Genomic DNA, 60,948 nt, shown 5'->3' with positions numbered 1-60,948 from the left:
TGCCTCAAATGGAATTACTGAAAGGGATTTTCGACACTTGTTGCCAAAGTATTTAACATAAGGAAGACAAATTGTAATAACTGGTCGTTAAAAAGTCGTATCATGAATACGATGTAACTGGCAGACATGCAAACAAAGAAGTTGAGGTTTTAATAAGAAGACCCGCTCCCCTTTTTGAAGTCTTTTTAAGCTTGCGTGTAGTGGACATAGAATAGTGTGCATATTCTTTCCTCCACAGTAATCAAAATATTGTAAGGATATAACCAACACCTAATTAAGGCAATTTGCCGTGCTTTTAATTTTAATAGTATAACACATTCGTTGCTTTGAGGTAAACTCATTTGTTGAATGTAGGTTTGAGGGTCTTGACCATCTTTAGTTTCCACATTTTCAAAAAGGATTATTAGTCGAGCTGGCGGTTAAATATATCATTTTGTATCCTTTACCTTTAGGAGGCTTGAACTGTTTTCTCGATCAAGATAAAAACGATAACGACATCGCCACAATAAAATGGGGAGAAGATTGAACTTGTGGTCGACAATTTGCACTCTTTCGTTTATAATTCCATTCTTTACAGTTATATATAAGAATACCTTGAGTAACTAATCACCCTGAAAACAATTAGCAAGAATGCCATCTATCTCCATACCTACATTTTGCACAAGTGTGTTATTAGCTTGCAAATAAGTATGAAATGCCCACCGTGATCATTCTCATGAAAATTAATAAAAAGTCTGACATTAAACTCTGATTTAAGGTTGACACATTCAATATTCAGTAATCCTCTTTTGATAGGGTTGCTATTATGTTCTTAATTTTTAATTGATGTCATGTTGGAATTAGATATTGTATTATCTATTTTGTGATATCATTATCACGAGATTCTGGAGTTAAACAATGTTTTGTGGATGTCCGTTACTTCTTCTTTCCTGTCTTGTGACCATTACAACTTTATTTTGTATGGTCTGGTTAATTCCATATCATTTAGATCAAACATAATCTCAAATATGTTATGCTCGATATGGCTTTCATTTTCATGTTGTCATCATGACGGATACGTCTTCGACAAAATCCTTTTCAATAGTTTTGTGTAGGTTTATTTAAGTCATAACCATAATGAGTTTGAAGAACACTCCATGACACTTAGCAGTAAAATTATTATAAGACAAAACTTATTTCAAACTGGTTGATTACTATTGTACCCCACGCATTACAAGCAGTTACATTTATATTGCATGCCGCTAAATGCAAGCTGTTAGATTAATTCTGTATGGCACTCACAATGCCAGTTACCAATAATTTATATGCGCTCATAACAGTTTCATTAATATCATGCGCTACTAATTACTAGCAGCTAGATAAATACGGTATGACACTAACTGCAAGCCACTCTAACAATACTGTACGACACTAACTTTATGGAGCTAGGTTACTAATGTATGACATTCACTACAAGCAATCTGATTAATAGTACATGTATATGACACTAAGTACAATGTATTGATTTAATAAAATCTGCCACTAGGTATAAACTGCAAGAGAGATATTAATAATAATAAGGAGGACTTTGTGTAACGCCTAATCTTTAGACGCTTTAAGCGCTTTACAACATTAGACAACACCTATAAGATTAAAAGCATACTATTATGATATGATAAAACATACCATGATATTAGAATCCAAAATAAACAAGCTAAAATTAATTAAGGTAGGAAATTTTGTTAGGTCTTTACGTTTGTTCTTGCAGTTGTAATAGGTGAGTTTTAAGAGACCCTTGAATGGGCTCAGAGTGTATTTGTGTCTAAGTTCAGTGTGTAATTCGTTCCACGTTGATGGTTCCCGGTATTCAAAAGAACGTTGTCCATATGACTTCGTTTTCATAGTGGGAATAATGAGTATACGGTTGTCAGAAGAGGAGCGTAAGTAGCATGCTGATGTGTACACATGGGTGAGGTCGGATAGGTATATTGGACAGAGAACAAATTTTGTGTTTGATTCTGGATGGAAAGGATAGCCAGTGTAGGGTCAGAGCAGAGTGGAGGTGTGCTCTGATCTTGGTATTCTGAGGATGATTCGAGCAGCTGTGTTTTGAACTTTTTGATGTTTCTGGGGCAAATATTGAGATGAACCAGACAGAATTGAGTTACAATAGTCCAGTCGTGTTGAAAGTACTAATGAACATACAAGTATGTTAGTGACATCAACTGAAATGTATTTGCGAATGGAGCTGATACGTCTCAGCTCAATACATGCAGCCTTGCATATGTTCATGACATGTTGGTGTAATGCGAGAGTACTCTCCAGAGTAACACCTAGGTGTTACGTTAGGATGCATAGAAGAGCCTATAGAAGATCGTCTGTATTTAACTTTCTTGAATTAGTTTCCTGTCTCGGATCAGAATCGAGAGATTGCAAATAACTAAACCTTATAGAAATTGACAAGTTATTCATAGCTGCGAGATATAAAATGAGGAAAAAAGTCCTTTGGAATTTTTCTCTGAAATGATGGCCACACTGCTTTTCGAGAAAGTAAATAACATGCCTTCTCCATGCTGCTTATTAAATTGTGGCAAAATACACTGCATATCACCTTCATATAACATACGTCTGTTGGTAAAGCACGCGTTAAGAAGGGTCCACAGTCATTGTAAATGCTTTTGTTTCATCAAAAGCACGTCGTCTCATTATAGAGTTGTCCTTCTTGTTATCCATCTTTGAATTATTATTACTCTACTTTTTTCCCTTCTTTTAATTGAACCTTGTCATTCTGTTATATGTATTTGTATTTCTGGATAACTAGCTAAGTTCCTTTGGGTATCAGTGTTTTGTCGTTTTGGTTACCCATCTTCTTCCTTCTGATTACCCGTGCTGGTCTTTTTGGTTATTCATCTTTGTCCTTCTGGCTGCACTTTGGTGTTGTTCTGCAAATATTCAAACTGTGTAGAAGAACCAGGTAGATCCACATATACGGTTGTTAAATGTACCAAGACGAAATACTTTATCTGATTGAATTATTCAAAACGATGTGAGTGGCTTAAAATTTTAGGATGTAATCTAGAGTCTATAAAACTATTGAAAACGATATGAGGGGCTTGAAAATTTATTTTTTCTAAGTTACAAACCGAAAATGTGAAAAACATTTACAATTAGTGAACTAAAAATTATAATAATAATTATTCTTCCATCACAAGTAAAAAGTATTGAAGGTTCTGAACGAATTGCATTATTAACGAATGTCCTGATGTACCAACGACGTACTAATTGGGCTATTCAGGATGTCATTGAATGAAATCACACCATTTCCAAAATAATGTGATAGTTTAAACGTCAATGAGCACTCTAGTACGGTCAATACATTATTTGAATAATCCCTTTCATTGCTCTTTAGCAATTCCAATGACCGATTCAATTAATTCCTCTCGATTTATATCTGTACCCAAGGACAAAAAATCCAGAGATTGATCAAAAAACAGGAATGAAACATTCATGGACACTTATTATGAAACTCTCTATTTACACATAATTTAGGTGGAATTACATAGATGCAAGACATTTCTAATAGTAAAATTCCATCAAATTGTTTCTAGAATATTCTAAGCACAAAAATTATTATCAACATCCTATTTACAGTTTGCAATTCTGGACGAAAATTTACTATGTAAACATGCTATTTAAAAATGAACAGTACCATAAAGTAAATTGTACAACAGTGACCAAAAGTTAAGCACACATTCCTAACAATGCAATACCCTATCAATAGCATTATGAGAACAACGCAAAACATTAGCGATTAAGCTGTATGAAATAATAGGCATTGGGACTGGAATACAAAGTGGTTGGCATTGAATAAGGATAGAAAGTTATATTACCTGTAGTACTATTACTTATTTGATTTTATGCAAATCACGTAATAATGTATCTGAATCGACTTTGAAATACATTCGAAGGATTTGCTGAATCTACCCTTTGACGTTGTCGTTTGTAACTCCCTGTGGTTATCACAGGTGCTAAATAAATACAAAATTATAGCTTGGCAGTATTAGGATAAATAATACATCAATGATGTATTGATGTTAAATATTTCGTAAAAATATCATCCAAGAAGTAGTGAATGATAACTTAGCATTGCATACCTGACCATATTCATGTGGCGTACGTATATGTGAAGGATTTCATTGTCTGCAGAACCACACAAAAACCACACATTTTCGTTTCCTCTCGTTAATATAAAATTAGTTTTCTTGCGTTCACAATTTTAATTGCACACATGCGGGTGCTAATGTTGGATCTTCAGCTAGACTTTGATTGATGGACTCAATAGAGCATTGGTTATGAAGGGTAATGCTAGTGGAAAAAGTGGAGCGATATGATAATGTAATAACAGATAAACGTAGCGCTTGTATATCTAGAGATAGAAGCGTATCGTAGTCGCATCGTATATGGGCATACGAGATGCTGAACGTCTATTCGAATTTTTCCAATGATCAAAAGATCACGTCGTGTCATTTAACTCTGAACAGATGCGACAGTTCTTTGACATAAATGAACAATATCATCGATTGTAATAAAAACGGTCGAGAAAATCGTGCTTCGGTTATTTTTGAGACCGACCATTTTTGTCGCAGGTCGTGTAAAGAGCCTCTTATTCTCAAAAACGATTTTCATTTAAAAACTGTCTTCCTATAGCACAAATACACAGACAGAAGACAGGATAAAATAAAAATAACAAACGCGACTACTACAATAAAATAGAGATATCAACTGGGATATGTGTATCTCACGATTAGATTATTTATACCTCAGTACACTACAACAAACCAAAACACCCAACCCGGAAACAGAGACGGAGATAGTGAGGAGCCCGCAGTTTTAAAAATCCATACAGGAACATGCAGTATGGATAAACAACATTACATGAATGAGCATATCTCACTGTAGCCGAATGAATGAGGCTGGTAAATGTATTCAGGTCAAGACAACCTAGGTCAAGAAACGAAACTGTCAGATTTACACAACGGATGAAATGTGTAGATTCTAAAATATCTCAACTTATGTCTGCAATCATTCATCCAAACGTTCGACTGTGTTATATGTGTTTATTATGTTACTTTGCGTCAGATAACTCCATAAAACATTATAAAACAAAATATATGCATATATAATACAACTGTAACAAAACAATGTTACAACATTACATCAACATGCTTTTGATGAAATTATAGTTAATTACAGTATTGCTAAATAGGTCTGAAAGATGTACTACGATAGCAATTATCATAAAATCGATATCACACCTTTGTTAGCACGTATCTAATCAAATTATTACTACTACGTTACATGTATCCACTGTAATGTTATTAGCTAACAGCTAGTTTTGAAGTTAAACACATTCATACGAAAGGTTTCCGTCTGCCCTACAAAACCCCCAAATAATAAAGATTCTCATACAACTTGAACAAGAGAAACATGATGCTGTTTCATAGGTACATCTAGCCACAACGAACATGTATTATGAAGTCTTATAACCAAGGATGCTAACTGAAATATTTATGGTGGTATTCATTTATGAAAGCCGAAACATTAAGTGATTATTTTGCACCATGCTGTTCATAAAAAAATCTGTGTACAGAAAATATGTCTTTAATTAATCTCTCCGAAATTTTGGTACATATAAATCACTGTGTACACCATGTGATAATGATACTACACACACACACACACACACACACACACATATATATATATATATATATATATATATATATATATATATATATATATATATATATATATATATATATATATACAATCGTGCACAAAGTAATAGGGTGCCGCCATGGTCTACTTATACACCTTCTTCTAGTAATGGCAGTGAGGCATTAGACTTTTGAAGAGCGTGTCTCCTATAATTACGAATAGTAGCAGCAGCGATGTTAATTATTCCCTGACAAATTGTATTCCAAGAGGGATGAATAACGAATTGGCCTTCATTAATCGACCAGGTTGCTCTGGTGAATTGTGCGATTAGATGTTTGATGGTCGTAATTGCCACAGATGTATCTGTGTGTTGCTCAATTAGAAGTACAATTTGTTTGTGTTTGGCAATGGCAACAGCACATTCTGCCTGACTCCAATGAGACTGAAGAAATGCTGGTGTGATTACAGGGACTACAACTAGACTTTCATCAATGCATCGGTGTATCTCATCCATGATAAGCATGCCTGGAACAAAGGAATCAGTTCCAGTGCACACAAGATCCTTGTCCGTGTGAAGCTTTTGCTTTAGGTATCTGCTTAATGAGGGCCGGATGTTTTTCTCCACGTCATCGTGGTCTTTGCTACAGTATACTAGAAATACCACAGATTTGAAATGTTTGTCACTCCTCAGTATTGCTCTTTTCAGATTTTCTATGTCTTGGTGTCTGCGTGCCAGGTTTCGCCTATGACGACGTATAATGGCAATTATAGATAAACCTGAAATAATTACCACAGATGAGGCAACTGCAGTACCAATAATGACTGGGAGTCTGCATGTTTGTCTGAGACTTTCAAAACTTTCGTAATTCAATACAATTTCATGATTGCCATCATTGCATAACATTGTTGTCCTGTTAACAATGCTGACATTTGTGGTCAAAATCCATTCTGTAAAATCAAGTGTATCACAATCACACAAGACTGGGTTATCAGAAAGTTTGATGGTCAAATATGTTGGAACATTTGACGATTTTTCTGTGAGTTGTTCCTTTTTGTCTTCATTTCTATATCTGTACGTATCAGCTAAAATGTTCTTATCAAGAAAATGACTGAGCAGCATGTTCGTCATGGTGGTATTCTGTTTGTTTGCCGTGGCTTGATGCTGCAAAATGTTCTCTAGTTGTTCTATAAAGGATGTAGGTAAATTTTTCAAGCGGTTCTTTCTTAAGTCAATCATCCTTAAGTCCTGCATGATGTGCCACTCGCCATTCAAATGTGTGATTTCATTGTCACTCAAAACAAGGACGCGTAGCTTGATATTTGATGAAAATATGTTTGCTGGTAATACACTAAGGGAGTTGCTACGTAAGAATAGTATCTCAAGCTCCCTGTTTCGAGAGAATATATTGATAAACTCGTCCATATTCTGCATCTTATACAACTGGTTTTTGGACAAGTCAAGAATCTTTAAAGACGGAAAGTTGCTTAAAAGAGATGGCGATATGTATTCCATATCGTTACTATTTAGGTCCAACATCTGAACTGCATTGAAATTAGATGCCACTGAAACCGTTATATTTAAACTTCTGAAGTTATTATTGCTTAAATCTAACAATAGTAATTTGTTCCTTTCACACTTTTTGAATGCAAAGTTCGCCCTGATATCAGTACCTACTTCCACTATATTCTTAGCGAGGAAATATGTTATATTTTCAGGGAAATCACACATACGTGGAAAGTCCCGTTTACTAATAGACTGTTTTGTCACAGAACGACATCCACTAATATCTAAAAGTTCAAGATTATACTTTGATACAGATCCACGCAATCTGAACCCTTGAGTAACGAACGAAGAATAAGACACATTTAGGTATCTTACGGTCGGAATTGTGTACAATACATCAGGAGATATAGAGAGTATATTGGCACGACTTATATCTAAATATGTAAGATGTTTGCCTAGAAGAGCCTGAGAAAAGTTAGTTCCGAGCATACCAGGTTCCGTTTTAGCTTGGATTGCAATTAAAGATAGATATTTGAGCTTGCTCAGTTTGCCAGTCAAAGCCGCTTCCACATTAGATATTTTAAGATAAGGGTTCTCGTCCAAGTGCAGTGCATGAAGGTCAGGCATATAACGGAATATGTCGGGATCCAGGTATTTGAGGTCGGAACATGACGATATGGACAGAAACTCTAAATGTTCTAAGCCGTCAAGAGAACCTGCCGGAATAAACGTCACAGCTGGAAATTCAATTATAGACAGCTCTGATACATTTGCCCATGTTTGATTGCTAAAACGTGCAATGGGGAAACATCCCTGCAATTCATCTGTTCCAATCAGCGTTACTGTCCGTATATTCGAAGGCAAGGAATGTGGAAAATCGCTCGTGTTGGCTATATTTTTGCAGAGATAAGAGATATCGTCCTCAGTACAAGTAACATTGGCTTCAATGGCTGTTATAATGACATATATTATCAACAATACTGATCGAATACGTCTTCTTGCCATGTTCTGATTATAAAGTATACGAGGCGATTGGTGTAATACAATGAAATGATCGAATAGATCGGTGCAGCTCAATCAATTACTTCAGTTTTCGTTGAGACATTTTAGTAATCAAGTATATCTTTATTCGCAACGTTCAATTTTCGTTCTTGTAAGTTCATCAGTGCTTATTGTCGTTGAGTCTTCATTTCCTAAAACAGATAAACATAAAGAGATAGAAAACAAAGTAGACCATTGTAAGAGCGCACTATTTGTCAAATTCATGGATTAAAAACAATGGCATTCATGAAGGATAAAACCCGATTGTCTTAGAATATATAATAATTTGTCAATTAGGTTTTTGGGGCTGTTTCTGGTTCTTTCTACGCGTATTTTCGCACGGCACCAAACGGATAATCAATAACTCAGTTTGATACTATATTTTCTGGACGGTGTATTCCTCATTTGGTATAGAGAGTATAGCTTTAAACATGAATCAGATTTAAAATCAGAGTGAAGACACATTTACTAAGGAACGATATAGCTTCTGCTCATTAATTATTTCTAATTGATTTTAGAATCAGTTCCAGCTTCTCTGCTTTTCATCGACATTTTGATATACAAATAAACATACAATAATGAATGATAGCCTTATACAATAATGAACTTAGCACCAGTGTAATCTATATATATATATATATATATATATATATATATATATATATATATATATATATATATATTTATAGATATATATAGATTCAACACATCCAGACAAGAGCAATATTTGCTTTTTATCTTTCATATGTTGATTCAAAGAATGACCATGGACATTTGATTTTGAAAGATTGCTTTCTGCAAGGAGGACTCAAATCTCAACCAAAAAATTCAATTCAGAAAGCTTTGTTTTACTTGTCTGCTGCGCAAAGTCTGACATAGTAAACATGTATGGAAGACCTATCCTATATAATTTCTTATGCAAGGCTCAACCGTCAACTGAAAGTTTAGTAACTATCATAGAATTATGATATAAGTAAGATATGGGAGCGCTCCACCCTGAATCAGGATTAACGATCAAGGACACAAAATAGATATGCATAATAATATCTGCATAATGATTATTTATGTAAATTAGTTCGGCTGTATATATCTATTTGATGTTAAGATAAGTTAATCAAGTGAGACAGAAATCCAATACATAATCCAATTAAAAAATAATGACACAATTGCACGATTTTAAATAACATTAGGATGCATTAGAAGATTGGTATCCAATTAATTTACCTTTATATATATGCAAACTATGAGCTAGATTAAATATTGAGACTTATAAATTCAGCTCGAAAAATGAAAATCTTTAAACCACGAAAACGAAACATAATATTAGACACGACATTCAAATACTCATCTCCCATCAATTGACATCAACCGAAGGTGGCTGAATTAAACAAAACGCAAAGTTGCAAACCTACCTGGATCATATTATTTATCTGCATCGTGTTCTTTTTCTGATCATGAATAGAGGAAGAACAGTGGTTGCCTACACAAAAACTCGATATATAATAACCAATTCAAATGAAATCCCAAATGATAAAGTTGTCTTTTATGTATCGTCATTATGTATGCTTTGCGTTCTGCTTGATTTATGTACGTTACAACCTCTATCCCTAATGAATTGTGTCAAGGAAACCGCATACGTTGTGTAAGCCATTAACTATTAGCATTATTGTTATGCAGTGATGCAGTGGAGTGACAGTTAAAATCACTTATGACAAATTGTTTTTTCTACTCGACTTTTATTGCTGTACATCCTCTATTACTTGTGATCGGAGTTGTCGGTGATTTTCTATTTCCGCTGAAACTGTCTATATTTTGGCCGCTTTAATTATTTTATCTTCCATAACCTCTGATTGCAGTTGAATCATGGTATCAAGACTACTTTGTACCGTTTCATGTAGTTCTGACCAGGTACCTGTTTGTAAATTTAGTTCTATGGAAATTAAGTTTTAGCAGAACCAAAGACACCATTGTATACCTATTTAGCCACAATAATAATTCGGATTGATGCACCTTTGATGGTTGTTGTTGCCGTAAGTAATGTCACACTAAGACCAGCAGTTATCACAGCGGCAAGGCTATAAATGTCATCTGAAACCAAATCGACGTTCTCTTGCCAATTTCATATTGAAGCTATTCATTCACATCGGTAACACTGATGGTAAATCATAGTTCATCTGTTAATATTACCATAAAATGATTGAATAGTATTTAAATGTTCTAAATTTCAACGTCCTAGGGGTAAAGCACCCTTTGCATTAAACATATACTGGTTACACCTGTTCCTGGTGTATTCAACGATCGTACTCGTCGCTCAATAACTGTTATTCGTATACGTGCATCCTTGCCTTCTAGCAATCGAGAACAGTTTTGTCTCACTTGAGTCAATGTTGCTGTAAAATATTAATCGGTGTATGTAACAGCAGTGAAAAGCGATCCCTGAGTGATTTCACACCTGGTGGATCAGACCAAATTTTGGGGGATATGCATTTGCGGCAATTCCAAGCTGACTTTAAATTGTCATTTATATGTCAGCTTGACGCCAATGGACACTTTCTTGGTGTTGCTTAAGAAGAATATACTTCACTGTATGCAAGGGTCTGCTAACACCAATATAGCGCAGATATTCGTCTAATAATGGAACAAAATCATCATCAAAATTTGCATCTGCTGACAAGTGGTCTAACCCTTAGTCTGTGAATTCCACAACCTGATTACCACTGTTAAAATCCATTATGCATATAATGATAAATCTAATCTTAAAAACAACACCGCAGACGGTTAAATTAGTCCACCCGATATTTTCGAAAGGCTCAGAACTAAAATATTTCACAAGTCTTCTGTAATGCATTAGCTTTTGTTTCGACACCTTTAGCACCACTGATGTGTTTTTATGTTTGATCGCAGACTTTGTGTGTTTTGATTGGGCCAACCACAAAGGAACATTTCCAGTTAACTTTAGGTGTTAGCCTACATATGCTTTTAATGCCTTTGAAATACCCCAGAAGATGCTTACTAAGGCCGAATTTTACTTCTTGATCTGGCATAATAAGTTAAACAGTTTAGTTTCGAATGTTTCACAGGGCCATCAAGGACCCTCATTCGACCACAAACACCATCTACCAACAGTCGTGAAATAAAATATCACAACATAACATTCATAACCAACAGCCGCAGCTGCACTTGCCGCGTATGAAACTTCATATCAACAACGAGGTTCCTGAACAACTCTAACGGGAACTAATAAAGCGGGTACAGTGAACAATATTCGTGTTGGCAAATTTGCAAACCAGTGTCGTTAACACAGCTGAGTGTACATTCAGTAGAGTATAACCTTCACTTATTACAGACTCATTGGAGTTTGCTTATTTCGTTTATGCAATCGGGAACAGTTTCAATGCACAAGTACCTTCTGAGATAATTGACAATTCAACTTTGCCATTAATGGCGTCTGTACCACGAGGAATTTCATCCTTGGAGTTGGTTCTAATGGTTAATGGGACTGGATGTTTACCCCAATAATAACCCTGCTAACTTCTCTGCTAATCCCACAGATATGACTGAGGTGAAATACACATGATACAAATCGCAATGTGCCTGCACGAGAATGCCGTTGATATTGTCAGAATCCATTGTTCAAAGTGACATAAAGATCAAGGACTTCACCTTGTACTTTTTGGTTAGCAATGCTATCAATACTCTATGACACAAGCTACGAGCAGCTAGATTCATTTTGAACGCCATTCTCTATGATTATTACCGAATGACTCTATCTAAAAACAGCTCTATTAATACTGCATGATACTCATTAAAACAGCTAGATAAATACTGTATGACATTAAGAACAATCAGATTAATACTGTATGACATTAAGAACAATCAGATTAATACTGTATGACACTCACTACAAGAAGTTTAGTTAAAGTTGTATGGTACCAACTATAAGTTGTATGACTAATGACACCTGATATGACCTTTGCAGAATAAATGTCATCTGGTTTATCAAGCATTAAGAATAGTTCACTTTCATTGTAATGTACTCACTGTAAACATGAAACACCGTTGTGTGTCGTCAATTAAATTTAATCGTGAATATAAAATTTCCTTTACAGCGCAATCATGTATCCCGGCGGATTCAAATAGATGATCATATATGGCCAATCTGTAAGTATAAACATGTTAACAGCTTCATGTGGTGTGAGATATGGTTTAAATATGTTGCAACAACGTATTTTCGGGATAAAACTAGTTTACAACCAAATCAGCATGAGTTAAGTTACAGCACAAATTGTTATATGGAGGATTTCAAATGGTTTATCATTCAAGGTTTCATTTACGGAACGAATTGATTAATATCCAGCTTTTTTCTCGCCGAGGCTTGCAAAAGCGTTATTTTATTCAACGAATTTAATAAATGTAATATTTAGTTATTATCTATTTGAGATTATGTTTGTCACATGATTGTATTGTAATGCAAATAGTTTATAATGAAAGAAGAAGGCAGAATTACGTTCATTCTGACTCAGATGATGGACCTTTCATTTGTTTAGCATAAAATGAACTCAGAACGTATAACTACTAATATTAAAAATTATATTTTTGTTAGGAAATTCTAAATCAAAAAGTAAATGTCCATCCGAAAAAAATGAACATTTTTACAAACAAAATCAGTTATAAAGGCAATGCTTGTGATGTCACATAGGTTGGTACTGGTAATGTTTGACGATCTATTTTGACATTGAAGTGAATAAATTTCACTGGTAAATATATCAGATGCAGTGATTGTCTTACGAAAGGATGATTACTGAATGCATAAATTCGAAATTTACTGTAAGATATTTGTGACCGGATTGTTGAGTTTATAGAGTTGATAGGGACATACGAAAAAGACAACAACAAAAAGAAAGAAAACAGATGCACTCAAGCACAGGGACGAAATGTTTTTGGCAAGAGCGAAATATTACTTTTTCTGGAAATGTACTGACTATGAAAGGGACCATTGAGCTTTGTTTCACTTTCTGCTTGACCTCCATATTTTGCATCATCTATTCAGTGGGCTTTGTGAACTTCACCTCCATTTCCTTTTCTTCTTTTTCAGCTTCGCAGGCACGATGACCCGTCGCTGAAATTTACCCTGGACCATGAGGCTTTTGCTAATCATTTGTTTCGAAGTCTTTCTGTTTTTTTTTGTTCTCCGCTTCTTTTCTTTCCTTATCCTATATTGCTTTGATCTTAAGCAGTATTTCGCAACCTAAAATAGGATGTTTCGCTCTGTCGTCAGTCTCTTTTCCACAGAGTTTGCATACCATAACTTTACCAACAGGCATGATATATTGTTTCATTACTTCAGAGAGAGGCCATAACATGGATAGAAATTTACGCCCAAGAAACCATATATTACTTGGTTTTAAGTCCAAATGAATGTTTCTGAAGTGAATTAAATCACACCTTAGTTCCATATTTGCTCTCCAGGTAGTTTCTTCATGGTTTTGAATAATATCTTCTGTTTGCACTCTTGCTGCATAGTCTAAAAGAATACTTCTCATACCATATTTCTTAGTTATTCTGTCAATATCAGGTATAAATCCCGTCTGTTTTAGCGGGTTGTTCAGATACTGACATAAGCGAATAATGCAAAACTTTTTCCAGATAAAAGTCTAATTGCCCTTACACAATCGGTTCAAAAAGATCAATTTCATCCTATCTATGTATGCTTCCATTGACCAGAGTCCTAAGGTACTACTCGTTGCCTCCGTAGGTGAATATTTATCGAAAGCTTGCATACGTCGCGCTGCATATCTCTGGCATAACTCGAGTTCTTCTATATTTGAGTTTATGATACCTGACCATAGTTCACATCCATATAGGACCTAGGGTAGAATAATTCTTTTCCAAATCTTCAGACTTGCTAAAGTGTTCATTCCTACATCTCTAATGCCAATACAATAAAAAGAGTTTAACAAGTGTTTGCCTTTATCGCATGCTTCGTTTATCGCGTCGTTTGGTTTTAAGCTGCATTTTAGATGCATGCCGGCATACTTCTTACTTTTGACATCCGGAATTGGAGATTTGTCGAGCATAAAAAAAGGTATACCAGTCGTTCTTTTGTTAGTAAACAAGATGGTGCAACTTTTTTCTGCGTTATATTGTAATCGCCACCTTTTCGCATAGTTAAAAATTGTGTCAAGCAGCTGTTGCATTGAATGATGCGGGTTAGACATTACAGTTGCGTCATCTGCTAATGAGACACAAGGCAGGTGGAGATCGACAAGTCTTATACCTCGCAAAGTGTGATCTAATTCCGTGATCAAATTATCTATCATTACAAAAAAGAACCAAACAGACAAGATACAGCCCTGTCCTACACCCTGCCTAATAGCGAAGCGTTTGGACAGCTTGCCCGCAAATAAAACGGAGCTTGCTACTCTCTTAAACGAGTCTTTCGTGATGCGCCAGGTCTTTCCTTTGATGCCAAGTCTGTACAACTTGTAGAATAACCCACTGTGCCAAACTGTGTTGAAGGCTTTAGCATTATCAAGAAATGTAGCATAGAAAGGAGTATCTTTATCCAAATAGTAGCAGATATATTCTTTAATACAGAACGCTGCAGTGATACTACCGTAATTATTTATAAAACCCTGCTGCAATGGATTTGGAAAAGAAATCTGCTTAGAAAATATAAGTAGTCTACTATATATAATTTGTTGTAGAATTTTCAGAAGCACTGGAATTATGGTTATATCTCGGTAATTATTCATATCTAATTTGTTCTTTCTTCCTCCTTTGAATATTGATATTACCAAACCTTGTTTAAAATGGCTCGGGTACTTCTCGGCCTCGTACACTTTTGTGAATATAATTTCAAGTAATTGTACACTGCTTGGAGGGTCCACAAACAGTAAATGCTCAGCAACAATACCGTTGTGACCACATGCCTTATCGTTACTGAGAGAGCTAATTGCACTACTGATTTCATCTCTAATGGGAATTTAATCAACAACTTCATCAAAGTGTGAATAGGTTTCTTTCCTCTGTTTTCTAACCTCTGCTAAGACCATCTGGTAATGATTCTTATCGTACAGATAAGTATTGTCAAGTAGTAACAAACTGGAAAAATGATTTGCCCATAACTCTCTAATAGAGTCGTGGTCGCGTACAATTTTTCCGTTTGATTCCATTTCATGAATGTAATCGAGTTCATTTCTTTTATTCCGTATAAACTTATACAGAGTAGAAATATCGAGCTCTGCAGCCTTTTCAATCTCCCTGAATTGTTCTCTATCGTACATTTCTTTAGCTTTCAATAATTCTTTTGCAAACAATTTCTTTGCTTTCTTATACTTCGCGTATGACATATATTCAAAGCCTCTTGGCCTACCATTAGAAATGCATATCCTGTGTTTCAGCCGCATTTCCGTGTGAAACTTTTTTACGTTTAATAGTTTTTAATAGAGGTTAGCGTACGGGCAAAACCTCTTTATGGGGAGAAACCTAGAAGCTGCTTCATGTAAAATCTTTACCGTGTCTTGAATAATAATTTCAATATCGACATTCGTCGCTAGTTCTGCCTGATGCAGCTGCGCTAACAAGTCATTGCGTGTTGCTTCCTTATATCTATTTATTTGTTTAGCTGAGGCTTTCTTTCAATTTATGGAATGAATGATATGCTCGTCAGCCATTGTTGCATTATGTACAAAAGGTGTGACCAACTCGATTTTTACAGGATGATGATCTGAAATGTTCAAAGGATGATCATCTATTATTTCTGCCGTAACCACTAGATCGAATTTACTTTTTTGCAATAGTATATCGTCTATCAAAGATTTTTATTTGCCATCGGTTAAGAAAAAAGTAAAATCAGTCCCTTCACAAATGGATTGACTATTAACAGATACTAAATGCCTATCGCTCAGACACTTTTCTAGAATAGTGCCTCTAGCGTTTGATATTAGACAATTTGCTTTGGAACTAAACAGTGAACTTAACTCACCACTGAAGTCTCCGGCGAGTATGGGAATGCCTTCTTTGCAGAAAATATCAAACTGATCCGTTAGTTCTTTTATTGTTTAGGAGTAACTTGCAATATGAAAATTAGTTGATGGCAAACGTGTCCCGAATATAAAATATTTAAGTCTAGATATACATAATTCTTTTTAGGGACATTCTGTCTGATTGTTTAAACCATCTGCATTGAAGTTATCTTGCTAATCGCGAACAAATAAACTTTTGTTTGCAAAAAATGTCTTTAGTTTCCTCTTTAGTTTGTAAGAGACTCGATATATTTTGATTAATACCACACGGCAATCAATAGACTTTGATTAATGCTGCTAAATTAAATTAAATGCCAGTCTTGATTCAAAAGAGTAAAATGAATATGTGTCAAAGGATTATTATGACATGAAATATATACTGGTGGTGGAGACCTGTTTGTTAATACATCACATGCTTCAACACGTTGTGAAAACCCAGACTATATATACTTTGGGAGGGTCTACTTCCATGGCCTATCTCCGTTGTTTCAGTTTTGCTTTTATAACTACCACTGACGGCGGAATGTGATATGTTGATCTTCGTCATTGTGGTCATTGTGACCATGTCAGGCGCAATATGATATCTAGTCATTTTAGGCCCTAAACAATGTTCAAGTTATGGCCAACGAAAGTCTGTTCTTAAGGACGACATTCCAAAGTGAAAAAATATTTCAGCAATTCAATTGTAATGATAGAGCTGAATGTGGGCTCTTGTTCATGTTTATAAGTTTTAGAGTCTTTGCTGGTGAATACTGGCTTTCTTCATTGTACCTCATCAGTGTGCAGATCGGCTGGCGAGCATTTACTTAATGTATTGAGGTGATGTGGGGCTGATTTATAGTCAGGTGGCACGTCTGGTACTTTGGCAGCTACATCTCTAACGCCTTCATCAAACTACATGTGTGTCTTTTGCAAGTGCACTTATCGCATCTTCAATTTTGCCTACATCTTCTCTGACGTGAGCTATCACCGTTGGTAAGTATCCAATAGTCTCTGGAGTTGCTCTTTCGCTTGATATCATTGGTGGTATCTTACGGATTTCACCATATTTCTCTTATGTTGCCGTTACGTCACAGTTGCGCTTGATGGATTTTAATATCCTTAGCATATGTCATAATTTTCTTTCCCGGTTTGATCAGTGATTCAATTACTTGTTAATTACCGAACGTCAGGTCTTTTCGCTCATTTTATCGCACTTGTAGCATATCCTGCACACTTTGCAACGTTTTATCACAATAGGAAGTAATCCTGCTTTTATATAAAGGCTGTACGGCGTCGCTTTTCATACACTTCTATGATATCACTGGCAGACATTTTATATAGCAGTAATTGACATGTGAAACACGGTTGTGATCGACGCTTTCGTTAAAACCGGCACGATATTAACGGTTGGAACTTCTGTTAAAAAAAAATGTTGAGAAAACTTTACGGATCCTTAGTGATCCACGGATATATTTCACGAAATGCACCCCAAGATTGGGAAGTAGCACAAGTCAAATGGATGTTTGCAAGGCTATGGACATCGATGCCATGAAATATCATCAACTTGTTTCAGTTGCCACGGATTACATAAGTCATATGTGCGTATCATAGAACCCAAAAAAATGATATCAGTGTTTTTGTGACGACCTCGTGAAAATGTCTGCGTGGAATTGATTTAGTGCTCAGGTATCACATACTTGCAAACGACAACACTGTTATTGTATTTATTTTAATTGTGAATAGTAGATGCTTCATCGACTGTTGAAAGAAATCAACCGTGATGACGCTTCTGGTGGACGATTCGTTGTCAATGATCACTTTTAGGAATCTTTGAAAGCATTATAACAGGGATTAGCATCAGCCGACGGTGCAATTAATATACAACAGATCCGAGTGCAGCCATCATAAAATAATATTTAGAAAACGGTTGAATTTTTCCTGATCTAGCTAAATCAATAATCAATGCACGAATCAAGTGAGAAGTATATCATCACCCTTGGATGATTTTGAGGTGTTGCTTACGAGTACAAGCTAATAACGGTAATATCTATGACTTTTCTTTTTCGTCATGCCATTGAGTAATACGATTAGTGTACAATAATGTCTTCATTTTGTGTGCGATGTCGCACACAAAAACATTTAAACAACATCCAACTCTACGAGCAGCGATTACCGGAACTTGAGTTCGATATGGCGCACAGACGTTCACCTTTATTGGTGGAACTAATAGTTCTGTTTAAGAAAAGATTGGACGATGGTAACAGAGCAACGAGGAACACTTTGAAGTAAATATCCTAATAAAATCACATCTCTGGATACTATTACTGTCAAAGCTTGATCTATGACAATAATTCAAATAGTCAACCGAATCATGAATTACCAGTAATGTGTGTTAATGCTGCATGTAACCGATAGGTCCTTGCATACCAAAGACCTTATTCACGACTTGAAGGCGTCCTAATGCCATTGAACTTTAGTTAGAGAATTTTTAATTTGTATTATATGGAGATTTGAACCAAGTCCGTGGATGAACGGTACCTATCACCTTGCATGCACACACCAGACTATATTCCATCACGATTAACTACAAATCAAATAAATGATGATACAAACTCGGTTATATATGCACTCGTACGTGGTAGACACATTTGTGGGTTGACCTGCTATTGTGTCTGCTACGGACGAGTCATCAATGGTTCCATGGCGTGGTCCAACAGTGTACGTTATTCCATCAGTGGAAGGGAAACGGTGTCAGTTCTTGACAACGTAGATCTTGTCGTGACTACTTTTGAACTTACTAGATACAGCTGTGATTACGCGAAATCAGCTGGACCATTTATGATGTTTTTCAAAGATAAATCTAATAATCTAGGCTCTTAACCGTATGCAGTAAGGCGGCCTCCAAACGTCTGAGGAAATGCTAATGCAGATGCACAAACCGTAGTTCTTGACCCTACCGGCACTTTCAATAACGGATTCTCACAACATCAAGGACAACTGTCTTAAGCCTCATTACGATTTGCCAGTGCAATTTCCCTCAGTTTCATATTTGGGTTTTGCGGAGATATTTTCAAGCTAATCTTGGGGACTAAATATGCAGATTGTGGATGCCTATGTTAACCACTTTAGTGACTGAAGAATTATGTTTGTTATCGTTTATGCAATCATAAATCATTTTAACGATGTCGTTTCTAGCACGTACCAAAATTGCACTCTCTGGAAGTGCTATTACATCACCCTTTAGTACAAATTAGTAGTCAACATGGTCTTACCGAACAAAAGCATGTATTCGTGGCATTTCAAGATGTATATAGTAACATCATATTTGACAATTATCCATTTTGAGTTTAGCGCTAAATCACAGTAATAATCTAAACTGTATGCAGGTGTTTTTTAGAATGATTTGCATGCAGCACAATGGCACATTTAATAAACAGGTAATATCGGACCAACATATCTTCCATCAGTATCAATATAGATTGGGGGAGGGTGATTTATCGGACTAGGTAAATAAAGGTAAATATATCTCAAATTCTTATAGGAGACGATTGATTATAACAATATTATTGCTTAAGTATCATGAATTGAATAATTGTTTTGAGCACTTCATATGTTGTAATAGACGTGGATGATATTATCCTACTTTCACCCAACTTTGGGATGGCCGCTCCGGTGTCCCAAGTAGTTAGAGATTCAGCATCGGATGAGGGAGGTCGTGGGTTCAAACCCCTGCCGAATCATACGAAATATTTATAAAAATGGTACTAGCAGCTGCCTCGCTTGGCTCATAGCATTACTAGGTGTGGTCGGCCTGGTGTCAGGACATTGTAACTGGGTCGGACATGATGCCAAATGTCTGCGGCATGTTGTCCCAGTTCCAAACATTATTATAAATGCCACACTGTGGACATCATATTGATATGACTCAATTTGTTAAAGATTATTTAAAACAATAACACAAGAATAAAAAACGGAAACATACGTGTTATTGACTAAATCGGACTAAAGTGGCTCCATCACACATTCAATAGTATCATCATGAACACCCTGTCAAAGTAGCAGCTTCATCACACATTCAATAGTATCGTCATTAATACCCTGTCAGAGTAGTAGCTTTATCACACATTCAATATTATCATCATGAACACTCTGTCAGAGCAGTACCTTCATCACGCATTCAATATTATCGTCTCTGAAAACACTTAGAATTGCTAGGATGTCTGGTCTTTTAACAACAGCATTCCACAACTAACGCCATCTTTAAATAGTAAGAGTCGAAGACTGTCACAATGACACGAATGCGCTTATTATAGGTGATCTACAATTACTGTATACATTTAATATAGATAAGACAATGTTGCGTAGTGTCCTGCGATTCTTCGCAATCCTACTTACCTTCCTCACATTCTTGGCAATTCATTGAAACTCGGATCAATCTAAGCTGCTGTCAAACTTAACCCAAACCAAGAAGAAGAATAGTCTGCAATACAATGTCCATGGAATAAATTCGCCAAGCTGTTCTTCCGGACAGATTATATATCAGTTTCTACAATCCATTCTTGAGATAATGACGAAAGAAGGTTTATATTTTCTGCAGAGAAAAAAACATAGAACTTAAACACAAATAGGTTACTAGTCCCGATAATGTACCACATCGATATTCTACAGGCGCTCAACCACAATTGTCATATAAATAATCAACAATGTAACTCGAGTCACTGAATAGGTTGCCAATTGAAATATCAAACCTCCAGAGGGCGCAAATGCATAATCAAGAAAATATGAACAGAAGTGTTATATGTGTTGTATAAGGAAGTTTAAATATTTAAACAGGTAACAAGGGTAATTTTGAAAGAAGTGTGTATATTAGCAAGAGGTATTATCCCATCAGACCAGGGTTTATTACAAGTGTGTGTTATAATATATTTGTATCCGACTGGCATACTCGTGTGCAGATTCTTCCAAAACATGTGCATGGAACACCTTTGGGTCATGTCCTCATAAATAAGGATAATTACGAGTACTTAGTCTTAACACAACTAAGCTGTTTCCCGATGAAGGGACCTGCATATAGCTGGAAGTCGTTTAAGGTGGAGTTAAAATAGGATACCCGTTAGAAACTTAAATTTGGAATCATCAATTATTATTTTTAAATACCCACAATTAAATGAATCTTTTTCATATGCAGCTGGGAGTTATCTCGGTTGGTATGACTTGAAACTTGCAACGTAGCGTTTACAGGTGAGATACAAAACCATGTCAGACAATAATGTGTCAATAGTGTAATTAAAACGACCAAATCTTGATTTTTCACTCTTGGCATATGCCATCTTAACCAATATGTCAGTCTTAACGCATATTACGTCTTAATCCATGTGCAGGTCTTAACCCATATGCCGTCGTAACCCATATATAAGTCGCTTGCAAATTTAAAGATTTAAAGGCTTTCACAAGTACAGCCAACGAAGTAAAGTCAGTCTAAATGAGTGAAACAAAAGGCGTAAACTCTTATTTGCCAAGACTCAGACTTCAAATCCATGGACATACGAAACTTTTGAATATCTTTAACAATACTCTTATATTTTATATTTTAATACGGAATTATGGACTATGCAGTTTGATAAAGAGAATTCTAATTTTGATTTATCAACGTATCATGCGGGCCAAATCATCTCTTATGGCGCTAGTAGCAGCGTCAGCATTTTTACACGATCAAATAAGTATTTTCCTTGCAGCATGTTTACTTTGCCGGGTTACCCTTAGAAACCTATCACTGATGTGAAATGTTAATGTAGCAATTAGTTTTGCTTAGCAGAGGAAATCGGGCTAAAAATGTTAAATTCTCACCATGTATCTGAGTTTCAAATACAGTAATAATTTGACTCTATCACCATCACTGCACTACTTTTATATTATAATACGTGTATTCTTAAAGACAGGCATATTTGTCAGCAAGAAATAATTAAATACAGAGAACAGTCAGTAAAAAAGTGTAACCAAATACATCAGTTAAATAGAATGTCAGCTAAAAGAAAGTGTCCTTAAGTGATAACTGTCACTATAAAAAACAATTGCATAAATGGCATTCAGGTCTCGGAACGGATTGTTCCCTCTAACATGAGTAGTAATATCAAGAGGGCGTATCAACTTTCAATGAATTTATGCTTGACATAAACTTGTGAGTAATAAATTGTGCAAGTGCAAAAGTGCTAACACACACACACACACACGGACACACACACATTACGCTGATGATGAACTTATTTAGCCAATAACGTTTGGAAAACGTTTTTGACTTTGTTCCCTTATTCATTTTCTTCATCTACTTATTATTGTATATATATATATATATATATATATATATATATATATATATATATATATATATATATCAAGACGATGATGAAGACGAAAAGAGAGGTAGCCTCAAAAATAGTTGTGAGCTCAATGCAAAATGAGTAATACTGATGTATACAGAGATGTATCAGCAGTGACATTTTTCTTTTGGTGTTAAATTTTCAGCTCGCACTGTGGAAAATGATACGATCAAAATCGGATTGACGAAGTAATGGACCAGACGGACTAAAATATTTCATAAATCAAAATGACTAGCCCAGTCAGACTTGATTAATACAATGTAAACAAGTAATAGACCTCACACTGTTTTATCAATTATAACATAAAAGTGCGGTAAGAGTTATTTCATACTACCCTAGCGCTAACGCAACCATTCTGAGATCTATTGCTTGATCAAAATGAACAGGCACAGGCCGTAAAGATTCGCGTTTAAAAATAACTACTTCCATAAGATGCGAGCGGTGATTATTGTGTTACTTTCGGATAATTTGATCCTAATACATAAATGGGACTTTTGTAAATTAGCATTTACACTAATATTATCTGGTATCAAGTACACTATTTTTATATTTAAATAAACATCATCGATCATGATATATTGCTACTAATCGATGTCTTAATTGAAACCAATTTGCATAAAATCCAACAAACAATTTATTTCACATGAAAAACGAAAATTCAAAAGACACTTGCTGTATTGTGACTTAGATCCCATATAATTGTAAATGTTATATCACAAGTCCAAAATGTGGGATGTTCCGAATGATTGCTAATAGTCTTTCTGGTCCTGATTGACCATAATGGTACAAACAATAATGTCAATAAGTTCTCAATAATCCCAAAGTTGTGTTTTGGTCCGAATAGTAAAGGAGCACTTAGTAAAAAAAGAATAATTAGATAATAGTTCCTCTCAAATTATATGTGAACACAATTGTCATAGTTACCACAGAATGATCATAAAACAAGAATAAATTTAGCTATATGTAAAAATACCCACTTAACAACAACGCAATTGATTCTTCTGATAGTCATTGTAAGTGAGTGATTTCCTTTGAAAAATTCCATCAAACTGAAAAAGATATTTCCGGAACATTTTAAGTTCATAGACAAGGTTAGGTCTTGAACTAAAATTTTAGTAAATATTTTATAAAGAAAATGACATAACTCAGGTAGGCAAGGACTATACCTTCTACCAAGGAAATAAAGGACAAACTACCGATTTAAATAACAATATATGCGTTATGATTATTTACATAAATTATTTTGAAATATATTTACAACTAATTTCGTGTTATGTGGATAAAAACGGATCAAATATTTTAATGACTGTAAAAGAAAATGCGATGAATTAGAAGACTGGCATTCAAGAAATTGACCACTATTTGTCTGGAATTGTGCAACTACATTAATATCAGACTTATGCACGTACCGCTCTTGAATGATGAACAGCCGAGCACATAATTGTTTACCGTTAAATGCATTCTGTAATCAAGCAGGAAGTGAATAGTCGCTTATGGTAATGTGAAACTAGAAAAGATTTTGGAGGAATGGGGAAGGTCGGATTTTACTAATACATTTGAATCCTTATTGTTCGTATCCCAACTGTTTAGAGTTCAGTCGTTATGTCAAATTTGCATATGTTCAAGTAAGTTATCTTACTAAAATCGACAGAGCAATTTATCATTTTCATATTTGCAGAATTTACGATAAAAATGACAAAACTACCATTATTGTGTCGATATTCTGATACGTATTTACACATATTGACAGTGCATATATATATATTGACCTAGAAATGGATGAGCAGTAACGATATATGTTATTTTTATGTAACTGTATGTAAGCGCAGATTATATCCCGGATATTTCGTTGCAATAGTAGTCATAGGCTATTAAGTAAATTTGGAGAGTTATTTAAAAGAAACTGGCGAATGCAACAGATAATATTTTTTTCGGCATCGTTGTGTTTTTTCTAGTCTGCTTGGTTTAAACTGCTTGGTTTCAATTTACTAAGGTGGTATATCCAGTAATATTTAATTTCTTTCCTAGTTTGTGGACTCCAGTTGGGGTTGTGGGCAATTGCGATAAGTGTTATATCACTGAAAGTCTAGCCAGGGGAGGATAAGTGTTCTGCGACTGGCCTTCTGTACAGCTTCTTTGTCATCCAATCATATCTATGAAGCTTGATCCTTTTGTGTAGCTGTATCTATATACATGGACCTAACAGAACGTGCCAAACAGAGAATGTGATTAGTATCATCCTATGTAACATCTGTGACCTTCAGTATGTCAGAGAACCAGCCCAAAAGCATCGATCTTCACAGATCTGATTGGATGATAAAAATGCTGGACAGACGCCCGGTTAGAAAACTTCTCTTCCCAAGGTCACGCCTTCAGTGATGCAACACCAATTACAGTTTCTTACAACTCCAACTGGAGTTGCGAAGCATGGAAAGGAAAAAGACCTTGCTGGATACCGCCACATTATAAGATTTCAATCAAGCGTCCTCAGTCAAGAAGACTAGAAAAAGACAAACACGTGAATCATCTATTTACACCAAGCACATTTACATGCAATTTTTTTTCCTTCAGTTTGCTAATTGGTCACTCACTCGCATAAAATTACTATTAAACAATAAATATCGGGGGGGGGGGGGGGGAGGGGATAATTTACGGTAACACGTGTACGTAAAAGAGACACAGTGGTACGAATCATCTATTTGTAGGTCGATACAAAAAGATGCCCAGCATCATCAGTCATCCTGAAGTCAACTAATCGAAAGAAAAACAATTCTTTCTTGCTCTGATTCTAGTAGAACGTTTTATATGAACATTGACAGTCGACCACTTGTTTGTGTTTATTATATATCTTCTCCATATTGTGTGTTTTTCTTTTGAAAAAAAGACAGTTAATTGCATCCAGAGTATTCAAGAACTAGATTTGCACTCTTCGTTGTCAGTTTATTGCATTTATCTTCAAACAATCCTTGACGCACACGATCTCTTGATCACTCCCATGCACTTGAAATGACTATATATATATATATATATATATATATATATATATATATATATATATATATATATAGTGTGCAAATTCTTATGGTCATTGTTTTTTTAGTTTTTGATATTCATACTAATTGAATATATCAAGTCTAAGATTTACTCGAACGTCGTTTTAGATCATGAAATCTATATTTAGAATCAATCAAGACTATGGTCCTGCAGCATTAAAAGTGCCATCATTCGATAGGACGATTTCCATGAACGGGAATATGGCAAGGGAAGTAACATCTAGCAGGTAATTTAAATATCGCAGTTGTGGGCCATCGTACAGTTGTTAAAAATTATTGTGTATGACATAATTGCTACTGGCAAGTAGATTAATTTGTATTAGAGAGAGAGAGAGAGTGAGAGACGGAGAGAGGTTCAGAAGGACGTTTGATGAAATTTACGCAGCGCACATTTTTATGACATATACATAAAACAGAGAATAATAATTCTTATTCTCTACATTTTACCGGTATTTCTCCACACTGAAGAAAATACACAGGTACCCATTCTTGCATTGCGTCTAGATGATTGAAGCGTTGAGAATAGATTGATATCTATTTGTATTTGCTTTACTCAGATCGCGATGCTGCATTCTATAGAGGCTATACAGAGATATACGATATTGAAATATATATATATATATATATATATATATACTAGCGCTATGACCTATGCTGTCTGATAAGAATGGGTATAATGAGTATGCTATCGGGAAGTCTATAAATAGGAACGCAGTTACAAAGTCGTTGAAAATAAATTGTTTTTGCCAGTATTGAATTTGTGAAATTCTGAAAGGCTTAGCCCAAGCGGCACGATCTGTTGTTGTGGTTCAAGTTATTACCATGTTTACTAGGATTGTGTCTGATTCTCATCGTGTTTCGCGTATTTTCCAGATCGTATTCATGTGTTTATTATTATTACGTACAGGAGAAGCGATTTGAACATTAGCGTGGGCCATTGTAAGAAGTTTCAGGACAATAGAACAAGACAGAGATATCAAATAGAGTGAGGGTAAATTTACAGCTGTACAGAACTCCAGTTCTTAGTTTAAAAATGATTATTATATAATTTAGAGCAACGAGGAGGGGAATCCATAGCACTTGTCATATTCTTCTCAAGTAAAGCATTGTTTCCATGGTATTTTGCATGACATTCAACGAAATTGTTCAGATATTTACATCCACGATCACTTTAAGTGAACTATGCTCATTGAATTTATCACAGAAAAGGTGAGGATAATATTGCTGTTACGAATTGACCTTGAGGATTGCCATGAAAGTTTACCTCACATAGTCTAATTGGTTTTAAATGAAACGTATACCACTCAGACATGGCCAACATATCATCCATATTCGAAGTATTGTTCTTACTACGCCTGAATGGATAGTAGCAACACTATGAGGTTCTCACAAACAGAATTCTTGTAATGTCTTGGTCCTCAATTAAAATAGTGCCTATCTGATGTTAAGTATGGTCACCATGGTAGGCATCTTGAAAATGGTTGGCAGCTTGCTAGCCCATAATAGACTGCTCTTCATGTATACTTTGTTCTAAACAAAATCGTTTCTAATATATGATGTATAATATAGACACAACAGTATTGCTCTGGCCGTATTAGATCTTCTTGGAGGAGGGATCAAGAACGTGTTACTACAACAGTTTCAATGCAATATATTACATGGAAACACATGAATGTTGATGATGTCAAATGTTAAACAAGTAGGAATTAAAAAAGTTAACTGAATGAGATTGTATGATCCCCCTTCACATATCTCGTACAGTTGTTATATTTGTAAATCTCGTCATCAGTTATTAGTACTAGTCCTCCGTTTGATGCATAATAGACCCTCGGATTATAGTTAGTTGGGCTTTCAAAATCTATTTGCCTGATGCCAGGAAGAAGTTCGTATTAGTCTTGGACACTATCCCACGGCAAGGCAAAACAGTTCTGGATTTTTCAAACTTTGCCATCTCCTCAAAGTACATATATCATCAACTTTGTGCATGTTTACATATTTCGCAATCTTTTTTTTACATAGTGGTCCAGTTTGTATAATCAGATTATCCCTGTTAGAGTGTATAATTTTCATTTTGTAATCGGTGACATAACATGGATATTTTAAGTAAGTTATGACAACATATGCTATATATTTATATCTTAACTTGGCAGTTACATTACAATATATATGTGTGTGTGTGTGTGTGTATGTGTGTGTGTGTGTGTGTGTATGTGTGTGTGTCCATGTGTGTGTGTCTGTGTAGCATAGCTTTTAAAGTGTTGTAAAAGAAATTTGGTATACCTATACTGTTGGAATACCAAATTGTGACCATCCCATGACGCATGTATAAACATTGTTGCAGCGGCGCCCTTGCAACTGTGTGCTCTCAACTCATTCTTCACTATTAACATATGAACATATATATAAAATGTAGTAATAATCCCCATTTTCTAAATGAATTTAATATGGGACATAATTTCATCTCAATGCTTTCTGTTTTCCGTTCCCCATCCCCCTCATGCATAAGGGACAAATTACCCATAAACCTGGTGTGAGAGAGAAAAGTGTTTGAGCTGAGTAAAGACCTTGAAATTGAACTTACACCAAGTAGCCTATAAAAATCACGTTCGATGTAACAGTAAGTATGGACTTTCCTTGGGATTTATACAATCAAAGATAGATAGATAGATAAATAGATAGATAGATAGATAGATAGATAGATAGATATATACATAGATGGATGGATGGATGGATGGATGGATTGATGGATGGATGGATGGATAGATAGATAGACAGAATAGATGGATTGATGGACGGACGGACGGACGGGCGGACGGAGGGACGGACAGACGGACAGACAGATAGATAGATAGATAGATAGATAGATAGATAGATAGATAGATAGATATATACACACACGCTAGCACGAAAGCACATTGCACGTAGAAGACACCGCAATATGAGAGACTAATTATATAACCTCCGTCGGTGGGTGGTGGGTGGTGGAATCTTTTAAAATAGGAAAATTTATTTGGTGTAAGGTCTTTGATTAACGATCAACATTAGTTAGCAATACATACATATAAATTAAACAAAATGAAAACTGAGTCAAGAACATCGAGGAAATGAAAATCTTAAAATATGGCAATACTATCTCTAAGCCGGAAATCTGGAAACCTATCTTGATTCAAAGGTTGTATAAACCCACCCATCCCACCACCCGACTTCCGTCCCTGACAGTAAAACGACACTGTATGTTCTGAATATTTTAGTTTTTGTTCTTAAATATACGCTGTAGCAACATACGGTTATTACTAATGTACAAACTGTCTGCATGGTTTTTCTTGATTATTAATGACTACGAAATACATAAATTGTTATTTTGTGGGAATTCTGGCAGGAGTTTAACACGGAGGGTGTGAAGAGTAATCAACCGTACAGAAAGTAAATGCTTAAATAATGTTGCAAAGCAAATCAGTCAAAAGTATACATATTATTATCGACCTTTTGGATAATCACGCTTTGTTTGATATTCAATCAACTTCCTTACTCGAATAAATTAGTCAAGATCCCGTGAAGAACGATCCATTTTGTCAGGGTGTGGAGAAGATGTGTGTCAGATGTCCCCTACTCCTTAGGGTTCTTGGTTATCTATATCTAGGAGATGATCGGCCATAGTGTTTTTGCCCCGATCTGTTAATTAATATAAAAAAACATATGAATTTAATGTACAGAATATAGAGAACTGATCAGAGATATATCAGGGTGTGGAGAAGATGTGTGTCAGATGTCCCCTACTTCTTAGGGTTCTTGGTTATCTATATCTAGGAGATGATCGGCCACGGTGTTATTGCACCGATCTGGTAATTAATAAAATAACATATGAATTTTATGTACAGAATACAGAGAACTGATCAGAGATATAAAACAGGATAACTCAAACCCTAGTCTTTAAAATACAATTTTATCAATTACACGAATAAAATGAAATCAAACGTGACGTTTATATAATTCCCATTCTTTCAGAAACTTAGTTACACAATTTTTTGACTCTCAGTTACACTTTCTTATATTGATAGAAACTATTTCATCAGATGCCGATCACCTCACTCTCTCTCTCTCTCTCTCTTTCTCGTTAGCCTATTTTGTTCATCAACCTCTTGGTTGCGGACTGTACTCTTTATCCCCACAATTCAGGCGTTTGTAGAACTATTTTCTCTTTCTTTCAAAACAAGAAGATAACATCGAACCTAATTACATATCAAGTTTGTCCATCTACTGGGATCAACAAATATTCCCACTCTTTTGCATCAGGTTTAGTCTATCAGGATTCAACAGAACTAGCTATGGTCATTCATACTTAATACACACTCACGAAATTATGATAATAAATCTATGCCTTGATATCGATCACCACATACTATGATTACCATGAAATAATTAGACCTAGTTGATATTAGTATGGTCCTTATGTTGCCTTAAATTTACCAGCTGGACTACACACTACACACAGCTGAACGACACACTACACACAGCTGAATGAATAATAATCGCAGCCGAACTACACACTACACACAGCTGGGCGACACACTAAACGCAGCTGAACTACACACTACACAGCTGAACGACACATTAAACTCAGCTGAAATACACACTACACACACCTGAAGGACACACTAAACGCAGCTGAACTGCACACTTGACACAGGTGAACGACACACTAAACGCAGCTGAACTACAAACTACACACTGCTAAACTACACACTACACACAGCTCAACGACACACTAAACGCAGCTGAACGACGCACTACACACAGCTGGGCGACACACTAAACGCAGCTGAACTACACAATACACACAGCTGAACGACACACTAAATGCAGCTGAACTACACACTACACAGAGCTGGGCGACACACTAGACGCAGCCGAACCACACACTACACACAGCTGAACGACACACTAAACGCAGCTGAACTACACACTACACAGTTGAACTACACACCACACAGAAGAACGACACACTACACACAGCTGAACAAAACACTACACACAGCTGAATGACACACTAAACGCAGCTGAACTACACACTAAACACAGCTGAGCTACACACTAAAACCAGCTGAACGACACACAACACACAGCTGAACGACACACTAAACGCAGCTGAACTACACACTACACACAGCTGGTCGACACACTAAACGCAGCTGAACTACACACTACGCAGATGAACTACACACTACACACAGCTGAACGACACACTAAACGCAGCTGAACTACGCACTTCACACAGCTGAACTACACACTACACACAGCTGAACGACACACTACACAAGGCTGAAATACACACTACGCATCTGAACGACACACTACTCTCAGCAGAACTCCACACTAAACACAGCTGAACGACACACTACTCACAGCTGAACTCAACACTACACACAGCTGAACGACACACTACTTACAGCTGAACTCAACACTACACACAGCTGAACGACACACTACTCATTTATCGGTTGAAGAATATTCACAGTTTTATTACACACGAATTAATGGAGTTCACGTATTATTCTAGCTATGTAACTTAGCTAATTATCGATTCATTTACATACATCTGATATACAGTGAAACTATTTCTCAGCATAAATTATACAACTCATGTAAGAGAAGTAATTTACATATTAACGTTAAAACCGCATGAACCTTTACTATACGTTATTACTGAAAACTAAATCCGAACTCATATGAAATGAACGATAATTTTCTGAATTCAATGAAAAATTGCAATATGAGTTTACATAATAGAGGTTAAGCTTTTGTAAGTTTACATCAATGAACACACCGTATGTAATCGATACTAACCCTGTTATTTAACTGAGAGATGTGCACCTTCCCACGCAGCTGATATCTCTCTTTCCTCGTTCTCAACTTTGCGACACTCGTCCCTAAGACGGTTTCTTTAACAAGGTAGTATACTTGATATTTCTCTTCCCGGCGTCTTACAGAATATGAGACTGATTATATCTGCAAGAAGAACTATTTAAAAACCTCCAACTTCGTCGGAGAGCAAACTCTTTTCGTTACCTATCAGGATTACTACTTAAACCTACTAAAACCTTGATCATTCCCATCAATGTTCGATCCATTATATCTAGTTCGCCTTTACTGATAGCTATTCAGGAGAAAAAATATCTTATGGCAACTGTTTCAAATGGATCACAATATCCCAATCTTATCCCGCTGATTCCTTTCACGCAGTACATTTTACTGTTATAACCTCGCGTTAACATTGCATTCATGTATGTTCTTAGTTGCTAAATGTGCGATTCCTATACAGATTCAATTCATGCCCCAAGCAGAGCAGATTATATCCCTAGTAGTCAATAACGTATTGCGGGACTAGCCACTATATCAATCTTAACGTTTATGTGTCACGCTGACTACGAAAAAAGCACTTTTAAATTATACTACATATACATTATTGTAAAACATGTTTTACCATTATATATATCAGATCGAATTGTTTCATAGCAAAACCCGCATGCGACTTGTTCAGCGATTTGCACAGTTTGATCGAAATCATCATTATCAGAGATGGGAGCGTGAGTATTCCACTGAAACCCTCAGGTATTCAAAATTCGAGCAGATGATATAATGGACTTTCATCTTTCGTTGTGCTTCGGTAAAATTGGCATCGTTTTTACCGGGCTCTTGCATGATTATGCGCTGTGGTTTTTCACTGATGCCACTACAGTAAATGCTGCAAGTGGTACACAGTTCCTGAGTTTTAAACACATTCAAGTAGTGTCTGAATGGATATTTCTTGGTATGATTCTTACTATGTCGGTAAAGTAGCAGAGCAAGAATCTTTATCTAAAAGTAGTCCAACATCGATACTGATTTTTTTATTTCACTCAGCTGCAACTCAGCCTGGGTTCGTCCGTATTATCCATGAGGCGATAAGGTTAGTTTATAAGGCCTTAGTCATTACTTAACACATTAAGAACTATACTTGGATTAATTGTTTCAAAAGTGTTTATGGTACCTTTGGGAACCTGCACTGAACATTCAATATCAACAAAGTTGAGTTCCCCCAGGTATAGTTGGCATTCTCGATCAAGACTTGATTATCACTGTCTGGATATCCATTTAGAACATATCTTGTCAATGTTGTTTTTATACGTTTATATCTGAACTAGGCGGGACCCAGTTTGGTGTTGCTCTGTAACCGGATTCTCGAAACGGTTGATTCGGTGAGAGATATACCTAGCCGTACTCACACCTTTTGAGAATCCGTCACGCTCCTCTATCGGTGTGTTTCTTCAGTGTTTCAGGAATCTTTGAAATGCATCTTCCGATTTCACCACTGATAGAGGTTTAGGATTATGCGGGTACTACTGTAAATCCAGGGTATACTATTTTAAATCCTTTTAATGGCTAAGTGTCATAACCAGATGAGCACCAAGGACAATGTCCGGTTTAACCCTAGCATGGCCAAAGATTTGCATCACCGCTACGATTCTGGGAAATATATTAGCCAAAGGATGGCGAATGTCTTTGCCTGACGTCTGTGTAGGTGGACCAAATACCACGTGACTGTCCAAATAACCACTAGCGTTTTGAAATTTTGATTCGGGTAAATGTGATTGATGTGTCTTTGCACGAACATACTCATCTGATACAGTAGGAATAGCAGATGGGAGACTAAGACGACGGTAGTGTTCATACTCATCTAAATCGCAAGAATGTCAGCTTGTCTTGCATCACTGAGTATTCGGATATTGTACTCATATTCATATTGTCTTAATTGCTGTATCGTTGTTTTGTTTCCTATTATTGTTGTTGTTGTTGCTGTTTCTGCAATGACAATCGATAGTGGATTAAGAACAAATATTGGTCTCAATAATTCAAGTATGTCTTCCTGTCTCGTATGACTTGGCATGCATATTCCATGCTGTCGCACGATCTGATTTAGCTGCGGAACAGTGAGCATGTTTATCATAAAGAGAGGGTGAAGCGTCTATCTAGTTGTGTAATTCTATAGATGAATTCCTTTATGTTTTGTATTTTACCAGGATCAATCCTGGTCATAATTTCATTTATTTTGAATTTTTTGTTCTTATTTGTGTTTCTTCAGCCACATGTGTTTGTGGTTTTGATTTATTTATGCGCGCTTATAGCAATCACAAACAAATCCACAAGGCAGGCAAAGCTGATTACGTGATTTGACACCAATGGCGCATTTGAAGCAGGGGCTTGCACCTAGCCATCACGTTACACCTGCATATATATTTTACAATACTGATAATAGCATTTTCTGCCTGAAAGTTCGTGTTTTCCAATACAGTTGTTTTGTCCTAATGCCATGGAGCCTTCTATACATACACGCGAGTGTTATGTCTAATTGCATACACCTTGCCAATAGCGCAGATGTGTCCGTCTCTGCTCTATCATCTCCGTTTCTGTACTAGCTCGTGGGGCCCCGTGTGGCTGAGTGGTACACAGGCCTCTTCGTTACGGACAAATGTCATCTCACATCAGTCTGCGTGGGTTCGAGTCTCGGATTCAGTCAATACGCGTATGTGACAAAGCTTGCCAGCAGCTTCTCGTGGTTCGGCGGTTCTTTTTTCGGGGTTTTCCCGGGGTCTTCCTCCACCATTAATACTGGCCGCCATGTATAGTCTACCGTGTGCTGAAAAATGGCGCTAAACCAAACAACAACAACAACAGGTAGTAAACTGATCACACGACCTGCTCGACAAAAAGCCTGATGGACTCCGTCATTACGTCATGACATTATGGCACCTCGAGGTATAGATCAGGTTTTCTCAGATAAAATACCTCGTTCATATTATGAGCATCAAAGTATTTTGCAATTTAATTAAGATAAATTCCAGTGCTATGTCAGCCCAAAGTAGATCGAATGACCCATCACGACAGAATGCTGCGACACTCCGCGCGTTAGAATCCTATAACATCACATTTGTTAGGGAGCTGGTAAATTTCCTCAATCGTTTTGGTGCTAAAATTGCAGTCGGTGAGCGGCAGATCTTCTTACTAATAACGCATTTTGTAGAATATCGTGTGACAAGTAGTTCAGGCCCAATCGCATTTGTCAAATTACCCTGCTCTTGAGTCCCTTCCACACTGACCTCATCAAAAACGTCATTTGCTTCAGAGGCATTTTTTAGTTATGCTTATTTTGCTGGTGTAAATCAAATCACATGCTAGAATGGCCGTGTACAAAAAATGAAGCTTTATACGAAAATGAAAAATACAAGCGTAATAACGTGAACTCGAAGCTTCAAACCGACCGAGGTGTTCTCTAATTGTGTTAGCTCAGTTTGATACTTTATCGTTGTTGTCTGTTTTCAAATTTGTATGTGTCTTTTGTTTACCAGCTGGACAAACATTTGTGGTCATCTTCTCTCTGCTGTTGTTTTGGTATCCAAATATTTTATCAAGACCTATACGATATCGCGACCAAGGATCATGTAAATGTATAGTGATCATCCGTGTGGGGTAACTTGCGCTTTTGAAAAGACATGTTTAAACTTAATCATATCCATGTTTTTACAACACCACGTTTGATGAATGTTTCGCAGAATATTTGCATCAAATCCATTAAAGACAACTAAAATATTGCAGGTATTTCTGATCACTTTAGGTATTTGTGTATATCGCTGAGTAACGTACATCCCATCTATATTTTTATGCCTGCCTCAAGAAAATATCTGAGCTGGATTTTATTGTTAGTTCAGCAAGTAGATATAAAGAAGCGAAACCATTATCAAATAAAACAGCAACTGAAGTTGCTTCTGCGTTTGAACAAATTTATCAACATGGTGGTCAATGATGGCCACATTTACTACAAGTTGATCCTGGCAAGGAATTTCTTGATGCAGTATCATCTCTAATGAAAAGAACATATTGTCCAATCAGACGAGGACATACCGTAATTTATAGTCATGAGGCAATTGTTGAACGATTTAATCGAACACTTGCTGCTTGTTTATTTGGATATCAGTATGTGAATGAAATAATTCAGAAAGACAAGCGATCTCGTGAATGGAATGGAAGACTACCAAGTACATATCTGCGTTCAATAACGAAACTACTCGTGAGATTTCTTTGAAAATTCCCAATGCGATCAAATGAAACGATATATCAATACAAAGACGTCAGTTACATTCAAGACAGGTCAGCATCACATTTTCGCGTGTGTGACCAGACCTCTATTAATTCTATCTACGGTATACTGATTTGGATTACTTTTTTTAATACTGCCACAGCATTACTGTCTTACAGCTTGCACAATGATTATTCTGGCGTTGTTACAATGCCATGATAGATTCAGCGTGGAGATCAACGTCGCTTTTAATTTTTGTCACATTGTTTATAACTAACTAATTTATTCTTTACTACATCATCGCCATTGCTAGCAGTTTGATTATTATTTTCTGTGAAGTCTACAATAACCATCCCTAGATGAGATATTCTTCTAACACGAGACACTGCAAGATGAACTATGTTTGACCACTCAGTACGATCATCCAAACATTATTATCAGAAATAGTTAATCCTTGACATGAATGAATCGGTATAGCATATCTAGCGTCCAATGATTTGTTCATTGATAGAACATCCTTAACAACAGTGACAGGATCTAAAACAATATCATTTAATACAAGATTTTGTTTCCTTGACTCTGTACCTGAAATTTCAACTTCGATATTTTGCCGTCGCGTATTGGTCGATAACATTGTGCTAGATACTAACATATAAAAGAAAGTAACTCTGTCAGGTAAAAGATAGAGCGATTAAACAGTTATCTCGCCTGAATTTTACAATAGTTTTCGCTTATAAATATAAGAAATTTTTGTTAATTATTTTTCTCTCATAGTGTTGCAAATAATATCGCTGGTTTCAAAGAAATGCAAGCAAACATATCTGGGTTCTTAGTACAGAGAAATTCAACGTCAATGAAATACATTGGACTAAGTCCCCGATATATTCAGTGGATATACCTATGTCTGATAAAGGTAGAGCCTGTAATCTTGTAAATAATTTTTTTACTGGTGAACAATGTATTTTCGGTTGTTTTGTTAAGAAAGAGTGTCCTTATTTGTCCGAATCTGTTGGGTTTCTTGCTTCATCTAGGTTTTTCAACGAAAATAATTAAGAAATATTTATCCTCTGAGCCTGATAGAATATCGTTTTGGCAATCTAGTGGTTCATATGAGGCTTGTGCCGTCCATCGAATTAAATTAATTGAGTTAATGTTCTGCTGTCCATAGAACTAATATTGTATATATTGTACATATGATACTATATCTACTTAGATCTAAGATTGTAAATATTTCGTACCCTCTATCGTTTGGCTTCCTAGGAGTTCACATGTTTCTGTTTTGTCTAGTGTTGTTTAGTTACTTCCATTTTACTTTTAGTATCATTTATTTTATACAGACATGTATGATATCATGAATTTCGAAAATTATAATGTTATTATTTATGAAATTAAAAATTACATATTAATGATATAAAAATATCTGATCCTGATTTCTTTATATTTGTATTTGTGATTTTGAATCATTGCCACAACGAACGTTTGAAGTTAAATATAAATTACAAGCGGAATATCAGTTCAATAAGCTGATTCAATGATCTATGTTTCAATCCTTTGCAACAGTCCAAGATACAGAAGTTGAGCAATTCGTTGGTCTGTTACGCGCAATTGAAAATATTAGATTATAATTATCTCATGATTACGAAACCAAACGAAATTGTGAATACACGATTAAGACAATTGAGAAAGATTATGTCAGATCGTGAAACGATCCATGGTGAAAATAAAAGTGCTGTGAAAGCGGAAGTAGTAAAAACATCACTGATGAAAGTGAATGCTACGGCGACAGCGAAGGCTTTCGATTTGTCTGAGATAACATATTATGAAAAGTGAAAAACAATGGCAAAGTCAGTAATGATTGTAAACTTGATATCTCCAAATAATAACGTGCACTATTTATTCTGATCATACTATTTATTCATATTATAATATTTATTCAGATTATAATATTTATTCCGATTCCAATTTATTTTTATTCGTGTATTAAAATGTATCCTGGAGTTTGTAAAGGGGTTCAGATTAATATTTTAGTTTTATAATATTATTTGTTCTGAAACAGTCATATGTATACTATTTTTTGCATAATTTAACCCAACAAATTATGAAATCTGTCCTATAATTATAATTTCTTGTACCATTTACACGCAATAATAAGGAATTCAGTCCTATATTTATTATTTGTAGTATCATTTACCCCACCAAATTTTAAAATCTGAATGATTTTCATAAGTTTTAGTAGCATTTACCCTAGGGAATTCAATAATTAGTGAAAAATAAAATTTATCTGATAATAATATCTATTCAAATAATAATACTCATCCTTGATTATGTCAAGGGTATGAGATTTAGTTTTATTAAGATTATGATATTTAATCAGATTATAATATTTACCCATGACTTTGTCAAGGGATTCAGATGTAATTTTATTCAGATGATACTAGTTACTCTGATTCAATCCTATAATTATTATTTTTCGTACCATATCCCCAAACAAATTAAATAATCTGAATGATTTTCATAATTTCGCGTACAATTTACTCCATCAAACTAAAACGTCTGACTGAAATTTACAACAATATTGACTATAATAATATTTGTCTGATAATAATATTTATTCCTATAATAATATTTGTCTGATAATAATATTTATTCTGTTAATAACATTTATTCTAATAATAATATTTATTATGTAATTTTCTGTTTTAAGTAGGATTTTCATAATTTCGAGTACTATTGAACCCATCAAATTATAAAATCTAACTAATTGTCGTTATTTTAAGAAACTTTTACCCCATCAAATTATAAAATCTAACTAACATGACTTTGTCAAGGTTGAAATTCATTTTTCTTAAATCTGAACAAGAATCAGTTAAAAAAAATATTCTGCCTTTACTTTGTCAAAGATAGTATATTTTATTTCCCCTGATTTTGAATCAGGATTAAAAATCAATCACGAGCATGAGGATCTATGATCTGACATATAAATTCAAATTCAAAACTTCATATTGCAAATCAAGAAGGTGTTTAGACTGGTCAGTAAGTTTGAAATGTTTCCTTGATAATAGCGGATTATTACATCGCAAATAACCTGGATTAATCGTTTCTTGTACGATCAAATACACATGAGGCAATTGAGGCGTACATTTTTATAAAATATATACCTGCTGAGGCTGACTAGATTTATCAAGATCAACTTGATAGCTGCCATCAATTGCATCATATAGAAGATTGAATGCGATCATTAATGTTATATTCACAACACCTGGTAAAATATGACGTCCTCCATACGGATCATTATTATACTTGGGAACATCTGGTGGTAGGGCTGTTTTTCTCCAGGACTCGACGGTTTTAGAAAAACATTTATTGATAAGATCTTCTGTAATCGTATAATCTTTTAGGAATAATTGCTTAATTGTTGAAACACGATCTACTCTATCACCACGATAAATTATCTTTTCAATGACAATTTTATTGGCAAATTCAAGATCGTGAATAACAGTTTTCTAAATCGGACGTATATTCTTACACGTTTGTACGTTCGCAGTAAATCTGATTCATGTATATAGTATTCCATCACTTAAACATGGTGATATTAACGAAAATAAGTTAGGTATGCTAGCGTCATCTCTATGTAACTTTATTATACATTCATGTAGTTTATTTTCGCTACACGCACATATTTTGTTTTGCGATGATATAAAGAATACTAGCAATTGTTGTTGCACCTGAAAAACAAAATATGATAACTGCTGGTGATGTCATTGTTATTGTTGAATAGCAATATGCAGGTTCCAGCGATAACAGTGGTCGCCGAATAGACAATTATGTCAGTGACATCTACACGTCTGCGATATTTTTTAAAACTTTTACGGTATACTAGTCAACGATCAGTTTGTTTTGCCACTCACATACTTCATTGTATCCAAAACGTTGAACGTTGACCGGAAGGCTCATTATATTTTAAGTAGGTGTTAGTTTAGGGACTAATTCAAGACACCAATAGTAAATCAAGCCCATTTTGTTCCCTCGTTATTTTCCTCCAACACCAGTAACATAGATCCAGAGGTTCCAGTAAATTGATAACTCCGTGGTATCATAGTGGATATTGTAAATGATATAACGCAAAGTACTGAGAACCTGTATATTATGATAACCTTAGCCCGATGCTTAATGGATTTATTGAGTGGTGACCAGAATGCTTGTCCAGACGCTAGTGTATATACCACACTATCGGTAATCTCTTTAAAGTCGGAGAGTTGATTGCCAATTAATGCTGGCTTTCCAAACAAATCATCAACACTTCCATTTATTCTCTTGCGATAAATCAAAAATATGTTTACGTGAGTAATATAATCAGATCTAAATGTGGTCAGTTCATTATTAATGGAAACTAACGAGTTCATCATTATAAGGTTTCTATTGTCGATGTATTTATTTGTTACAACGTCATTGTCTATTCAGGTTCTCGAAGACCAGTAATTCTATGATTAGACATATTGAGAGAACCAGCTATTGATTAAAACGACATTGGGCGGTTATACCGTCTACATGTATGCTCGTGCACGAATTTATGAAGTGATATTGTTGTTGATGACACAGAGACCGAATACAGCAATATCTTCACGGCCACATATGGGCGGATCGGTTATTGTCTGTGTTGGTAATGTTGAATACCAGACTGCAGGAATACTACGTATTCCAGCTTTGACTTATTTTAACAAGTCTTTTGGTAGCGCCAGTCCAAACGAATTGAAATAAACAATTGCGCGTGGATCAATGGCTTATGCAGCTCAATGAGTACCAAGGCGAAAATGTGTAATGAGATTAATTATACCGGTTTCAACATTGTTTGGTTGTTTTGGTAATTGGTCATGCATAAAAACTCCTATGAATTGCTTGATATTTAATTATTTAGCAGCATCAAGTTAATCAAAATTGAACATAGGGCGGAGAAGCTTTACATTGTCCCGGGAGTCCTAAATCCCTTTCGTACCAATGGGGGTTTCCTGGTAGTCGTGGACCTCGTCCATTTTTGGAAGATTTTATTTATTTTCCTATTACTTTCTTTAATGCCATCCCAGCAGCAGTTCCAATAGCACAAAGTGCAGATGATTTTGCAAGAGATGGGGCTGCAGCGGCTAGTAAGGCTGGTAGAGCTGTAAGAGGTGGAAGTATACCATCCGTCTTAGCGATGTCTTTAATAGCGTCAGCAGAAAGATAAAGTCGTACACCGGTCTTAGATCAGTTGGCCTCTTTAAGTGCCTGAGTTTACGTTCTTATAATGATATTTTCTTCGGACCACCTGCTATATATTATTATCTAGTGATATTTGTATTCCACAATTCCTTTCTTTATACTGATTGTAAGTTTTTAATCTGACCAGGAGTCAGAGAACACTGTCATTATTATATGACGTTATAACATCATGAGCTATTTAATTACATGTTTTCTACTGGGGAATGAATGACTCTCATTTGTCCACGAATTCGTCAAGTAACATTGTTTTCTCGCTGTGTATAATAGCGGTTGATCTGTACCCCATATGGTAGTCCAGCTACACGAACTAACAAGTGTATATCAACGACAGATTGCCGGAATAAATCTAAATAAGTAATAGATTGGATACAGCGTTGTGAAATACCGCTGATTTATTTGCGAACCAGAATCAACATTCTGATCACGCCCCGTGAAAATTCAGCAAAGCGTCATCAAAAGGTTATTGATTTCCGTTTATCTCAAAGCAACTTTAGAAACACCAAGTGTGTCAAATGCCATTGGATTTCGTTTCTACGAATCTAATCTGGCATTTACCTGAAATGCGATAAATATATGTCGTGATGCTGACACTCCCTGTTGTGATGCTATCTGACATGTGAATAACCCAGCAGCATTACTTTGAATACTGTCTGTGGTCGTTGTCATCGATGATAATCTTGATTTACCACCCAGACTCGTAAAAGAAAGTAATCGTTGTTCTTCGTCGATCGATGGAGAAATTCCTGGCATCCACAGCGAAGTTTTTGTTAGTACTACCTTACCAGCATCAGCTGCTTTGGGTTGCCAGATTGTTGGCGGCTTTCTGACAAGTACAACGGTGAGTTTAGCTCCAAATATAAATTTTCTGACATTTCTACAGAATCCAAATATATGTGATAGTGGATTCACACATGCAAAATGTTCTTCTCCATTTAACATTGACCTAGCTGTGCAAGATTCTTATGCATTTCAATGCCGTGGACATAATGACAAGACCGAGTCTTATGTTGTTATTCCGATTTATGATATGTTGCTGAGTACATTATGAAATAGTATCAGATGTAACAAAATGCGATATATTCGGGTAGATTTGAAAACCTACATTTTCTTCCTGTCAGCAGCATTTAGCAACATTTATTTTCCGTCTTCTTGTCGGTGACTTTGAATACATCTGTATCATGTTGTATGTGTTTGTGTGTGTGTGTGTGTGTGTGTGTGTGTATGTGTGTGTGTGTGTGTGTGTCTGTTTGTGTGATGAGGGCATATAATATAATGGTAATTGGTAGTGTTAGTGCCATAATGTAACTGCTTGAAATGAGTGGCGTACAACATTAATCATCCAGTGTGCATTCAGTTGCGTTCTATAATAATTTAACTACTTGTGGTGAGTGTCATATTGTAATATACACACCGAGTATGGTTATCGACAAACATTATCAATCTAACGTCTTATAGTGCAATACGTACATTATTAATCTAACGTCTTATATTGCTAGACGTACATTATCAGTTTAACGTCTTATAGTGTTATACGTACATTATTAATCTAACGTCTTATATTGCTAGACGTACATTATCAATCTAACGTCTTATATTGCTAGATGTACATTATCAATCTAACGTCTTATAGTGTTATACGTACATTATCAATCTAACGTCTTATATTGTTAGATGTACATTATCAATCTAACGTCTTATAGTGCTAGACGTACATTATCAATCTAACGTCTTATATTGCTAGATGTACATTATCAATCTAACGAATTATAGTGCTAGACGTACAGTATTCATCTAGATGCTTATATTGATAGTTACACAGAATTAATCAAGCTGCTTATATGCAGTGGTCACATGACATCGTCACGAACCATTAATACAGCTTGTAGTGCGTGGTCAAAAAATAATATATATGTATGTAGTTAGTTGCATTCGGTATTAATACAGTGGCAATACGTTAGTGTGATACAGTATTAATCTAACTGTTTTCTGGTTAGTGTCAGACAGACTTAAACTAACTACTTTTAATGACTACTTTTATTGATCGAACTCAGTCGAAAGCCTTATAATATTAATCTAACTCAAGTTAAGAGGAATGGCGACTTGATGTAACTATTTAATTTGAGTGTCAACGGAGACATCTGGTGTCACTAAATTGAAATCTATTAATCAGTTAGAATTTCCAACTAGAAATAATTGTTTCAAAATGGTAATCTTGTTTCCAATCCAAATAGTAGAAATAATTACAATTACGCAACTATAATACGAGAACCAGTCTCTTACAAGTTAAAGAGGATAATAAAGGTGTATTTTTTTAAAAAAAGTTTATTTATTTGCATGAACACTTCAACAATGATTAGTTAACTAAGCGTACAAAAAGCCATTAAAACGATTGTGTCAAAGTCAAAGATGTGGAATCCAATTGACATTTGAATACAGTTGTATTAGCCACAGGACAGGAAGAAAAACAGAAAATACTTCAACAAAACATAGTTCAACAACAAATGGTGCCCTTGAATATTGCATAAGGATATTTTTAAAAAAAATAATTCACTAGTAGATTCCACCATGACATCAAATAAGAAATTAAGTAATTACAACATTATCAAAAGACGATTACTGAGCATTGAATGTATCAATTATAAATCATAGTTAATGGTCAGTCTTTTTATTCATTTTAATGCGAACTATCAGGGCGGGCATTTCGTGTTTCCTTGCAAGATTATACAAACCTCGTGCGTAGTGTTGGTATTAAAAGAAATGACATTCTTGTTACTCGTGTTTTCAAGGTTATTGGGTTTCATATCTTGTCCACTTGATCGATTTCGAGAAAGCGTATTAAGCCTAGTGAAAATACCATATACAAAATGATATATTTAAACGAAAGCCTAACCTAATAATCCATTTTTAAAAGTAGCATCTAACAAATAAAGGTGGGCAACCCTCTCAAGGCTACCTGCAACAGATGGGGTTAATTCAAAGCAGCATATATTGACACTATACAATAAGCAGTATTGCACATTGCCCTAATTAGGGATTCATTATACCTGACACTTTGATGATAGCGATGGAGGAAAGAATGTGCACACTATTGAATGTCCATTACACACAAGCTTAAACAGAGTTCCAAATGGGGCTGAGGGCTTAAATTATCAAACTATCAAGCTGTTTGTTTGCATGTCTGCGTATTAAATGATATTCATGACACTCCTCAAAATCCCGTCTTATTTCTCTTGTGGCGGAAACCAATTATTGCTTTTTTCTTCCGTATATTGAATACTTTGGGGACAAGTGTCAAAATTCAATTTTGTTAATTTGAATTGAGGCAATAACTGATTTGGAAGGAAATAAAAACGTGTAGATCCGGTTATTAAGGTCTTTATTAAGATCGAAACAGTGTGAATAGGTCAACTTGCAAGATTTATGTCCATATGTGCTATACATTCAGTGAGAAACACGTCATATGTTGCGTTTAGAAAGTTTCCTTAAGAAAATGTACATGTTGAGACAAACCAACCATCACTGTATCTCAGACAAACGTACGTGTCTATTTATTAAGCCACGAAAATACCTTCTAATTCAAATGCTGTTGTATTTAGGCTCAAACCCAAAATCTTTGTAACCTCAGGAACCAGACTTTATTCCACATGTGCCATTCGAATCCGTCCTCATTTAAAAACAACACAAATAAAAGATTCAAATATTGCACAATTGTGGTATTACGCCACTTCCTTGGAAATTAACGGTCGAAAATAATGTCTGACCATTGCAAATTCCAAAAGTCTTCTTTCCTGTCTCAAGGAAAAATTCACTGAAATCACATTATCTGATAATTGCTAAAAGTCCCTGTGTGTACACGGGTCATATGGTGAAGACAAATTCGGTCCTGCTAGTACAGCACTTAGTGGCGTCATTTCGAACCTGTTACGGCATAAAACTTCATGTTGAACTGCAAGCATTACAATCATATTCATATTTATGAACTACGTTCTAATATCTAAAAAAAAAACAAATTTCAATCGTTTCGGTAATCCGTTTCCACATTCAAGACATTGTAAAATCCTATATGTGACACCCTCATAATATTCCAGATATTACACAAACATTACATTCACAAGCAGTCTGGGTAATGTATAATGTAATGTATAATGTAATCTCCTTGGTCAGATTGACATAACATGTAATGGAAGAGCAGGCAGATCAGCTAATTCTTCCAAACAGTCACCTGCTTTCGAATGGAAGATTCAATACTCTGGCTAAAATATTATATTAATGAGCATGTTTGTTATATTTGTCGAATATCTCAAAAGAAAATTCCACAAAGAAGCGTAAGAACATTGCCCACCCCCCATATGAGAGTGGCATCATTAGTGTATACTAGTTTGGATAGATGAGGTTACATTGTACCCCATCGATATCATATGGATACTTTCGAGTTGAAAAATGAACTCCAACCATGAAAGTAATCGCTTTAATCTGGAAGTACGACAATTAAGTGACATTCTAACATACCTACCTAACATGGATAAATAAACTAATTGTCTTTTCAGATATAGTAACTAACCCATAAGATGTAACTTTAATAATCCACGAAAAGGAACTGACTACGAAATAATAAAAGTTGCATGCGGGTATTTTAGTCATATGATCGTCAGATCTCTAACCTTTAAATTGTGGAAGACTGGGATATGTTAGATTTCACATTATAATGAACGAATGTTCCATCACATAGTGTGCAGGCGTATGTAAGCAAAGTCAAGGTCAAGTAGACCCAACCTTCAGATATCGCCAATATTTTCTCTACATACAGTAAATGTATATCACATTAACACAATTCTTACGTATCTGAGAAGTCTGTATTTCTTTCATTGAAAAGTATGCAATGTTACATGAGGGAAAATAATCTCTGTTCTTGAACTAAACCATTTCCACGGTAGTACAAATAGTTATGTGAATCAGGTTTCCATCGAACCATCAGGTCCTCGTTCGATCCATTTGACCGTACACACATTCATATATCCATACGCATATTAGAAAAATAACACAAAAGGAATATATATATATATATATATATACATATACATACATACATACATACATACATGCATGCCTACCTACCTACCTACCTACATACGTACAGACAGACAGACATACATACATACATACATACATACATACATACATACATACAGACAGACAGACAGACAGACAGACAGACAAACAAACAGACAGACAGTTTTAACTTGGCTAGACTTTTGATAGTTGTATTTACATACGTTAGAATGATAATTATGATGACTCATACTTGCATTTCTGAAAGCAACGTATCATTACACCTTTCTCCCGTAAAGAAAATTTTTGATTTTCCCCGAACCAAGCAGAGTTATATCACGTTCAATTGGTGATCTCAAAAGGTTGCATTTTCTAAGAAGTTTTATTTTTAAATTGAAATGATGAAGCTAAAGACAGCCTTAATTCGGGTTTCATACTGGTATTATATATATTTTTAAATCAAACCATACTATTTCAATAGATATTTTTTTCTGGATCAGTTCTTTTTTCCGCGGAGACACACACCTCACCTCTCAAACACAAATATAACGAAATGGAGTTTAGACTCATTTTCCTAAAGTGAGAGATTTCAAATAAATGTGTGAGAAAAACACAAGAAATATAGCGTTCCGCAATACCTGCTGCAATTTCGTTGAGACTTGTTCTATCTTGCTATCTTTATAATTGAGAAGATAATTATTCTTTTTTTCCCAACTCACCATTATTTTACTACAAATGGTAATTTATAATGATAATGCCATTTGTATATTTACCCAAATGGTAATTTATGATAATGCCATTTGTATAGCTACCCAAATGTGACCAATTTAATAAAACGGGGAGAAATGAATTTCATGCGATGTTCTGATTCATTCTGATGAGATTCGATTCCGATTTTTATGTTATTTGCACGAACATATATGTCAATCCTTCTAAATCAATCCTTCCACAGGTAGCACATTCCTTTAGGTTCGTTTGTTCCACATTGATGTACGTGATAGATGTTTTCTGATACCTTCTACATGTTAGATGTGTTCTAATACGGTCTAATGTTAGATTACTTTCAACACGGTTTACATGTTATATTTATTCGAATACGGTCTACATGTCGGTTTTGTCCCAATACAGTCATCTTGGAAGTTGTGTCTAATAAAGTCTATATTCCAGATGTGTCTCAATACGGACTACATTTTAGACGTGTTACAATATCGTCTACTTGTTAGATTTGTTACAATATCGTCTACATGTTAGATGTGTTACAATACAGTATACACATTAGAGTTGTTCCAAAACTTGTATATGGCTTTGATGGACTACATGGTAAACTTGTTCCAATGCGGTCTTTATAAATTGTTTCCCATACGTTCTTTATATTTGATTTGCTACAATGAACATATACATATTACTTGATAGATCGATTCCAGTACAACCTGCATGTTACAAGTCTTCCAATACGGTCTACACATGATATATGTTCCCATACGGTCAACGTGATAGACTTGTTTAATACGGTCTTTTTATTTGATGTGATCCAATACAGTGTACATTTAACATGCGTGTCAATGCAGTTAACTTGCTAGATCGCGTCCAGTACAACGTGCCTGCTAGATATCTTACAATGCGGTGTCTATGCTAAATGTTCTTCTATACGGTCTACATATTACATGTGTTACAAAACATGCCACGTGCTAGATTTATTTCAATACTTTCTACATGTTTGAAATGTTCTACTACGATCTGTATGTTACGTTTGCTCTAACGCTCTTTTCACGTTAGATATTTTATCATACGTATTTTTATTAGATCTGGTCCAATACGGTTTACATGATTGATTTGCTCTCAAGGTCACCAAATATATTTTTCCCCGAAGTGCCATTTCAGTGCTTATTGTCAGTATTGTCCTCATGAGTCATTAATTTATCAATAGTGCCACGAAATTATACCCTTGTCACAGTGCTTTTTAGTCTGTAGCCTGTTTTATAGAACATTTTGTAAAGCCGTGTTTCATACCACCGATACATCTGTATGGTTAGCAAAATGATATATAGACACTGCATTGAAATTACTAATGTGTGATCTTTATATTCTATTAACGATGTGATGTAATAAAAATGAGATAAACAGGGGTTACACACTGAACACGACAAGGAAGACTTCCAGGAAAAAATATTGATATTTTCTGACTTCTTTATCTTCCTGATGGCCCACCCGGCTGTCCAAATCTCTTTTCCGTTACGTAATAATAACATACACATTTAAGAGGTTTGTAAAACACGACGCGAACCAGACATAATCCTAGACAACATTTTAATAATTTGAAACACATCTTTAGATCATTACCGCTTGGCTAAACCGATCTGAATTTCAGATATTCAATCCTGACAGCAAACAAAATCTATTTTCAACAGCCTTGTAACTGCGTTCCTATTTAGCAAACTCACTATACCCCTGTTCGTATCAGCCAACATATATCAATGCGCTAGTATAGGTATTTTAATATTGTATTTCTCTGTGTAACCTCTATAGAATTAAGTATTGCGATTTGAGTAAAGCAAGTAACAATAAAACGCAATCTATTATCAACGCTTCTATCACCTGGTCGAAATGTGGTACATGTGTATTTTCTTCATTGTGGCGAAATACCGGTACAATATAGAGAATAAGAATTATACACGTTGTTTAATGTTCTCTGTGTAAATGAAGAATGCATGTTACGTAAATTTCATCGAACTAACTTCTGGACCTCTCTCTCTCTCTCTCTTTCTCTGACATTAAATAATCATATTGCCAGCAATTGTATGTCATGCATAAGAATTTTGAACAACCGCAATATTTAAATTACCTGCTATCTCTTATGTACATTGCCATATTCCCGTTCATGGAAATCGCCCTATCGAATGGCAGCGCTTTCAATCCTCCAGGATAACAGTCCTGATTGATTCTAAATATATATTTTCATGATCTAAAAGAACGTTCGAGTAAATCCTAGACTTGATGCATTCAAGTAGTATGAATACCAATAACTCAAAGAAATAAGAAAAGTTACAATTTGCAACATTACATGTTTGTGTTTCTTTCACTATTAGTATTGTGTCGTATCCTCGGTTCAGCAAATCTTCAAATAACTCAGAGCTCCTTTTTTAAATGTTTCATCGTTTACTTATCTCAGTGCTTCCCCATATGGCATGTTCTGAATACAACGTTTTGGAAACGAAGTGGATGGGAGAAGATACTCGTGTTTATCAGATGGTTTTGAGTAATTTATATCGAGTTTGTTTTCTACCAGTAAAACGTAGTTTGCGAACATGACTTCTGCCGTGAATTTTATTGAAGGATGGAAATTGTTTGGTTATGCTTTGCAATCAACCAACCAGACTTTCTTGTGCATGTTTTGTATAAGTTCCAGCGATGAGAAAAGTTGACCCTCCTGACTACTCATAAAAAATATTAGCATACGAGGGGGCCATTTTGTACCAATTGCTTTTCCATATATTTGCAGGTAGTTTATTTCATTAAATAAATACAAAGTTATTAAGTTTTAGGAACAACTCCTGAGGTTTAACTAGGAAACGAGTGGGTGGTTTGTCTATAGGTTTTACTTCCCATGCTTCCTTACATGGCTGGCTCCTTTCTCTGTGCGGTATGTATCATACGGAGATGTGACGTCTAAAGAAAAGAGCACGGTACTTGGCACTCTTGATTTGTTTTGTATGAGGTGATCTGTCATATCCTGAAGATAGGATGGTAATTTGTGGACATGTGGTCTCATGAAATGACTCAAATATTCTGACGTCCTTCCTGTGGGATGCCCGTAACCGGGGAATATAGGTCTGCCTGGGTTCATTTGTTGGTGGGTTTTAGTAGAAAATCTTTCTGCTGTAGGGGTACATCGGCTTAAGTAGACTGGAAAACGACTAAATAAGAGTCGAAAGCGCTCAGGCAAGTGTGAAATGTGTATTTCACTGTTCGTTGTTAGGTTATTGCAACTATATATATATATATATATATATATATATATATATATATATATATATATATATATATATATATATCAGAATATCGGCAAAACTATGGTAATTATATCACTTTTATCGTCAAGTTCTTCAAACGTAAAAATGAACAAATTGACTAGAATTTGTAGAAAGATAGCTCCTTTGAAATATTTGCTAATTTGACGTATGACAACTATGTTGTGAAACATATGGCTCCAAGTAAAGTGATATCTAACCCTGTCTTCTTCGCTGTCATATTACTATTCACTTCCTGCTTGTTCATAGGTCGTATTCCATGGTAAACAGTTCTGTACTCAGCTGTTCATCATTCAAGAGGGGTACGTGCATAAGTCTGATATAAATGTAGTTGAAAATTTCCAGACAAATACTGGCTAATTTACTTGAAGCCAATCTTTAAATGAACTGCATTTAATTTTAAAGTGTTAACAATTTTTAATCCTTTTTTCAAAACATTGTATTGTTTTACCATCTTTCAAAATAACCCGACCATAGTGAGAAGTATATATTTTAAATAAGTTATGTAAATAATCATAATGCATATATTGTTATGTGTATCTGTATTGTCTCCTTCATAACCTTGGTAGAGGATAGATCTCTTGCCTACCTGAGCAAAGTCATTTTCTTTTTAAAATATTTACTAAAATTTTAATTTAAGTCCTAACCGTGTCTACGACATATCCTTGTTTTCTGTCTGATGGAATTTGTCATAGGAAATCACTCATTTCTATCGAATTTCAGAAGAATCAATTGCCTTGTTTGTTAAGCTGGTATTTGTACATATAGCTAAATGTATCCTTGTTTTATGATCAGTATGTGGCATCACTTACAGTTGTGTTCAGATATAATTTGAGGGGAACTATTGATCTAAATTATTAGTTGAAATTACTAAGTGCTCCTTTACTATTTGGACCAAAATACAACTTTGGGATTATTGAGAACTTATTCAAAGACATTCTTGTTTGTATCGCTATGGTCAATCAGGACCATATACATTATTGTCGTACATCATAATATTCGTGTTTCGTTGCATTCATAAGGAACATTCTATACTTTGGACTTGTGATATTACGCTTATGATTGTATTGGATTTAACTCACAATACAGCAAGTGTATTTTGAATTTTTGCTAATTTTTCTTGTTAAAGAAATTGTTTGTTTTGTTTTACATAAATTGGTTTCAATTCCTTTCAGTTGCCTATGCAAAGACATAGATTGGTAACAATATATCATGTTCGATGATTCCTATTTATAGATATATACAGTGCATGTGCTAGCTGATAATACTAGTGCAATTGCTAGTTGTCAATAGTCCGCTATTATGTACTAGGATTAAATTATTTATCGGATTGTAACACACTAATCACGTCTCACATCATTTAGCACTAGTTAGTTTTAACATTAAGGCCTGTCTATTCTGATCAAATAGTAGATCTCAGTATGGTTGCGTTAGCGCTCGGGTAACATGAAATAATTCTCTCCTCACTTTTGTGTTATAAATCATAAACAGCGTGAGTTCTATTACTTGTTTACACTTTACTACTCAATTCTGACTTTTCTAATAATTTAAATTTTTGAAATAGTTCAGCTCGTCTGGTCCATTCCTTCGTTAATCAGATTTTGGTCATGTAATTTTCAGTGATCCATCTCTGTATAATTCAATATTACTCATTTTGCATTGACCTTACAACTACTTTTGGGATAGATAGATAGATAGAGAGATATATCGACAGATAGATAGATAGATAGATAGATAGATAGATAGATAGATAGATAGATAGATAGATAGATATACAGAAAGAAGAAGAAAATGACAAATAACGGAACAAGCTCAAAAATCTTTTCCAAACGATTATGGCTAAACAAGTTCTATGTCAGTTAAATGTGTGTGTGTGTGTGTGTGTGCGTGTGTGTGTTTATTTTGGGGTATATATTTGCTTATAAATGTATGAGCTTAACACCTGATAAATAGTTTAAGTCAAGCATAACGGCATTAAAACTTGATACACACTGTTGATATACCTACTTAGGTTAGTGGGAACAATCCTGTCCGGGTCCTGGATGCCACTTTAAAAACCTGATTTATAGTGACACTTGTCACTTAAAGACTTTTAGTTGCTGATATATCTGACTATTACTTTTTCTTTTACTTTTCTCTGTATTTAATTAATTCTTGCTGACAAATATGCATGTCTTTGAGAATGCATGTATTATACTAGATAACGTAGTACAGTGATGGTGAGTAAATTTACTTTATTTCAAGCTCACATACATGACACAGAATTTAATATTTTCAGCCCGATATCCTCTGCTAACCAAAACTAACTGATACCGTAACATGGCAGATAATGGAGAGGTATCCTAATGAACTGCAGTAAAGCTGTTATAGAGTTATCATACTTCATGTAAAGTACGTATTTGATAGTGTAAAAATGCAGACGCTCCTATAAGCGGCATAAGCAATGATTTGGCCTCGCATGATGCTTAATGCATTCGGATAAGAATTCAACTTTCCGGACTGCGTAGTCCATACATCCATATTAAAACATAAAATATATAACATAAAATACAAGAGTATTGTTAAACATATTCAGGGGTTTCATATTCCTTTCATTTGAAGTCCGACTCGTGGTAAATAAGAAGTTATGTCGTTTGTTTCACTCGTTTAGGCAGCATATACAACTCTTCGGTACCTGTACATGTGAAAGTCTTAAACTATTCAATATTGGGAGTGCCTTATGCATCGGTTCAGAATATATATGCTCGGAGAGAAGCATGAAGTTGTGTTCTGTTCTTTGTTTATTTTAATTCCACTATTGACACATCAGTGTCTACATCATACCGACAAAGCTATGTTCCTTTTCCTAAGACACCATGAGGCAGCCAACCCTGTTCGACGTGGTTGGGATCTCACCTGATTACCCTGGGTTGCAAGTTCAAGCTATACCAACCCTGTCTGGTATGGTCGGGTATCGATCCCGTAAAGCTTTGGTTGCAGGTTTGAAGCTATACCAACCCTGTATGGTATGGTCGGGTGTCGATGCCGTAAAGCTTTGATTGCACGTTTAAGCTAAATCAACCCTGTTTGGTATGGTCGGGTGTCGATCCCGTAAAGCTTTGGTTGCAAGTTTAAGCTATACCAGCCCTGTCTGGTATGGTCGGGTGTCGATCCCTTAAAGCTTTGGTTGCAAGTTTAAGCTATACCAACCCTGTCTGGTATGGTCGGGTATCGATTCCGTAAAGCTTTGGTTGCAGGTTTGAAGCTATAGGAACCGAGATAGCTTAACTCGTTGCAAGACATGAGAAGGTGAAATATTTATTGTCTGTGTATGCAAAAGAATATCTTATGATAACAACTTTAAATTTTTAATGGATGTCTAACATTGACTCGACATTGAATGACTTCCAGACGTATGTAGTTCACCTAATTTGGAAATATTTGTAGTCGAAACCTATTTTGTATTGAGATGATGTTGTAGTAATTAATCTCCTTTCTTATAAAATCACTCTCTTAAAGTTGTTCCATGCACATATTTTGAAAGAAGATGCCAAGGAGTATGCCAGTCGGACACAACATATTATGACACACACGTATAATAAGCGCTCTTCTGATGGGATATACCGCTCATGTATCCACGTGGTTAGAGCGTATGCCTCGGAGGCGGGGGTGTGTGCGGAGTTCGAACCCCGGCCGAGTCATACGAAAGACTTATAAAAATGGTAATAACAGGTGCCTGGCTAGGCGCTGAGCATTAAGATGTTAATGTTAGGACTGGTGGGCCTGATGTCAGGATGATGTGACTGGGTGGGACATCATGTTTCATGTCTGCGGCTTGAGGCTCCAGTGCTAGACATCACTATAAACTGCCACAATGCAAACAATTGTAGCGATATGACTGAAATTCTTTTAAAGTTACGTTACAAATCCAAATCACACAAAAACACATTCTAACACACTTACACACACACACATGCACGCACACACACACTGATGGTATAAAATCATTCTATTTCGATATTAACTTTTTGAAACCTGTTACCTGTGTTTACATATAACTTCCTTATTCCAGAGATATAGCTCACCTATTCATATTTGCTAGATCGTGTATTTGTGCGCTCTAGTGCTTTTAGTGTCGCATTTGGATTGGCTACTTATTCGGGCAAAATATTTACAATTGATGATAGCTGTTCTCTGTACTCTGTAACTTCCTTATAGTATAATTAATTTCATATTGTTTACTATTTCTTTAACCGTGTGTCTTATATCGATGATCTCATTGGGGTGAAGTATTGGGACTAGTAATTTGTTTCGGTTCTGATTTTATGTATTCTATGCAGAACACATAAACCTTCGTTCGCTATAATTTCAGGACAGTTTGTAGAAACTAATATATACTTTTTCGTAGCATAGAGCTTGATCAGTTTATGCTATAGACATTTGGCCGCTTATGTTCGTTGGGTTTCGTTTGAAAGCAACTTTGATCTAAGACGCACTGAATTGCAACAAATGTGATCAAGGTAAGACAGAAAAATCGCGGAACACCACGCAGCCTTGTCCATTCCATATTAACAGAAAATATTAATTGTATATCACATATATAGCAAAATACGATCGCGTCATTGTGCGAGTGTTCGATTCAGACTGTTTAAAGATGGCGTTAGTTATGGAATGTTTTCAAAAGAAACCAATCATTCTAACAACTTCGACAGTGTTTTCAGAAACGATAATATGTAATAGCCGATAAAGCTAGCTACTCTCGGTGTGTTTTCAGTGATGATAATTTTGAATGTCTGATGTAGATACTATTTTGAGTGTGTTTTCAGATATGTTAATTATGGAAGCTGTTTAAAACATCTATTTTGAGAAAGATTTTCGGAGTGGTTAACTTTGGATCTTTGATTAAGCTACAGCTTTGTTACTCTATTACTTTTAGAGTGTTTTGAGAGATTAATACTGTATGTTTGATTAATGTACTACTTTGAGAGTGTTTTGAGAGAGATTACTGCTGTATATTTGATTAATATCCTATTTTGAGAGTGTTCTGGGAGAGATTACTGCTGTATATTTGGTTAAAATACTACTTTGAGAGTGTTCTGAGAGAGATTAATAATGTATGTTTGATTATTATACCCTTTGAGAGTGTTTTTAGAGAGGCTAATGCTATATGTTTGATTAATATACTACTTTGAGAGTGTTTTGAGAGAGATTAATGATGAATGTATGATTAGTATACCACTTTTAGAGTGTTTTGAGAGAGATTAATACGGTATGTTTGATTAATATACTACTTTGAGAGTGTTTTGAGAGAGATTAATGATGTATGCATGATTATGTACGACTTTGAGAGTGTTTTGACTGAGATTAATACTGCATGTTTGATTAATGTACTACTTTGAGAGTGTTTAGAGAGAGATTAATACTGTATGTTTGATTCATGTACTACTTTGAGAGTGTTTTGAGAGCGATTAATACTGTATGATTGATTAATATACTACTATGAGAGCGTATTGAGAGAGTTTAATACTGTATGTTTGATTAATATACTAGTTTGAGAGCATTTTGAGAGAGATTAATACTGTATGTTTAATTAATGTACTACTTTTAGAGTGTTGTTAGAGATATTAATACCGTGTGTTTGATTAATGTACTACTTTGAGAGTGTTTTCAGAGAGATTAATACTGTATGTTTGATTAAAGTACTACTTTGTATATCATGTCACGGTGTTTTGCTGTTAGGCGTTTGCCTACTTTTTAGCAATACCTAGAGTTACATAATTGTCTGTCCGATTCAGTTATATAGTCCGATTTAGTCATTAACGCAACTTTAGAGCCAAAGTTGTCATGTCCGTGCTTGTGGGATTTCTTTAAAATTAGCTTTAACAATTTGAGTCACATCTCTAATATGTCTGCAGTATGGTAGTTTAGTGTGATATCTAGCACTGGGACATCAAGCAGCAGACATGGGACATCATGTCCCAATCAGTCACATATCCTGACATCGGGCCGATCAGTTCTAATACTAATAGCTTAATGCTGAGAGCCAATCCAGGCAACTGCTAATACCATTTTGTATGTCTTTGGGATGATTCGTCTGGGGTATTAGCCCACAACCTCCCACATCCAAGGTGGAAGCTCTAATCACTTAGGCCACCGGAGCGGTCATCCCAAAGTTGGCTGCATTTATGATACTATTATTGCCGTCTATTACAACATACGCTTACTCTATACAATGACTCAACATGCATATAATTGCACGATACTAAAACAATAATACTTTTATTTTCAATATTCTAAAATAAGAATCTGATATATATTTACGTCTCTAAAACACATAACATTTGCATCATACAACGATAAGCCGTTTATTCTCGATTACATGTCAGGATTTGGATATCCCATCTGCATTCGTTACAACTCTACAAAATATTAATGCACCCTGCAAAAACAGTCGCCGAGTTTAGTCACTAGTTAATTTAGACTCTCTCCTTCTGCTACCTTTGCAAACGTGCAGTATTTATTTTTAAAATATCATTATTTAAAAAGCAAAGTGATACCATCATTCACATAATACGAAATTCAGAACAGAGCAATAATAATTTCAAACTGTACGAAACTTGTAGCACGTCACTATCATTACATGAATTCAAATTGGTCCTTCTTCACCACTTTCTTTCCCAGCCGAGTCATACCTAAGACTTGCAAAACTGGTACTAACAGCTGCCTCGCTAGGAACTCAGCATTAAAAGGTTAGTGCTAGGACTGGTGTCAGGATAATGTGACTGGGTGGGACATCATGCTACATGTTTACGGCATCATGTCCCAGTGCTACACATCATTATAAACTGCCACATTGCATACATCGTAGCGATATGACTGGAGAATAACACACACGTACCACTTTTGATACAATCGTTTATTTCCTGGGATAAATCTAAGTTGCTAGCGATTGTGGGTTGGCGAGGGGAGTGGGGGCGAGGACTCTTCTTTATAAACACGCCGATTACTCTTTCACCTTTTGTATCTAACGATCGTCTTTATCCAATAACTGTTACCCGAACAAGTTCGTTCTCCTTGAAGAACAGTCAAGATCATTTTTGTCTCACTTGTTTTTAAAGACTCATTGGTGAACGCAATCTGGTTGGATACAGCGGTGAATACCTCTTTCGCCGTTCTAGAAGCAATTGCTGAGCTACTTGACAACTGGTGGTTTTATCAACTTTCGGACGTTTGCCTGGGCGATGATTCTAAGTTGGTTTATAGCTGGTAGTGGTACATCAGCGTGGTTCCAACGGCCACTTTCTTCATGATTTTTAAGAAAATTATACTTTAGTTCATACGAGGGTTTGGCAACACCAACTGTGTCATATACAAGTGGAACAAAATTAGTATTGATGTTAGGATTTGGTGCCAGTTGATCCAGACCTGAGTCTGTAAATATCGCAACTTCGTTACCGCTCTTAGAATCCATTACTTATATTCGATGATAAAGGTTAAACACAAATCACATAGATGGTTAAGTATTCGTCCTGATTAATACTGAGTACTTCGAACTGAATTTCGTCTCCAGCAACTAATGATGATGATATTGCAGCTTTGTTAACATGTAACTGAGGGGAAGTGCAAAAGAAAATCGTAATGAGGATCCAGTATTTTGTCCTTTTGTCCATTCTTGAAAGAACAAATATGGCCAAGGATTACAGCTTGTACATCTCCGTTAGCATTCCCTAAATCTTTTAGAAGTCGCCTTACTGCATACGGTTGCCAACCCAGATTATTAGATGTATCCTTGATAAACATCATAGCTGGTCCAGCTCATATCGCGTAGTCATCGCTGTACCTAGTAAGTTCAAAAAATAGTAATGGCAAGATCTACTTTTTCAAGAATTGACACAATTTCCCTTCCATTTATGGAATAACGTTCTAACGTACACTGTTGGACAACGCAATGATGCCATTGTTCAGTAATGCCTATCAGACATGTTCGCAGGTCTGTGAGGCAGTGGCCAAACTACCAGACGTGTCATCTGTATAAATAAATCGACCAAACATCAAATTAATACTTTAAAGAAACAGCTCGCCAGCCGATCTCCAAAACTCCTGTACGCGTGCCTTAACAGATCTCCCATCTGGAAAGATTGAATGGTACAGGCATGTGTGATATTACCACAATCAATGATTAGGTCCAATGAAGAATGTCAGTATTCATCAGCAAAGACTCTACAATTTATATACACGAACATGAGCCAACACTGAGCTCTATCACTGCAATTGAATTACAGCAATAGTTGGTTCACTTTAGAATATCGTCTTTGAGAACAGTGTTTATTTGGCCAAACAATGAACAACTTGTAGGTCATAAAGGGACTTCATGTCTTGTTGCTCCTGACACAGAATTATATCAACGACGCACATCAATATAACTTATTACACCGTCAGTGGTAGTTATAAAAGGAATTCTGGAAACACGGGCATAGGCACGGGAGGCAGTCCCTCCCAGAGTTAAATACATCTGGGTTTTCACCATTTGTGGAATCATGTCATTTAATATCAATAAGGCATGCACCACCTATCTTTCATGTTATAATAATTGATTGACACAATTCATTTTACCCTTTTGGATCAAGACTGGAACGTTGCAGATATTGGGTGTGTAACATTGTTGATACAACTTTACTTTAGAAATCGACCTTATATTTAATATCACGACAGTATTAATGGGTGTTTGAAACCCATGTGAATTGTTAAAGCGCGCAAACTCGTCATGCGACATATGAAGGATCAGGCCTCGGTGACTTTGTTCGTGGATTTTTCACAGGCGCAAATGTACTCACTGCATTATCATCGTGCACTGCATCAATCGTACAAGTTACACTACTACAACCACTACTACTACTACTACTAATAATAATAATAATAATAATAATAATGAGGATTTTGTATAGCACCTAATCTTTAGAAGCTATAAGCGCTTAACAACATTAGACGACACTTTTGAGATAAAAACATATATAATTATATGAGTGCAAAAAACAAACACCATGAAATTAGAAAACATAAAAAACATGCTGAGAATATTTAAGGTAGGAAATATTATTAGGTCTTTAAGTTTGTTCTTGCAGTCGAAATAAGTGAGTTTTGAGAGCACTCTTCAATGGGATCACTGTGTCATTGTGTCTACGTTCAGTGGCCAATTCATTCCACGATGCTGGGCCCTGGTATGCCAAATAACGCTCTCCATATAACTTTGTTTTCATAGTGGGAATAATGAGTATACGGTTGTCAGAAGAGGAGCGTAAGTATCTTGCTGGTGTGTACACATGGGTGAGGTCGGATAGGTATGTTGGACTAGAGTCTGTCAGTGAAACGTAGCACAGAGAACAAATTTTGTGTTTGATTCTGGATCGAATGGATAGCCGGTGATGGGTACAGAGCAGCGGGAAGGTGTGCTCTGATCGTGATACTCTAAGTATGATCCGAGCAGCTGTGTTATGAACTGTTTCAAGTTTCTGGAGTATACATTGAGATGAACCAGACAGGACTGAGTTAAAATAGTCCAGTCTTGAGAGTACTCATGAACACACAAGTGTTTTAGTGGCATCAACTGAAAGATATTTGCGAATGGAGCTCATGCGTCACAACCCAAGATATGCTGCCTTGCATATGTTCATCTTGGTGCAAAGTGAGAGTACTGTCTAGAGTAACACTTATTTCTTGTACTGATTGTGTGAATTTAATGTTGGTGTTGCTGATATTTATTGTTTGAGGTAAAGGATCTGAACGAGAAAGTATTTGTGTTGTGATCAGAATGATCTCAGTTTTATCATCATTCATCTGCAGCTTGTTACATGTCATCCATGATTTCACATCATAAATGCACCTATCTACACCTTGGATGGTAGCATCAACTTCAGTTAGGTGGCTAGATTTGTATATTTGGGTGTCATCAACGTACAATTGGTGAGACACTGGATGATAATATATGACACTTTAGGGCGGCTGAGTGTATAGAATGAAGAGAACGGGTCCAAGAGCAGACCCCTGTGGAACACCATAACATAGATCAACTGGCCAGGAGTAAATACGAGTTCTTGACAGTATCATAAACATTGATGTGGATCGGATGAAAAGACTCAATCGCTTCTAGGTCGACGACAACGATTAGTCATACAAAGTACCTACAAAAGCGGTTATGTTACCATCAACAGGAACTTTGACGGCTGCAGTTGGTATAATAATTAATAAAGCCGCTCAACAACGATTGTCAAATGCAGTGATTGCGTATCTGGTAATGGGATGTTGATTACGGTTGAAAACGTGAGATGAATAGAGTGACAATGGCAGTTTTGCCGGAAACTGCTCTGCGTCGCTACATGACACTGTTTGGGCCACTTTACGTTCATAGATTATTAGCATTAATAATACTCTAGCTGGATAACGTATCTGGCCTGCCAGCTAAAAGTTCAAAATTCATGGCAGATAAAGGCAGTGATGTATATAGAACTAAACTGACAAAACAACTATAAGCACGCTACTGCGAAACTTGTCAATTCAATGGGGCATTTCATATAGCACTCATACTGCACTGCTTTCAGGAAACACTCATTAGTATAAGGCTATCGTTCATTATTGTATGTTTATTTGTATCGAAATGTAGATGAAAATCGGAAAGCTGGAACTGATTCTAGAATCAATTAGAAATAAGTAATCAGCAGAAGTAATATCGTTCCTTAATAAAAAGTGTATTCACTCTGATTTTAAATATGATTCATGTTTAAAGACTTGCTGTCGATACCAAAAGAGGAATACACCCTCCAGAAAAGATAGTATCAAAATGAGGTATT

General features: G+C 35.5%; 1 protein-coding gene across 1 annotated transcript; it reads right to left on the bottom strand.

Annotated features, from left to right (window-relative positions):
• Positions 1-3,084: 3,084 nt before the first annotated feature.
• On the bottom strand, positions 3,085-20,944 carry LOC149774722 (uncharacterized). The gene is made up of 2 exons (XM_089944762.1): positions 20,647-20,944; positions 3,085-8,394 (listed from the first exon to the last, which is right to left on the bottom strand). Exon 2 carries the CDS (start codon positions 8,204-8,206, stop codon positions 5,846-5,848), a length of 2,361 nt encoding a protein of 786 aa, XP_089800888.1. The 5' UTR covers positions 8,207-8,394; positions 20,647-20,944; the 3' UTR covers positions 3,085-5,845.
• Positions 20,945-60,948: the final 40,004 nt, after the last annotated feature.

Source organism: Sinohyriopsis cumingii, unplaced genomic scaffold (assembly GCF_028554795.1).
Source record: "Sinohyriopsis cumingii isolate HCF-2022 unplaced genomic scaffold, ASM2855479v2 utg000160l, whole genome shotgun sequence".
Taxonomy (NCBI): domain Eukaryota; kingdom Metazoa; phylum Mollusca; class Bivalvia; order Unionida; family Unionidae; genus Sinohyriopsis; species Sinohyriopsis cumingii.
This window is presented reverse-complemented; position numbering and strand designations above follow the sequence as displayed.

Bases quoted from the DNA above. Each gene is read 5' to 3' on its own strand.
- LOC149774722 (XM_089944762.1), bottom strand. From the start codon at position 8,206: ATGGCAAGAAGACGTATTCGATCAGTATTGTTGATAATATATGTCATT.